General features: G+C 36.4%; 10 protein-coding genes across 13 annotated transcripts; 5 read left to right on the top strand and 5 right to left on the bottom strand.

Moving 5' to 3' along the window:
* The first annotated feature begins 876 nt into the window (after positions 1-876).
* Positions 877-2,158, top strand: LOC113762657. Its single transcript, XM_027306206.1, has 3 exons — positions 877-1,372; positions 1,506-1,634; positions 1,803-2,158. The coding sequence occupies exons 1-3, from the start codon at positions 1,046-1,048 to the stop codon at positions 1,956-1,958; spliced, it is 612 nt and encodes a 203-aa protein (XP_027162007.1). The 5' UTR covers positions 877-1,045; the 3' UTR covers positions 1,959-2,158.
* Positions 2,159-2,310: 152 nt separating this feature from the next.
* LOC113762656 lies at positions 2,311-6,297 on the bottom strand. The gene is made up of 9 exons (XM_027306205.1): positions 6,101-6,297; positions 5,918-5,998; positions 4,434-4,523; positions 4,158-4,324; positions 3,330-3,399; positions 3,101-3,180; positions 2,916-2,978; positions 2,745-2,821; positions 2,311-2,645 (listed from the first exon to the last, which is right to left on the bottom strand). The coding sequence occupies exons 1-9, from the start codon at positions 6,176-6,178 to the stop codon at positions 2,545-2,547; spliced, it is 807 nt and encodes a 268-aa protein (XP_027162006.1). The 5' UTR covers positions 6,179-6,297; the 3' UTR covers positions 2,311-2,544.
* Positions 6,298-8,245: 1,948 nt separating this feature from the next.
* On the top strand, positions 8,246-11,472 carry LOC113762426 (ATG8-interacting protein 2). Of its 3 annotated transcripts, none has more exons than XM_027305879.1 (3): positions 8,246-8,406; positions 9,234-10,106; positions 10,952-11,472. In XM_027305879.1, exons 2-3 carry the CDS (start codon positions 9,273-9,275, stop codon positions 11,054-11,056), a joined length of 939 nt encoding a protein of 312 aa, XP_027161680.1. In that variant the 5' UTR covers positions 8,246-8,406; positions 9,234-9,272; the 3' UTR covers positions 11,057-11,472. The 3 variants fall into 3 exon arrangements, with proteins under 3 accessions (XP_027161680.1, XP_027161679.1, XP_027161678.1); XM_027305878.1 differs by having other exon boundaries at positions 9,197-10,106; XM_027305877.1 differs by having other exon boundaries at positions 8,247-8,406; positions 9,247-10,106.
* A 1,963-nt stretch (positions 11,473-13,435) lies between these two features.
* On the top strand, positions 13,436-16,670 carry LOC113763749 (origin of replication complex subunit 5). Its single transcript, XM_027307661.1, has 5 exons — positions 13,436-13,515; positions 13,760-14,637; positions 14,745-15,164; positions 15,934-16,261; positions 16,377-16,670. The coding sequence occupies exons 2-5, from the start codon at positions 13,811-13,813 to the stop codon at positions 16,425-16,427; spliced, it is 1,626 nt and encodes a 541-aa protein (XP_027163462.1). The 5' UTR covers positions 13,436-13,515; positions 13,760-13,810; the 3' UTR covers positions 16,428-16,670.
* Positions 16,671-18,403: 1,733 nt separating this feature from the next.
* On the bottom strand, positions 18,404-19,759 carry LOC113760347 (putative nuclease HARBI1). The gene is made up of 3 exons (XM_027302897.1): positions 19,226-19,759; positions 18,917-19,142; positions 18,404-18,852 (listed from the first exon to the last, which is right to left on the bottom strand). The coding sequence occupies exons 1-3, from the start codon at positions 19,757-19,759 to the stop codon at positions 18,404-18,406; spliced, it is 1,209 nt and encodes a 402-aa protein (XP_027158698.1).
* Positions 19,760-25,997: 6,238 nt separating this feature from the next.
* Positions 25,998-28,194, top strand: LOC113763745 (cytochrome P450 86A8-like). The gene is made up of 2 exons (XM_027307658.1): positions 25,998-27,799; positions 27,909-28,194. Exon 1 carries the CDS (start codon positions 26,037-26,039, stop codon positions 27,720-27,722), a length of 1,686 nt encoding a protein of 561 aa, XP_027163459.1. The 5' UTR covers positions 25,998-26,036; the 3' UTR covers positions 27,723-27,799; positions 27,909-28,194.
* Positions 28,195-28,299: 105 nt separating this feature from the next.
* LOC113760743 (ascorbate transporter, chloroplastic) lies at positions 28,300-34,702 on the bottom strand. The gene is made up of 11 exons (XM_027303441.1): positions 34,447-34,702; positions 32,903-33,501; positions 32,580-32,687; positions 31,971-32,126; positions 31,188-31,403; positions 30,674-30,883; positions 29,981-30,118; positions 29,693-29,794; positions 29,538-29,603; positions 28,984-29,068; positions 28,300-28,866 (listed from the first exon to the last, which is right to left on the bottom strand). Exons 1-11 carry the CDS (start codon positions 34,499-34,501, stop codon positions 28,769-28,771), a joined length of 1,833 nt encoding a protein of 610 aa, XP_027159242.1. The 5' UTR covers positions 34,502-34,702; the 3' UTR covers positions 28,300-28,768.
* A 1,621-nt stretch (positions 34,703-36,323) lies between these two features.
* Positions 36,324-40,138, bottom strand: LOC113761977 (glycerol-3-phosphate 2-O-acyltransferase 4). Its single transcript, XM_027305194.1, has 2 exons — positions 39,409-40,138; positions 36,324-37,484 (listed from the first exon to the last, which is right to left on the bottom strand). The coding sequence occupies exons 1-2, from the start codon at positions 40,033-40,035 to the stop codon at positions 36,594-36,596; spliced, it is 1,518 nt and encodes a 505-aa protein (XP_027160995.1). The 5' UTR covers positions 40,036-40,138; the 3' UTR covers positions 36,324-36,593.
* An 8,524-nt stretch (positions 40,139-48,662) lies between these two features.
* On the bottom strand, positions 48,663-50,795 carry LOC113760707 (probable aquaporin PIP1-2). The gene is made up of 4 exons (XM_027303390.1): positions 50,388-50,795; positions 49,454-49,749; positions 48,983-49,123; positions 48,663-48,899 (listed from the first exon to the last, which is right to left on the bottom strand). Exons 1-4 carry the CDS (start codon positions 50,710-50,712, stop codon positions 48,804-48,806), a joined length of 858 nt encoding a protein of 285 aa, XP_027159191.1. The 5' UTR covers positions 50,713-50,795; the 3' UTR covers positions 48,663-48,803.
* A 5,830-nt stretch (positions 50,796-56,625) lies between these two features.
* LOC113762471 (SKP1-like protein 21) lies at positions 56,626-66,765 on the top strand. 2 transcript variants are annotated; one of them, XM_027305934.1, is made up of 11 exons: positions 56,626-56,804; positions 59,873-59,965; positions 60,972-61,193; positions 61,741-61,932; positions 62,048-62,158; positions 62,349-62,427; positions 63,759-63,895; positions 64,065-64,225; positions 65,386-65,507; positions 65,814-65,877; positions 66,157-66,765. In XM_027305934.1, exons 2-10 carry the CDS (start codon positions 59,930-59,932, stop codon positions 65,834-65,836), a joined length of 1,083 nt encoding a protein of 360 aa, XP_027161735.1. In that variant the 5' UTR covers positions 56,626-56,804; positions 59,873-59,929; the 3' UTR covers positions 65,837-65,877; positions 66,157-66,765. The 2 variants fall into 2 exon arrangements, with proteins under 2 accessions (XP_027161735.1, XP_027161734.1); XM_027305933.1 differs by lacking the exon at positions 65,814-65,877 and having other exon boundaries at positions 56,627-56,804.
* The last annotated feature ends 1,365 nt before the right edge of the window (positions 66,766-68,130 follow it).

Here is a 68,130-nt window from a genome sequence, read left to right as displayed (position 1 = left end):
AGCCCTTTGAATTGCTAATTTTTTTTTAAAAGTTTTTATAGAAAAATATCATGTAATAATTTAATGTATGTAAGGTGAAAAGATAATTGTAGTATATATTCACAAAAAAACGTTTAACTTTTTTTGAGTAAAATGACAATTCAAATCCAGGCTTAGGATCTGCTTCATAATTCAATTCAGCACTTAAATTTAATATATTCAAATCTTAACATGTTTAGACGCGTTTGATAATAAAAAATTGAACATCTAAATTAATTAAGTGGTACTGAATTTTTTTGGCAAAACCTGCTCCCAAAAAATAAGTGATGAACTATTCACTTATCACTTAACATGATATATACTCACTTGTATTATATTCAGTATTTAGCAATTTAATAGATTTCAAATTTTAGATTCAATATTTAGACTTAAATTTTATCAAACACATCTTATTAATTCCAGGAGTCCCCTTGGCCACACACTGTAAATGAGCTTTTGGGCCTGGATGTCTGCATAATGTCGATTCCTCGCTTTGTTACACCCTCTAAAAGAGCTAATGGGCCTCTGGCCCTGCATTGACGTCTCCCAAAAGTTGTACTATTTCTTTTTTTTTTTTTTAAATGCACCTCCTATATTACAAATAATTATAAAAAAAAATTTCAACATTAAACAACGGTGATTAAAAGCTGAATTGTTATCGGGTGAAACCTTTTGACAAAGTTGGCCCAAATCCCGGCGACGTCTGGACGTTTTCCAGTAATTTGGTATATTCCTAAAAACTACTTACATGGGCCTAATTGTTTTTAGCATAAACCAGGGATTTCAGCTTTTCGTCTGAATGAATCAGTAAAAGTTCGGAAGGTAGAATTGGAGTTCAGTTAACAGTTGGGAGTACTATTTAGAATCCAAATGCAGTTCAGCTAATTTTCCTCTACTCTAATAATCTACCCTGCATTTTTAGCCGGAAAGCATCAAGATTGTTTGGATTGTGATTTTTCGTTTAAGTTTTTTGTGAATATATTTCTCAATCGGATTTAGCAATCCAAACAAAGTGATTGTTATTAACATGGCGCAGATTGGATTCAGCGGCACTTTAGCTCTCATTTTCGTCCTCCTGATTGCCACCGGAACCGGGGGATTTTACCGATTAGCCGAGGGAGCAAAGCGGAGAATCCACGTCACGGACAACCTCGACGACGTCGTTGATGACGAGGAGGACGAGGCCTGGAAAGAATGGGGCAAAAAGAAATCCACCACAAGACCCCAATTCGATCCGCCCCCTGACGATTTCTCCAATATGGACGTCGCGGAAATGCAGTCTGAAATGCTGAAGCGCCAAACCGGACCCGTTTTCGGCTTCGCCAAGCTCCGAATCGGCCCTCGTCGGACCCCTGTACGCAACTTGTTTGAACAATTTCATCATCGTGCCAAATCTTTTTTTATTCTTTTTGGAATCATTCATGATTGAGGTTTTCAAGGGGGTTTTAATTAATTTTGCTCATTTAATTTTTTTTTTAATCTTGAAGGATGTGGTATCTGAAATTGCAATGAAATGGAGTAAGGTGGCAAGGACCGGAGGAATTGAGGCAAATTTCATGGGAGTTGATGTCAGTACCATTATGTTCACAATGGAAAAAGGTCAAGACGCCATTGAGGTTAGTTTCTTGCCGCTCTCCTTTTCTAATATGATAATATCTCACCTGTTAAAAGGTTGGTGATTATTACTAGTACTGTCTGGTTTTGTTTGCATTTTATTCTTGTCTACATAGAAAGTAGAAGATCAGGTTCAAGAAATTGATTTCTTGTTTTGTCTATGATTGCAGTTGAAAGAATTTATATTAAGTCAACCAGACGCATATGAAGTTAAGATAGGAGATCAGTTTTTCCGGCGACCTGGTGATCCTTCTTTCGACGAGGTTTTCAGCAAGCACCAGAGCGAGAAAAGTGGTGAAGACCATGACAAGCACAGCGAGCTATGATCACAAAGGGATCTGCTATGCACTTTTTTTTTACTCTTAGCAGCTGATTGTAGCCTTTCAGGAAGTTCTCATGACGAGCTTATGACTCTTCTACCTGAAAGGTTGTACTGGTAGTTTGTAAACTTCCTACCATTACCTTCAAAAGGATAGTCATACAGCAATTACATATGCTTGCCTGATTTCTTCATTTCAGAAGTTTACATCTCAATGACCTCAGAGGTAGCTTTGTTTACTCTACAAACAAGTAATCCTGTGTCCATGAATTCATAATCTTCTGCATCAATCGGATAGCAACCATGACTGAAGTACGTGAAGCTCTTTCTAACAAGTATATGAACACAGAGATATCATATATTGTGTGGACAAATATATCAGAGATGATTTGATTAAGAAGTTTCTGTATCTATCAAAGCTCCGATGGCCTAGTCAATTAATAATCTAAAAAAATGGTTACAATTGATATAACTCAGCCACCACAAGAGAAGTAGTGATGGAAATTGCTTCTCAAAAATTTAATTATTATCTATCACCAAAATTTTGGAAGCGCTCTCTCCTCATAACCAATGCATTATGGAGGAATATATAATCATTTTAACTTCTTGCTGAAGTCAGAGAGCTGAAGTATGTGAATTCTGGGTATGCTTGCAGCTTCTTCCCTTTCTTTTTGGGTGTTGTATCCCCAGTCTCCTGCTTCACATGAATTTGATTCACAACCAGGCCAACATAACCAGCCAATGAAGAGGTAAACGCAAGGAACATAAAGAAAAAACTGACAAAGATTTTCACCTAGATACAGGTTCCAGTTGTCCAATTCTGGCTCTTTGATGACATTCTTCAGTGTAGCTAGCCGGTCTTCTACAAAGCTGATCAAGTTAAGAACAATGAGTCACCCAAAAAAAAGGGTTGTACAGCTCAAAAAGATTGCTAATAACATTTACAATCAGCCAAATATCTTACTGCAATGTCAGACCCTGGTGCTCTGGCATATTTTGAAGCTGCTTCAGCACTTCTACTTTTGGGCTGAGGGCAAAAGAAAACTCAGGCAAATTTTATATCAAGGCAACTTTATACTACTCATATCTTGGATTAAGAGAATTGGCATATTGCTTTCACCAATATTATTAGCTTTGTAGAACGCTTACCCAGTCCCTAGACCAAAGATTCTTTCCTGTGGAATAGTTACCCCTGCAAGCTCTCGAAGTAATGCACCTGCAAAACGGCTCTGAAGACAGAGTGATGAGAAGAGAATTGTAGAAGTGAAAGTAAGAATAAGAAAGACTCATAAACAAACAAAATCAGCAATAAACTTTTTGAATTTCCCACATCTGAGCTTTGTAGTGGTTATTTCCAATTCAAGGTTGGGGAAGAAACCTGTTTGGTAGTGACAATGTAGACCGTTGAACTTGCAAACTTTAATGCATCGGGAACACCAGGATAAAACCTGCAGCAGAAGTATTTACCACTGATAAACCATCTCACAAAAATATAAGATAGTAGTTGAAAACAGTTCTAGCTAGTCATGCATTGGTTTCAAGCGATTGGGATTAAATTCACTCACAGGGAAATTGACCATGGAACTTAAGTAACAGCTTAAGCTCACAGTTGTTTAACAAATGAACATGCTGAGGCCAGTTTGCTTCTTCTTCAAGAACTTGCTTGTTAAGGTGCTTTAGAACTCTAACAGTATCATGTGAACACTATTTCTGACAATTTTATGAATATGAAGAATCGGATCTTTCTCAATGTTTGGCAAGTGACAAGTAACAGTAGCTCTTAAGATAGGTTTCACACCTGTCCTGTACCTATTATTTTAAAATTTTCCTTGAAGTGAAACTGAAGTTTTCTGAAATTTGGGAGTAAAAATGAATTCAGCAATAGAATAAGCTTTGCTTAGACACATATGAGAGCAACTTTTCTTTCACCTTTTTTTTTGGACTCCCGATTATGTTTAAGGAGAAGGCTAGTTGGACATACGTTCATTGTTGCAGAGATTTCTGTTGTGCTTACCAATTACAAACACACACACATATATGTTCTTTTTTAGTCACATGTTGTAATGTATGGGAGCAGATAGCAGCCCTGGTGTATGCAAACACACCATATATGGAAAGTTACAATATCAAGTCCTAGGAATTCTAAGCGCTAATAAGAGCATATATCAGTCGAGATTTGTCCTAAAAACATGAAATGCAAATTTACCTATTAGCACCAATCCAAGTGGCCAAATCATTGTCCATCCATTCATCCCTGATCTTACCAAAAAGATCTATCAGAGGATCCCTCTTTTCATCCCATTCTTCCATGATAATAGGCTTTATCTTTGACCAGTTTTCCAGAATTCCCTCTACTGTAAGTCCCTCTGCAACCTTGTACAGTTAGCCATAAATATTAGGTCCAGATAGATGCAATAATGAAATTGACAAACTAAGTTTCTCCTTTTAAAATACCACGAATGCTTTCATTCTAAGCACTCACTGAGGACTTGCGAATGGAAGGATTTGCCATCTCCAACAGCAGCCTCACAAGTAAAACATTCTCATATCCAGTTTCTACCACTGGTCTAACCTGCAATGCATTGACAGGTATACTGTTACAGATGGCCCCCCATTAAATATGTCTCAGAGTTTCACCCAATATTTTTTTCATATATTAGTTTATGCTTTAATATCAGACAACTTTGAAGTAAATATAGCTTCTACTTATGCAGCTTTGACATACGAACTAGTTGTTATCCTGCTGGGTCAAAGTACAAGACAGAACAGGAAAAAGTACAAAACAAAGAAAATAACTTTAAGAAATGTATAAATATATGCTTACACAAGCATCCAATGCAAATAAAATCATGAAGCAACTATAAAAAAGGATGCAAATCAATTACAATTGTCATCATAATTGGTGGTGTATCTGACTTTTGGCGATCCTGTTGATAAACATATGCTTACACAAGCATCCAATGCAAATAAAATCATGAAGCAACTATAAAAAAGGATGCCAATCAATTATAATTGTCATCATAATTGGTGGTGCATCTGACTTTTGGCGATCCTGTTGATACAATAATTTCACACTTCAAACAAGGAAAAAAGAGAGGGCTTGGAGTTGTAAGAGATTTGTAGGCCAAAAAAGAAAAAAAAATGGTCCAACCATTTCAGCAGCGCTAAATTGCCATTGGTGGAACAGGGTGCTGATTTCTGCATGCTGTTGCGCCACAGGATAACAGTTTATCAAAGTGCAGTGGCACATTGCAGAAATTCAAGTTTAAGAGCACAAGTAACCAAAAAGGTTTTAGAAGTTATTAGCAAACTAAGATTGAATGCTGGTGTTGAACAAAAGTCATAGAACTAAACTAGGGTTGAAAAGGGTACGTGGTGAGAAGAACTCTCTAAAAACCAGCATGTCAAAAATCCAACACTACACTATATGTTGTTAAGGATACCCAGAACTATGGATAACCTGCTGAAGGCCAATGGCAGGTACTTAATCTATGACTCTACTACACCCAGAATCTTCAACCCCAACAAAATTTCATCAGCGCGAATCGGTCCAACAAACGTCAGGACTTGCTAGGATACAGCCTCAACCACTGGTAAATTTGCATTCAGAATCACAGGATCCTTTACAATAGAAAGCGTTTATAGGATAGACCGATAGATGGTGCTTGAAACTGCTTAGTTTAATCAAGAACCTTCAATCAGACAGAAGTTGAAGCTATAATTAGCAGTACAAATATTCTAGACTTTCACATATTATCCGAGCAATATAAACATTTAGCAGATACAAAAACAATGAAAAGCAATTGTTAGTGAACTAAGGTACATACGAATAAGCCAAAAGGAAGTATCACATTGGTTTGTCACCAGCTAATTTTGAATTTTCGTCCTCCTCCTTACAATAGTAAAGGTAAATCAACCGAGCAGAAATGGAAAGCTAATTTGAAAGGGTTGAAGAAAAAGAATTACTATTTGCATCTGATCAACAATCCACTCCTCAGTTGACGAATCAACGCCGTTGAAGAGACTAGGCCATCTCACCTTAGCAGCCTGGAAGAACCAGTGATGAAATGGAGATAATCAAAAGTCCTAATCTAAAAAAGGATGTTTTTTTTCAAAAGATAGAAAAAAAAGGTAAGAGGGTTGGGTAACCTTAACAGCAGAAAGAGAGCTCTCTCCACAGCTATCACAGAGGACGCCATCAAAGTCCAAAGCGTACAAATCCCCCATTTCTCTCTCTCTCTCTCTCTCTGCTTCCTTCCAAGCTTGTTTTGCTTAGACTTCAGACGGATAATGATTGGAGCATTTCTCTCCTGTTGTATTGCCCGCCACACGACTCAGGGCAAGTGGCAACGGCCTACTTTTCTCAACAACAAACGACATCGTTCGCCTGGAACACCCGAATCCAGAGTACTTGTATCCCAAGTATTGCGCTTGGAGTGAACATTTTGCTTGGTTCCAAGTTGCATCAAAAGAATCAACTTACTTTGGAGGAGTTGGCTACTGCATAAATTATGAATTATGGGATGGAAGGTAAAAAATTTAAATCTTATCTTTCATCAATATGCTATTATACATGTGATTTTTTTAAAATTCATACGAATGCGTTGTACACCCGTCTATCCTACGATGGTTCAATTTTTGTTAAATCTCGTCTCAGTTGGACCAACCTCCAATAGGAAGCGAACGAACACAAAATTGATAATTTATCCCCCACCTTGCGGTGAGACTAATTTGTATTCGGCCCAATGATGATGATCTTTGGGAAGGAGTGAAGAGGTAAAAAGATGATTTTTTTTAATATGGGAGATTGGAAAACTTATGGCTGGCAAAAAGGTGTTTGGATTGCTATTTAGAAATCTGCATAGCACCAATACTCAACTATGCACACTTTAATTAATAGTTAAGCTGACAATACCAATAGGTAATTGCGTAACACGAGATACTTCTCTCTATGAACGAGCAACCGTAACAGCAGGGCACCACTTGTTCCCAACTTCCCATTCCCCATTGCACATATGATCCCGGCTAACGCGGGAAATTGCTCCTTGTTTTTTGAGTTTTTCTTCAATCAACTTTTAACAAAATCGCCGAGACGGTTTTCGTTGACCATTTTCGATGGAGTTTCTATTTATATCGAATCTCCTCTTTCTCCCCCTTAGATTAGGCTAGTTTAGATTATAGAAATCCTATCGTTGCGACAAAAAAAAAAGTTTTAACAAAATCGCCAATGCGGTGCTTTCATATTGATAGCAAAATTTGAACATATGGATTTTTGTGAAAAATTAATAGCAAAATTTGAGTACATAATCTTTAGTACAAAAGTGATCAATTCTTGTGAATTAAACTAACTTGCAAAGTACAATCAAAACCGTTTATACAATGTATTAAAACATTAAAAGAAGAAAGATGGTCGTATTTAATCTTATTTTGAGTATTTAATGATGTATAATCAGGCAACTATGACTTGGTATAAGTCGTGATAATTTTAAATGCTGCGGAGAGGCAGAAAGTTTGAATGTACCAAGTCCTAATCATTGCTTCGGATTCGTAGCATAGCACGTCTTCAAGAAAACCATCATGGTCACCCATGAAGAAACTTCCATCTTTGGCACTTCGACGAGGCCTGAAAATTTGCACTAGCAACATTGAACGAGAATTGTGAGATAAATTTCTCAAATTTTCATATCAAAGGACAAAAGAAGAAGAAGAAGAAGAAGATTCACTAACATCAATCAAGCTATTTATAATCAATCAAGCTATATGTACATAATATCGTGTATAATATTTTGTCTGGAGATTCACTTTGCTATAGGTCAGCTCACAAAAAAAAAAAAATCATGCAAAAAATTGGATAAGGAATCAATGCGATTGTATTTTGTGCAATTTTATCTGATTATATTGTATGTGCTGTGTTCAAATTTTTTGTGTACGAATATATTATAATATCGTACTAAATATATATCAAATATTTTATTTTTATATATCACTTTTATTTCTAAATGTAATTGTAAACTAAGTAATATGAAAAATATAAAAATCGAATATAATTATACATAAAATAATATAAAAAGTATAACAATCGAATTGAATTGCATGAAATTCCCGTACTGAGCCCTTTTGCCAAAAAATTGTAGGCGGACTTCTAAAACATGTGGATTTGCCTCTATATATCGATCAGTTCATAAGAAATTAATTGCTTATTAAATAACCATAAGAATTGTATATCTTATAAGGAGTAGAAAAGGAAAAAAAAAAAAAATCCACTGTTTTTGGTCGCTACTATGCCATTACCAAAAGACTCCCCCACTCACTACCAATCACTATATAAAACAGTTCTCTCTTTCTCCAAAGTTCATTCACTGAGGCAGTTTTCAATTATTCTATCACAGGACAACGATTCCTCCGTTATCGTCACCGATCGTCGTCATCTATCCTTCTTTCCCTTCACTTCTCCTGTAAGTTTTTTTTTTTCCCAATTATTATTATCATTTGTCGCGTAATTGTATAATATTCACTCTAGTATTCCAATTTTTGCTCTTTTTTTTTCTTATTTCTTATTAGTTTGGCGTTTTTTTTGGTTGATTCGGATTATGATTTGGATCTCGGCGTTCTTTTTCACTTTTTTTTAGTGAAACTTGTTTCGTACGTAATTATGTGTGTGGCCTAGGGTTAAAGGATTTGTTGAGGTATGGTTGGAGTAATTTTTACTAAATCTCTATTTATTTTAACTCTGTGGGAAGTGAATCTTTGATGTATTAGTGTTATTTGACAGTTTTAGCGTGCTATGTGCAGAGTGCTAAGTTCGATATGTATGCTTGATTTTGTGGAAGTGAATATTTGGGGGTTGTTGTGGGGGGGGGGGGGGGGTGTTTGTTTTGTGATAAATTGTTGTTTCAAAAGGGTGAAACCTGGTGGTTAAGTTAGAATCTATACTGGTTTTTTTTTTCTTTTTTGGGTTATGTTCGGTAAAACAATTGTAATATCAAATTGAGGGGAAATATTTGTTACTCTGGGTTTCTGAATCAGGGCAAAGTTTATGATTTTGAATCAATATCTTCAGATGCCTGATTCTGCTTTTCCTGGTAAAGATCTTTAACTGAATCACCATGGAAATTCATTTCTCTTTGGGCTTCGTATTTAACACTAATACTAATGTGTAAGAGTGCAAATCACTGCATCTTATTTCAGCATTACAGAGTTAAAGGATTTATGGTTTGAACTGCTAAAACTTTTAAGATTCCAGAGGCACAGATTTATCTTTCATGTCTTTACTCATTTAAAGGGTGAAAATGCAGTTTGTGGAGCTCAAAAGTTGAATTAGATGGCAGATAACGAGGAGAAGGAGGAACCTGCTGCTCGTGGAAATGAGTGGGAAGTTGTGTCACTTACAGCATCAACGTATGCTGCTGCTCCTAATTCAGACCAAGTCAATGTAACTGATGATGAGAATGGTAATCCTGCTGCAGAAGATGAAGCTGCAGAAACTTCTCGAGCATTGTTTATGTCTGGTCACTTTGTCTTTCCGCCAAGTCAGCATGAGAATCTGCCATTGGAAACTGAACGTAATGAAATCTGCAGTGTACAGGGGAATGAGGATGCTGGTTATCAATCAGTTGGAGATGAAGAGATTCAGCCCAAAACAAAGGAACAAGCAATGATGAATACCAAAGGATTGACCGTGCCAGATGAATTTCCAGGAATTCAATTTTTTGATGAAAAGGGTAACATACTTCCTGTTGGTGGTACAGAATATGAAGAAGGTACTGCATTCCAAGGGTTGAATTTGGTAGACAAGGAGCAGAGTCTTTATAATAGTGAGACATTTAGTTCCTTCCATAGTGAAAGGGTGATAGGCAGAGCTGCTAATGTGGACGAGGACACGGAAATTACTGAAATAGAGGAACCTTATGACCATGGATTAGATTCAGACTTATCCAAACCAACTGATGAAGAATATGATGAATCAGACCTTCCCTGTGGAGCTTGGTGGAAGAGGCGGGCTGCTTCTTTTTACGCCCATGCTAAAGAGGCTAACACATTTTGGTCAGTATTCATTGCTGCAGCTGTTATGGGTCTTGTAATACTGGGTCAGCAGTGGCAGCAAGAGCGATGGCAAGTTTTGCAACTTAAGTGGCAATTCAGCATCAGCAATGAGGTATGGTGCTAGTTTACCATCTCATTATTGGAATTTATGGATAGAGAATGTACTTTTTCCCGTATGAGTATGCAGTTATGTTATAAACTTGCTTGTACAGATCTATAATGGTAGTTATTAAGAAACATAGTATGCAATGCACTCTGACTAAGCAGACTTTGAGGAATAGGTCTGTAGCACCATACGGAGCTAAATAACGGGTGTGTTTAAATCTGGCAATGGTAACGTCTTTTTTTATTTAGTTGTATATTGGCTGTGAACGGTATTGGCTTTGGATTTGTTCACTCTAGCAATGTTGCGCTTATCCTGCAACTGTACATTTCATTGGTGCATAAGAAGTCTTTCTTGTGTTTTATTTGCATGTCTTACAGTCATTATAGAATCTTATAGTATGCAATATCATATGAAACAAGATTGTTGGATTTTTATTTGGGCTTCTTGGTGGAAAAAGCACAGCTGTTTCTGCCTTTTCTGATGTTGCTTGTGCAGTCATCATTTAGGAGGAAAGCCAAGAGGGATATTGGGTTGATTTTTCTGGTTTGCTTTTGTTGGATCAAGGACCTGAAGGAAAAAATGGGGTGTTTGTAAATGCAGTTCTTTCTGAAGCAGGACGATCCAAAACTTCCTCGAAGTTACCAATTTTAGGGCTGTAGTCATAGTACCTAACATAGGTTGGTTATGAGTGTTAAGAAACTGTGTTAGATATTGCCATATAGGTGATGCATCCATCGTTTATATGTGTAAATTTTTTTTTTAATAAAAAACCTTTTAAGTACTTCCACCTAACTTGCTTTCTTGCATAGTTTTGATAATTTACTTTTTTTTTTTCATTTTCCATGTGACAGAGGATGGGCAGGGTGATGGGGTCCTTAGCTCGGTTTAAAGATGTGATTGTGGGTGGTCAAAGACGGGGTTCTCTTATTAGGGCCAGCACCTCCACGGAGCATTAAGATGGGGATGGCATAGTACTGAAATGCAGTGTTGGTGATGACGATGATGAGAAGTTGTGGTAGAGAGAGAGAGAGAGAGACAGAAGTTGGAGTCTCCCGTACAAGGTGCTCTTTGGCTTCAAGTGTTACTGATCCTGTTTCCTTGAAAACTGTAGAGTTTGTCAATATTTACTTATTGTGATGCTGCTATGGAATGGATGTTTCTATTTTTTTCTTTCTTAAAAAAAATATAAGCTTTGAATGAATAGTTGGTGGCTTGACATTTTACTGAAGAGAATTCCTGGCTGTGTGATCTGATTAGCATTTGCTGGTATGAAGCTTGCTTGTTTCTGGCTTTTACAGATGTTGGCTCCTGTACATATATAGCTTATCACCTATCAATTAATCAATGGGGATGAAATCAAGCCAATTATCAATTAATCCTGTCTTTTACTTCGTCTGCTTTTGTAGATGTAAGATGTCAAACAATATGCGCATCCCTGCTGCATTAAGGTATATCGAGCTCTGTGAAAAGACATTGCTTCGTACTTTACATATTACTGTAGGTGAAGTCCAGCTTTGCACCTCCTCGCCGTGCATTTCTGAAACTTGAAGCGTCAGATTAAAAACAGAAAAATGCATCATTATCTTATCACCACAGCTTTGGAAATTGGGGCTGTTCTAGATGAGCCAAACTGTTCTGTTAGATACTCGAATCGAGTTCGATTCAGTAAGAACTCGTTTGAATATGGTTCTTCAGTTAATCAAACCAAACTTGAATGGTAATTTGTGTTTGGTGGACTTTCAAGTTCAGCTCGAATTCGGCTCGATTAGCATATAAAGTGAAATTTATGTGTAAAAAGAACAAGCTATTTGAGTTTGGCTGCTCGATAAAAACTCGTTCAAGTTCTGCTCGAGTAGTAAATAAATCATACTTGAACAAAATTTCAAACTTATTAGAATAATTAAATAAGGTTGAATAATGAGGTGTTAGACTTGTTTAACCTCGTTTAGAGTTCCTTGTCTTGTTTGTTTTTCTGCGAAGTAGTGTCCCGTCAACTTATGGGTATCTGCACGTGTGTGACTTGTTTTAAATGAGGAGACAACTAGGCTATTAAGCCCATGATCTCGGCCAATCTTCACTCGAGACTCAGTTAACTTCTTTCATCTGAGGAGATTTCTTCTATTTTTGCAAATTTATTAATTTCTATTAATTCATTATCATTAATTAGTTCTTCAATATCATCGTCTAATTTGATTGAGATGTTCATATGTTCCGTCTTTTCCAAGAAAAGTACTTATTTTACGCTAGCATGTGAATGTGGACGTTTTTATGGATGTGCAAACATTAACAACGAGAAAATTCCCTGGAAAGAAAGTTAGTCTTAATAACAAGGCAAGTGTAGAATTTAACCTCATTTGAGTAAAGCACTTTCCAACTGAACCCTCCAGCCATGGATTACCAGAAAAGAACTAGCTAAAGATAGGACCAACCTTATTCTGATCACCTACCTTTACCAGAAAAGAACACTATTCAAACAAGTTTGGTTTGACTAATTAGCAAACCAAATTTGAATGAAGTCTTATTAAGTCGAGTTCGATTTGAACATCGAGTAAATTGATTTATCTTGTAGTTTTTAATGAGATTCGTAAGAAAGAAAAAAAAAAAGAATGTCACCAATATTCAACCAAAAAAATACAAACGAACAAAAGCTTGCAAGAATTGTCGGGGATACCCAATTCATTTAGGGAAAAAAAAAAAAATAGTCCAACAACATTTAGGCTTTAGCTCAACTGGCAGGAGCAGATTAGCCAAATAATCATACAATTCCGAATTCAACTCTCATACTTTCCCTTTTCCTTTTGACTGCAGGCTCCCTTGAACCCAAAAAAAAAAAAATTAATGCAGGAAAGTACAAAAAACATTGTGTCTAACTCATACCTTAAATGCGGTGCAACATACACCTGACTTCAATGATTTTAGTTGATCCGTATTTAAAGTTTAGAATTGCGGGGTATAAAAAAAGATTTTTTAAAACCCAACAAGAAATTAGGATTCATTATCTAATAAGTGGATTAGAATCATGAGTACGGTATTTATAAATCGTAGTATGATGGTTAATTATTTTGAAGAATGGTTGGGTTGGGTGATTAGGGGGAATGGATGATAAATAAGAAAATCTAATTCAAAACCTTTTTTTTTCGAATCAAGGAACCAGTACTCCCTTGCAATGGGCCGGTAGTCTCCCAAAGAGCCCAAGAACCCCCAAAAAAAAAAAAAGATCTGAAGGAGTTGGACAATATGCTACACCCGACCACACTCGATCGACGTACAAGAATTTGGCGGGAAAGCATCAAACCCTTCTGAATGTCTTCTTCTCCTCCAATTGGTAGGGTTTTTAAATTCTGCCAGCTGTTCAACATGACCCCTCGCGCCCTTTAATTTTCCGGCAACTTTCGCAGCCAAATTCTCCGATCAGGTAACCTCAGATATAAACTAACAAGACGGATTTGCATATTTATACACAAATTTCATGTCCACGAATTGAGTGGAATTTCAAGAAAAACGTTTAACTAGTACATTTTATAACTGTGTCAAGTTTTTCTCATTGCTTCGTAATTCTTATTAGTCTTTTTTCCCATTTTAATTCTAATAATGTTATCTTATGCTTAAGTTTTTATTCAGCTTCATTCATTTTTCTCCTTTTACTTTTGTGATTTTAGGGTTTCTCAAATTAAAAAAGAAATTTCAGAATTCGTGCAATTCGTAAGGAAATGAGTAGCGAAGAAAGTCCACAAATTACAAGAAGAACCACAAGATTATCCGCTGCTAATTCTGAAAATGCAGTCGATTCCTCCAAGAGTTGTGCTTTGAAGCCTCTCTCAGTTAATGACCTTTTGTACGGTAATTCACCAATAAGCTTGGAAGAGTTGATCAGTAGCTTTCCCGGAAGGCGAGGTCAAATTATTGAGCTGATGAGCCTTCTTGGTCCTGTGAATTCTCCCATGTTTCCAACATTTGTACATGGAGGTTCTTCGACCGGGAAAACGAGTATAGTTCTGAACATATTTAGGCATCTTCGCCGCCCCTTTGTTTATGCGAGTTGTATTACGTGTTATAGTCCGAGGATACTGTTTGAATCTATTTTGAACCAGCTAATGCTTCATAGGAAGAGTGACAGCAATGGCTATTCAAGTATCAAGCGATGTGACAAGCCCTCTGATTTTGTAAATTTGCTGAGGGAAGCTTTGAGTGGTGTTATTGGTACGCTCCAAGGGAATGCGGAGAAGGCAGGCTCAAAGAAGGCAGCTAGATGGCCTAACGGGAAGATGGTTTACTTGATATTTGACAGCTTAAATCTTGTTAAAGAATGGGAGAAGAGTTCTACTATATTGCCTTTTCTGTTCAACCTGTATGATATCTTGAGGATGCCGGAGGTTGGCTTGATATTTATCAGTAACAATTCATTAGATACGTATTACGCAGACACAGGTTTTGTAGAGCCATTTCCTTTTCATTTTCCTGATTATTCAGAAGATGATCTTCGTCAAATATTATTGAAGCATCAAGTAAACAAAAATCTCTACTCTTCATTCCTTGAGTAAGTATGGTAGCTTCACCCTTCTCTGCTTGTACTGTGGCCTGTTGTACTTAAACTCCTACTTAACATAATAGATATATAATGTTATTGTGTTTCTTGGGAAACAGTGTGGTACTGAGACCATTTTGCCGAATTACAAGACGAGTTAATGAATTATCTACAGCATTGTTGCCATTATTTAAGAAATACTGTGAGCCTCTTGGTGACTTGGGAGCTGTGCCTAATGAAGATATGAAGAGAAAATTATATGGGCATTTACAAAGGCACATTGCACCCTCCCTGAATGAGACATTTCGAGTTTCAGCAGGACTTACTTCTGGTGCCTCAAGGAGCAAAGACAACAAGCGGAAGGGCATCGTAAAGAAGTTGGAAGCCTGTACATCATCCTATGAGTTAGACTTCCATATGTCTACTTCTGCAAAGTTTCTTCTTATTTCTGCATTTCTTGCTTCAAGAAACCCAGCTACACTTGATGCCTCACTCTTTGATTCCACTGGCGGTTCTGATAACCGAAAGCGAAAGAGAAAGTAAGTTACATGTCAAATCGGTACATGCTTGTGCTCCATGGCTTAACTTTTACTCTCTCATGGTTTTTTTGCTGTGTTATGCTGTCATTATGGTGACATAGGACTTCTGTCCAAGAAAATAGCTAAATTTCACGTCTAATTCCATTGGGCCTTTTGCTTGTGACTCTTTCAACAAACTAGAGGAGCATTTATTTTAAAAACTGTTGGCTGGAATAAAATCAGGAATGCTGTCCATGGCCGAAGAAGCATATGATTTTAATTTATGTGTCATTTCTTGCCACCCAAATTCAGCAATGGACATGGTTACCATAATTTGCTCGAAGGCAGTATGGTGCAATCTAGATTTTCTTCCATTTTATTTGTTTCTAAATTCAGCTTTAATAAATAACATTGAAATCATCATTTGTTTGATGTGTCTAATTGATTTACTAAAGACCCATAGGTTTCATAGTAGGAAAAAAAATAGAAGTACTTTGTTTTCTTTTTGCCTTGTTATGTGGAGTCTTTTTACATTCTGGTTTTAACTCTGCCTAACAATAGTCGTTTGTAGTTTCAGAAAAAAAAAAAAAGAACTTTGAAAGATATTTCGCTGTTCTGTAGGGTTCATGACTGTCAGATGCAACTTGAATTGTCAAAACTTGCTAAACCTTTACGAATATGTTCCCAAAGGCTGCAGTCTTGCTTCTCGTTGCATCATTTTCTCAGCATTGTATGAGTCATCTCAGGAAGCCTTTTTTTTGCTGATTCTTTTTCCTTGTTATCTTATCAGGAGCTCTGCAAAATCATTGGAACAGAAGGAAACTACTGAACAGGAATTACTCATGAAGGGTCCCGGAACTTTCCCACTGGAAAGACTGCTAGCCATTTTTCAGTGTCTAACATCTGTTGCAGAGTACTCTCCAGATGCAGAGTACTCCTCAGATGTGGAAGGTCAAGGAAATAGGGCGACCATGGGTGATAGTGGCTATATTGGGTCTCACGTACTCTTGCAACTTTCGAGTCTTTGCAATGCTAATTTTATCACCAAAGGAGGGAGTTGCCCATTGGAAGGTTCAACAAGATACCGATCTAATGTGTCTGAAGATTTGGTTTTAAAGGTAACTGCAAATGAGTCCCTAATCTAAATTGCATTAGATTTTGGAATATATGCTTTCCACCTTTCCCCTTCCATTCCAGGGATATTCTGATTTGATTACTGAAAATCACTAACAGGTTGCAAGGAGCGTAAAATTTCCTCTCTCGAAGTACTTGTACAGAAGATAATATCCATTAATGTTTTCATTAACTCCAGCTTGTTCTCCAAGGGGAAAACAAGAGAAGAGTGATCGGCTGGCAATCTTTTTGACGTTTCAATTTGGTTTATTCATGCTTGTCAAGCATGATCATCTGATCCTTGGTAGACATAAAGTAAAAAAAATCAGCTGCACCAAATGGATTTTCAAAACTCAAAAGCAGTTGAGAAAGCTGCTGACTTAGCTATTTCAGGCATCTCATCATCCGATTGATCTGAGAGTTTTTTCCTTTGTCCTTTTTTCCTATTCTTTTTATTCACTGGTTGTTTGGGGGGGGGGGTTGCACAGTCCTATTTTATTTAATTTCCAAGATCTCTCAATAAAAAGAGATAGAATACAAACATTTTGATGGAGTCCATTTGAGCTTTTTAAGATTACAGTATCAATTCCAGCTGCTATTCAGTTTCTCGCTTGCCAAAGTCTGAGATATGCTGAACTTGAATGGTTGGCTGGCACAGACTTTTGATAGCTGTTTGGTATAGATATTCTACAAAACGTTGTATGCAATCTTAGTAGAATTATTCATGTGGTAATGGCAGAAACATGGTGAGTGGAATTAAGGTTTGTTGGGAGAAACTCTCTTGAAAGGATGGCTGAATATGCAAAAAAGTGTAAAGAGTGTAATTCTTCATGGACTATGGGGAGCTTTTGCTAGATTGAATAAGAATGATGTGGAAAAGTTGTGCCAATTAGACAATGACTCGAGAAGGATTGCTGATTTGTCAAAGCCTTTTTCATGTAGTATGCAGATAAATAGCAAAATACATCTTCCGTGTATTTGATACTTCATCATGCATTTATTAAGGATTAATAAATCTCTTTCTCTGAATATACCCGTGGCCTAGATTTTTCAAGAATAGTATTACCCTCTCTTAGTGCATCAACAACATTGTGAAGTGCACCCTTCAAACTTTTAAATTCTTCATCACATCACATGTGATTTTTCTTTTCTTACCTTGTGTTGCTGTTGTACCTTGAGATTGTTTGTTGTTACATGCCTTTGATCGTTGTGCATCCAACTCCTTACTTGAATTATTGAAGGTCTCTAGACTGATCTCATTTTGAGATAGCATGTTGTCAATCTCAATGATACTTTCAAACTGCACTCCATTTGGTTCATTCATCCAACGCATGCGTTTCTCTTTCGCTGTTTCAGCACCTTGTCCCGTTGCTCTATCTTTAGCAAAAAGTTCTTCTAAACTGTCATAATGGTTGATAACTTTAGTCTTCCACCTTATAGTTTCAGGTTTTTCCTAAGAACATGAAAAGAAAAATGAAAAACAAGCATCATTTCAATGATAAAATAAATAAAAGCAATAAAGACAGTAAAATAGTCTAGCTAACATATACCTGTAGAAGTTGTTCCCAAACTTCAGGTTCAGCACACCAAGTTTTTGTGAATGGGTTCCAAGAAAAACCACTTAATTTTTCATTTCTAAAGAAATCATAGGACTCTTTGAAGTGTTCCTTGAGTGTCTTCAGTCGATTCTTCAAATGACTTTTGGTAAATTCTATTCCAAGTTTCTCTTTCAACTCATTGATAATATTATTGTATGCAGTTGGTGTAAAAGTTCCATCCACGCGAAATCCTTTATAATGCTGATCCAAAAGGGCCTGAATGAAGACTTCATCCATTGCTAGAGTCCATTTCATGTTTTCCTTCATGATGCTTGGATCTTTCTTCATGCTTTTCCAATTACACAAACTATATTTGTAGAAGAACACATAACAAGAACAGAATTTACATCAAAATAAAAGTTTTATATTAATTCTAATATGAATACATGGTTTTATAGATCCAAAAACATACATAATCATATTAGACAAAAGAAGATTCATGTGGCAACTTGTATTTATAAACTCACACTACTAATATAAGAGTACAAGTTAACAAAATAAGGATCACATTACAACTTAAACAAAAGAAATCAGCATCAAGTCAAGTTGTCAAAGTATATAATCATTCCACATTTGCATTGCTATTTCATTCCTTAAACCCTCTCCTTGAGCATGATCTTTTTCAGCACTTATATCTCTGCTTTCCTCCTTCGATGGAGATTGACTTGCCAATTCTTCATCTACTTCATTAATGTACTCCAAGCCAGGGTCAAACTCCATGAGAAAATTATGTAATATACAACAAGCAAGCACAATTTGTGATTGTATTTCAACACTATAAGTTGGTTGAGTATCTCCAATGATTGGAAACCGTTTTTTCAAGACACCGAATGCTCTCTCAATTGCATTACGCAATGATGAATGTCCCAAATTGAATAGTTCTCGAAAGTTTTGCGGTTGTTGACTTGAGTATTCCTTCAAGTGGTACCTTACATTTCTATAAGGTGTAAGAAGTCCCCTTCTCAACATGAATCCAGCATCAACAAGATAATATTTACCTATACAAATATCAAATAGTTACTACTTAATTAAATGCACTAAGAATAATTAACTAAGTATTACCATTAGAAATGATTAATTTATCTTCTCTAGTGAGCGCATTTTTTATGATCCTTGAATCTGATGCAGTTCCCTCCCAACCAGGTAGAACATATGTGAATCTCATATTCAAAGAACATGTAGCAAGCACATTTTGTGTTGGATGCTCTTTTCTACCACGATATTTTGCCGCATCAATATTAGGCACCTTAACGCGAACATGGGTTCCATCAATTGCACCCACACAATCCTGACAGTTATACACTATGTTAAAATATAATTTCTATATGAATTTACAATTTTTAAAATAAGGTGTCGAAAAGTTTATATCACCTTAAAATATGGATAAAATCTTGCACTATTAAGTATTTCCGGAGGAACTTGTTCTCCCGTAGGCTGCTGAAGAAATTGATCCTCCAATGCTATAACTGCTCGTAAAACTCTATGAAAATGACGACTAACAGTTTCTCCAGAACGCCGATAAAAGTATGACATTGTGATATTTTTTGAGGGAATTGTTAATATATGGAGAAATTTAACAACTTGCTCTTGCACCGTGGCTCTTTGAGTAGGTTGTAGACCACCATGTGTTTGCAATAAGTCACATAAGCGCCTAAAAGTTTCTGGCCCCATACGGATAACCTTACTCAAATATCCATTTGTACTAAGTTGCATCAATAATTCCTCTCGTACTAAATGACATTGTGCAGACCAATATCCAATGGGTCGATCCACATAATTTGCATGACTTAGTTTTCGAGCAATTATCATGTTTATTACATGACAAACAATTTCAGTAGCAACCAATTGTCGCTTCCTTTGTTGAATGTCATATTCTCCATCGACTTCATTTTGTTCCTTATCCATCTAAAAATGTTTGTATTAGAACACTAAATTTACAAATGAATAGATAATTAAAAAACAGATTTTATTTATTTACAAAGGTTATGGAGTCATTATCAAATACAATGTTAAAATTCTAAATATCAATATAAAAAGAAGTATTTTTCTAATAGTAATGTTTTTAAACTGTTGACATAATTTACAATAAATAATAAAAATAATGCAACATCCTAATAAATAAAGATGTTTTTAAATGAAGATACTGAGATATAAATATCATTTTGTCTACTCAAACTTTATTGAAAAATTCTTCATGCTTTAAATTAAGTTGATCAAGCATTTGATTTTTCATGTCTTCATTTTGGTCTCAGCCAGGGACACCTCTATGAATATAAATAGAACTGCTATAGCCTAGGAGATTTACTGATATCAACTAACGTAACCAAATATGATTTATTCTATTGTCATATGACCACCATCTTGTTAGACCTCATTTTGTTTTTGACGATCAGCCACCATTCAAAATAATACTTCTAGTATCATCATATTGTTAATCATTTCAAAGAAAGATGCATTATTATAATAAAAAGAGGCTAACATATTGTTTATGAACTCTAGATGGATCATTTTACAATTTGAATCTTACATAGGCAAATAAACAAACAGATTGTATGCATTCAAATTTCATATCCATTTATCACCACTAAAGCTGTCATGTACCATAACCATGCAAGATATAATCACAAATCAATAATATAAAATCAAGAGTTCATTGACAAGAATTTTATGACAGAAAATGAACAAAAAATTTAGAATATAAACAATAAGAATCTACACAAAAAAAATACTTTTTTCACAATGCTCTAGAGAAGACTGAGCAAAGAAAGAAAGAGAGATTGAGTTAAAGAAATACCTTTTGTTTGGTGAATTATGGGTGAAGAACGGAAGAAACCCAAGTTTTCTGATTTCTCAACTTGCTGGAAGTTGAGAAAGTACATGACGCAGGACCACCGAGAAAGCTTTGCAGTGCTTTTAGAAATCAATTTTAGGATATATTGGGAATAAAGAATTTTTGTATCAGCTTTTAAAGGACAAACTTGTCATATTAAAAATGTCTTTTGGTGCCCCATCATCTTTCCGTCCTTTTCTTCCCACTTTTGGGCGGAAAAATTTTCAGCAATTGGAGGGAGATTTTATCCGTTCATTTCACTTCTCTTCTGTACTTGTTAAACTCCCAAAGGAAAGAAATGGCTGTCCTTTCTCTCTGAATACTTTCTTTTCTGTCCTTTTCTCCCTATCCAAATGAAGCCTAAATCAAGCTCAGCTCTAATACAATCCCTCCTGAAACTCAAAGAGACGAAGCGCAGTGAACTAAAGTTCAATGATGGCTAATACTCTGATTCTTATTTTTTTATGAATGTTTTATTTAGAAACGCAGAGCTCTTAACCGAATGGTTGCAACTGGCAAGGGACATGACTAATTTATACGTCTGGCACCATGAAATGGAACAAATGGAGGAGGATCAATCCTAAAAATAAAATAGAGCAAAAATTTCGCAGTCCTTTATCCGGGATGTCTAAAGTCTTCTACTAAGCACTAGGGGATGAAAGCCTACTCAACGCGCCGGTGTTGGGTGCCTTTATTTAACATTTTTTACATAAGTTTTAAGAAAACACAATAAGATTGAGAAAGCAAAAAGTATTGCAAATATAAGTTATTTAAAAAATGTATATAAAGTAAGTATCATATAGTTGAAGTACAATTATCCATAAACAACTCCTTTCACACCCTACACAAAAATAAAGTTAATTTTCAAGTGCACATAGTATTTCTTCTACATATGTTAATCAAGAACATAGAAGGACATGTCAAAAAAGACTAACTGAATAACATAATAAGAAAACATCCAAAGTTGAAGTTATAATATATTACTTTTTATTATTCAACATCAACATAACAAATGAGAGCAAAATTTTTTTTTTTTTTAATGTCAAATAGATAATTCCCATCCTTATACTACAGCTCATTACAAGATTAAAAAAGTTTTACACTTAACTTTGTTCTTAGCTAGTTTTATCTCATCCATATCAATTTTGACAAATCTGACACTTGAAAAGAAAGGGTCAACCTTGTAAATATATTATGAAAAGTTCAAAAGCATCACACAAATAATTTGGAAGTATCGCACAATCCATCTTAACTATGATCGAGAGAGTCCCCAAGTTTTTGTGCATCCAAATCCAAGCAAGTTGATGCCTAATATATTTTTGGTCTCATCAAGCAATCCGTTAAGCATAATGTGGATTGGAGCATAGAATTTATAATTGTTCTGATCAATAGGAAAACAAAACATAACACGATCCAAAAGCAGGATTTTTAGAAGGAAATGAATTTATAGGTTCATATTGATGGAAATCCATTGAGAACTAATAAATTGAACTTAAGAGGTGGCTCGTCGAACTTATTGAAGATAATTTTTGCACTTTTGCCTCTCCTGAAGCAATCAGTAATGTGGGCACCAAATTTGTTGCATTGGACAAACAAAGATGAGTATTGGGAGTTCAATGTGTCTATTTCATAAAGCATTCTTGAAAGGAATAAGTGACCCGTTGTCACAATTTAACCCTAAAGAGAATACACTTCACACTCTCTTGAAAGATCCACACTATAGGACAATGTGAAAATTTGTTTTTTCTTTGATAGCACATCTCAATTGTAATGGTGAAATACAATAGAAAAACACTCTCATGTGAACAGAGCTTGTTTGGTAGAACAAACCCATCATGAAGCCAAAATGACAAGAAATTGCACACATGAATTGGAGTTGGAAGCCATAAGTAGAAAGTGGTTAATGATATTTCCCAATATTTGCTTGTAGATGTGGTATTTTCACTATTAACCCTGCAATGATGATCAAACATTCACTATATGTTTCAAAAATTCCATATGAATGATGAAATTAAGCTGGTGGAAAACAATCATACATAGAGTTCTGTGAAAGCAAGCAAATGAAAATTTGGTGGAACAGAAAATACCTCTTTGGAAGGTTATACTAAACAAAAGGGAGTAGTTAAATCAACAAAATTCTAATTTATAAGCTTCACAACTTTGATACAATTAAATAGGAAATAAAGAAGAATAATTGGAACAAGTTAGTCGTGATTGTGATAATGATCATCCAACATAAGTTTTATAATAATTTGCATTAATTTTACCTTTACATCTTTCTTCCCAATTGGCTTTTTCACCCTTAAACACAAAGAAATATATGACTTTAGAATAAAATTGGAAAATAAAGGAAATTGATCTTAGTTTTGTAGAGTGGTAGGAATAAAAAAAAGTTTTATAGAGTGGTATATATAACTGGGAATAAAAGAATTTTGATTAGTTGAAGTTTATTGATTAGGTTCGAGGCAGTGGAGGTTATATTATAAGGAATTAATTGTACAATAAAAATCACATTTCAATTAAATGTGTCTATAATACCATATCAGTAATTACACAAACATATAAACTTATATAAGTTGTACCCGATACCAAAAAATTGTAAAATAATTTCATATTCCAGAAATACCCAAATATCTCCATAAATAAAAGTTTTAAATGTACAAACATGAGGACATTTTCGTAAACATACCCAAAAATATGCTGCCATTAGTTGTACCAAAAACTTTAAAAAAATTACACATCATTCCACATTCTCAAAATGTCCCTATTCATACGGTTGAAATTCAAAACCATAACTCATTCTTATACAGTATAAGGATTTACCAATAATTTCGAGTCTAAAATGGGGAGAATGAACATTGAATAATTTATTGATGGCCGAATATTTGCCGATTGCAATCTTTTCACAGAGAGAAATGGAATTCCACTTTTGGACAATGTTTTAGAACTTCCTACATCCTTTAGAAGAAAAAAGTATAATTATATAAAAAGCAAGGTAGCAATTTCCGCTATTTTGATTGTGTGCAGAATGTTATTTGGCAGCACATGAGAGGTCAAATATGAGCGTCTTACATGCAGTTGAGAATATGGCGGCGGCAAAAGTATATACTGTACCAGTCAGTCTTCTTGGGAGTTTTTTACGTTCCTTTGTTTCTGGCTTTTCTTCTTCTAGTCCATTGCTTATTCGTCTTTCGTTACCTTTGAGCTACTCTGGTAGTCTGTCGTAGTCTTTGCTCAGCCTTCAGTTCAAATAGTGCCCCTTCTCCAATTGTGTAAACTTTTTTTTGATAATGCAATCGTGTAAACTTTGTTACAGAAATTTGTTAAGTAAATCTAAGAGAACTTAAGCCCAAATCCCACATACATAATATACTAACATGTTTCCAATGTCGTTTCTCTTTTGGCCGCCCAAATCTCACTCAAGCCTGAATCACTTTCTTGGTTTGGTTTGGTTTTCCTTTCTTTTCTGACGATTCTAACACGGAATTGCTTGTTTTTCATGGGGACTGACTTGGTTTTGCTTCCAGTAACTTCACAAACGTTGCAATACTCTTGAGCAAGGGGAACACTTTCGTTTGTCCTGGGGACAGCCGATTTCTTAGCAGTTTTGCACCAAGGCCATTGCCTGGAGTCCGATTTCTTTATTTTATCCTCAGGGGAAGAGCCCGCAAGACGCAGAAATAGGAGGAGACCAGGAACTTGGGTCTTGGCCTCTTGTCTTGGGTAGTTAGACGGACCATAATAAATAGCGAATTAAGCTGGTCAAACTTTTTTACTAATTGATATTGATCAGATTGGTGTGCAATTATCTGAATCTCATAAATAGCCAATTTAACTGGTCAAATTAATGTTTAATTGTTTTTATCGGTTCTTGTTGAGAATCATCATGCTCACGTATGAGCATGACCCTCTGGCATGATAAAATGCTTGAATTCCCAATCAGGCTAAGGTGGTGCTGCTCTGCCCAAAAATCGTTGACACAGAAGTTGACTTTGGTTGCACGGAGAACCGTGACGACAGTGTAGTTGACCTTTGAATCCCCCCAACAACATCTGCCATGTGCATTCAAGAGAGTCAAAGATAAGAGGAGTTGCTGTTATTCTGGGTAATTTTGGTATTCTGCAGCAGGGCAAGAGGATAAAGATAAAGATGGAAAAGAAAGAGATTTTAATTTTCAGCCATGTTACGTGAGAGAACAATTGCTACTTGCTTGCTGCTAGTATAAATAAATTGCTATGTTGGTGGGTCGCTCACCGAACTCTAACCAGCCACACGATCAGACCCATGTTTCATTTATGGTTCTTGAAGGAAAGGAAATTTGCTGGCAAATCCATCTTCTCAAAAAAAAAAAAAAACTGATCTGTTCATTTCTCTTTTCCTGATCACCTCCATCCATTGGGAAGTTTGGAATTTTCTGCCCCTGGAATTTCCTTTCATGGCTTCTCAACTAATCTCATTTATTCCCCCTCATTGAATGCAGCAACTTAAAGACTCGGCTCCTTTCCCCCTGCCAAGAATTAGTTGAAGAGAGAGAAAAAGGAGGGTCGGTCCGTCCTGGCGTTTTTCCTTGGGCAGTTTCGCCTGAGCCACCCACCGTAAAGTCTTCTTGATAATTACTAGTACTTAGTACTACTACTGCTTTGTATTTTCTCTCTTTCTTTCTAGTTTCTAGTTTCTAGTACTAGTGCTGGTACCGGTAAATTTAGGGAATAGTTGCTTCCCTCTTTATTTTCTTTCTAGTGAGTTTTTACCAGTAGCGGTTTTTAACTCTTCAACGGCTGCATTAATGGAAGAGGCATCTGATGGTGAGAGATGGGAGGGTCGGACAGACACAAAGAAATGGTGAAATTCAAGAAACAGACTGGCCTTAGTAATTGCCTTTGAATCTCCCTTCTAATTTTCTCAACTATAAATCGCCCCTTTTTGTTTTGCTCCAGTTGCTTCTTCTCATCAGTCATCACCACCCACCCAACTCAGCAGTACCCATTTCCTCTTCATGTGCATTTGCTTCTCCCATCTAGTACCACCCATCACTCACTCATTCTCTCTTTTGTTACATGTCAATCATAACTTGCCTTCACACAGCACTCCCTAGCCAAAATTACCACCCTCCCTTTCCCTCCATCCCCTTACCTGTCCTTGCAGCAGCTTCAACCATTCCTTTATGCCTTTTTCAGCTGAAACATTGTAACTTTCCTCAGATCAGCTTACTCCACCATTCTTGATGCAAGCGGAAAACATACATTCTAAATAGCTCCTCTTCAGGGCTGCCTGTGCTTGGTAGCTTTCAGTTAGGTGAACAAACAACCTTTTTTTTTCCTTTTTCTTTCACAAAACCCAAAAAATTTAGGGATGGATTTTGCCATAGCTCTGCTGTTATTTACTGGCATCATTTCGTATCTGCTCTGGTTTACTTTCATTTCTAGACCATTTAAGGGTCCTCGAGTGTGGCTCTTGCTGGGCAGCCTTCCGGGCCTGATCGAGAATGCCGACCGCATGCACGAGTGGATCGCCGATAACCTCAGCGCGTGCGGTGGCACGTACCAGACCTCCATTTGCGCCATTCCCTTCTTGGCTCGAAAGCAAGGCCTGGTGACGGTCACCTGCGACCCCAAGAATTTGGAGCATATTTTGAAGACCCGCTTCGACAATTACCCAAAAGGTCCTACTTGGCAAGCTGTTTTTCACGATCTACTTGGCCAGGGGATCTTCAACTCCGATGGTGACACGTGGCTCTTCCAGCGTAAGACGGCCGCACTGGAATTCACCACCCGGACCCTGCGCCAGGCCATGGCTCGCTGGGTGAACCGAGCCATTAAGCTCAGGTTTTGCCCCATCTTGGAAACGGCCCAGCTCGAAGCCAGCCCGGTTGATTTGCAAGACCTCTTGCTCCGGCTCACCTTTGACAACATCTGTGGCTTGGCTTTCGGGAGGGACCCACAAACGTTGGCGCCGGGGCTTCCTGACAACAGCTTCGCATCGGCTTTCGACCGAGCCACCGAGGCGTCTTTGCAGCGCTTCATCTTTCCTGAAGTTATATGGAAGCTGAAGAAATGGCTTCGGCTCGGTATGGAAGTCAGCTTGAGCCGAAGCCTCGTACTCGTGGACGAATACCTGTCCAGCATCATCAATGCGCGGAAGCTCGAGCTGATGAGTCAGCCGAAGGATGGGTCCCACCACGATGATGACCTGTTATCCAGGTTCATGAAGAAGAAAGAATCCTACTCGGACAAGTACCTGCAAGAAGTGGCACTCAGCTTCATCCTAGCTGGACGTGACACGTCATCGGTAGCGATGAGCTGGTTCTTCTGGTCATTGATCCAAAATCCCACAATCGAGGAAAAAATCCTCTGCGAATTATGCCGTGTTTTGATCGAGACACGTGGAGATGACGTGTCGACCTGGATCGACGAACCCTTGGCTGTCGAGGAGCTTGATCGATTGGTGTACATGAAAGCTGCACTGTCGGAAACTCTCCGGTTATACCCATCCGTGCCGGAGGATTCAAAGCACGTCGTGGCGGATGACGTGTTGCCAGATGGCACGTTCGTGCCAGCTGGATCATCCGTAACATATTCCATTTATTCGGCAGGGAGAATGAAGTCTACGTGGGGCGAGGATTGCCTGGAGTTCAAGCCGGAAAGATGGCTGTCCCCTGATGGCAAAAAGTTTGTGACGCATGATTCCTTCAGATTTGTTGCCTTCAATGCTGGTCCAAGAATTTGTCTGGGGAAGGACTTGGCATATTTGCAAATGAAGTCGGTGGCGGCAGCTTTGTTGCTCAGGCACAGGATAACCCTGGCTCCTGGCCACAAGGTGGAGCAAAAGATGTCGTTGACACTGTTCATGAAGTATGGGCTTCAAGTCAATTTGCATCCCCGGGACCTGACAGCAATTGTAGAAAGTGTCAAGAAACAGAAGCCGATCGGTGATCAGTTGTCTCAGGATGCAGGGGTGGGGTCTTCGAGTGTCCAGTGTAATGGAAAATGTGATGCTTGCTGCCTCAACCGGGGAACCAAGGCGATTGCAGGTTGTTGACAGCCGCCACTGGTTTGGAACGGGAGGTGGCGGGCCAGATGAGAGGACAGGAAGTGTGGAGGTTGCGGCTTGTTGGGGTAAGTTGGCCTCCGCTCCGCCTCTCTCTGCAGTCTTCACGGGGATGCTTAATATTTGGACGGTTTGAGTTGCCAAGTCGTGAATGCCCCCTCCTCTTGCTTTTTTCAGGTTTAGGAATGGTTCATGAAGGTCCTCACGGGTTTGGCTTTCTTGCCAAAGGTACATTTCATTGATTGCAGAAGCGAAAAAGAACGGTCAATTTGAAAGAGAGAAATTTTTGGTGGTAAAAAAAAAAAAGGGGTTTTTTTGGGCTTTTCATGGAACAAGGAGCCAGATACTCTTGTAATTTCCCCACTTTTTGGTGTTGTTCTTTGCTGATGATTCTACAATTCTTTGTATTTGTTAGATAATTTTTGTTTGAATTCATCTTGAATAATAATTCTTTATAGATCAATTAATCTTTTACTTCTAAATACTCGTGTATTCGTTGTTGCACATGATTTCCTCGTGATAACCTTTCCTCCTGAAATCATCTCAAAATGAATCAAGTGAAAGCAGAAACACAGAATGTAGACAGTTTTATAGATTGGGAAGGTTAACAAAGACCGCAAGGGCTGGAACCTGGCAGCACTCATTTCGACTTCAGAGACGGCTATTTTATACTAAACTAACTAAATGATTAGAGCGCATAACAATGAGGTACGAATGAGGTTTCTATCTGTCACATTCATTTACTTTAAACGGCTATGGCTGAAAAACATGTTAATGATATTCTCCTGAGGTCTTTCAGATTAAACGCATCAAAAGATGGTATGAAATTTGGAAGCAGCATGTTGCCAGGTTTCTTTGCCCATGATAATCTGGAGCAGTCTTTTCTAGCCTACAACGCATCATGGACAATCCGCGCATTAAAAACCAAGTTCAGCCTCCTGGGTTTCACTCTTCCGGCTACATTATATCCTCTGCATCCCTTTTCTCATTTGACGTCCTAGTTATGTCAAAAGCATCTCTGCCCCTTTCTTGATCATCTATTCTAGAACCTTTTCTCCAGTTGAAAAGAAGTTCCAGACCAATGTGCCTAAGATGTACAATGCGACAGCCACTTTAAACACATCGTCCCAAGAACCTGTGAAAGTACGATAAATATTACTATCAACTTGCTTGACGGAAAAGGGTGTTCTTAACTTAACCACTGCCTATGAGGAAAACTTCCTAAAATAATTGGTCAGGGGGTCCACTATACCTCGTTGGAGTATGTATCCGGTAGCAGCTGTCCCAAACACACCAGCTAATACTCCTGCTGTATTTGACAGTCCTAGCAGTACTCCCTGTGCAGAAATGATCTGTCAGAAAATTCTCATATATTGCCAAATTTTGAATGCTACTAAGTTGTATCCTGTGCTATACAAAATTAGGTTAAAAGTACATATGATGATTGAGAAAGATAGTGAAAGATCCAAAGTACACGGGCTAAAATTGAGATCGCATACCATATTATTAAAAAAAAAAAAAGATAAATTAGGTTTAAAATTAAAAAAGAGCTCCCTGCCCATGAATAATAATATAGATTTACTCGTTCTTCAAGACTTGGATTCGTCTCTCGTGGTGTTGAGGTTATTAGGCTTTATAGTTGGTTCAGAATAATGTTTCGGGCCAAGTGTCACTTCAAACACATGCCAGTGGCTGGCACATGTTATTGCTTAAGATTTAAATGGGGAAAAAAAAACTGAGAACTGATTACTTTATGTATCAGTTAGACACCTCGCAACCGTATTTCAAAGGTAAGAATTAACTCACAGCATAACGTGGCCCAATGTCTTGATGATTGGAGTATAGTCCAGACTGTGAGAATGCATCCGATCCCTGTCCAAATATGAAATGGTTACAGTAAAGTATTTGGTGACAAAAGTTAAAGGTAATCATAATTTAACTATTCCTTCAATCATTCAGACCTGACTGCATGCCATGCACAAGACTGCCATGGCTGGTGTTTTGACATGGCTAAGTAGTGTAAGGAAGAAAGCGGGCCCTAAAAAGCCAATTGACTGCATGATCTGCAGAATTAGTCCAGAAAATCAATAGAGAAAGATATACATGTTGTACATGAATTTCGCAAGCTTGTCTGACCATTTCATATCAGAAATTAACTTCAGAACATATTATTGAGAGCCCTCTCACATTATCCTTGTACGGTGTTCTCGAAGTACATGTAATAGAGAGAGCAAATTTAAGATCCTTACCTTGCGAACAGATGTTATTGAAAGTCCTTTGCTCACTAGAGTATCTGCAATCCAACCTCCTATATTGGCAAAGAAAGCCATGGTCAGCCATGGTAATACACAGAAAAGTCCGGACTCTGTAAGGTTGAACTTCAGAACCTGAACAAAAGAATGGGAAGGTGAGAGAATGTCAGATGATTTCACTAAGCCAGTTTCTGCCGTCTATAATTATCTGATGAATTCAAGTTCAACTTACAGGCTAAACTTAATTCACAGGTTAAGAAGAAAGTTTAAGCATATTAGCAATTAAATGCACATAAACAAACAACAAAACTACACACTTGTGTGTTCAGTTACCTGTGTTTCAGCATAACTAAACATGCACAGAACAAAAATAATAAATGATGCATAATAAGTACTAAATATCCATCGCAAAAGCTGATAACCTACAAAATGTCTCTACAGGATTTGTGTATCTGTAAACAAGTAACGTGAAGAAAGACTCACGGGCAATGCAAAAGAAGAATACGAGATGGTTTGCGGTAACATTCATTGCATGATTACATTTCAGCTTGTTTAATTTCAATACGCTTCCAAGGACAAGGAGTGAATGAAGCATCATAATTTAGCAGCCATTTCTCACCTCATTATTGACCTTTTTAAAATAGCAGACGACCGTTGTATTAAAACATCTCAGTTCATTATTCCATTTACCTGATTATAATAAGTCGGCATCCATGTCAAGAGAATAAATGTTCCCCAGTTATGGCAAAAATGGGAGATTATGAGAGCCCAAACAGGTGGTTTTGATAATATCAATTTCCATGGAATCACAGACACAGGTTCCTTCAGTGCACTGCCTCCCAAAATCAGTTTCCTTTCTTCTGCACTAATATCTGGATCCTCACTGGGGGAGCTATGTGCCTGGAAGAATAAAAGTTGGAAACATATGAGAGAACAATGAAAAGACTGTCGAGTAAAACCATATTGCACAGTCCCCAGGAGATACAACTGTGAGCTCCATCAACTACTCTGAGAATTTGGAGGAGTAATTTTACCAGAGATCTTATTATGTCAAGACAATGTACCAACAACATGAGGCTCAAAGGTTAATTTCATTGAGAAACTTCAATTTAATTAATTTACTGGATTACGAGAATGAAAGTAAAATGTAAAAGGACAGCTAAGTTAGTGAAGCAAGAAATGTAATACAAAGCAGCAAACTTACTTTGCTCAGCCACAGTGCAATCCAGATGATTCCAAGAGAACCAAAGGAGGAGAAAACAGATGGCCACCCAAAACTGTGAATTAAAACAGGGGAAAGGGCCAAACCAGTAACAGAGCCAAGATACATGCCACTGTATACGAGTGCCAAGGATCTGCTTCTCTCAGATACAGGAATCCACTTAGAAAGCAAATTATTCATGGCAGGCATAGCAACACCCTGATAACAAACCACCATTCAATTAGGCAATCCAGAAAGCATGCTGAATACATGTGGAAGTTAAGACTTCTTTTTTTTAATTTAGAGCAAAACAGGAAGTTTTCTATACAATTGACGAATAGGAAGACCTTCTGGCATACTATATGCATAAGCCAGCATATGAAGAGTGAAGGAATGTATCTAGCAATCTACATCACATCATAATCTGATATGAAGTGCCAGAACTTTTAAGTAGCTATCCTTAAGGAAGTCAACCTTATTTCACTCTTATCATCTCAAAAACTATGATACAATGTCCAACTAGCCAAAACAATTAGTACAAGGATTTACAGGTCACAATAATTGCTAATAGTGGAAATTAAGCACATAAACAAAACCAAGCTAGTTCCAGTTGTAAGGTTCACTTAATTATGCTTCGCTTGCAACAAATGGCAAAGTAACAAGATAGTTGAAGGTTTGAATACTTTTTTAACTGAAGATATGGAACCATGGTAGTTGATACAAGTCTGTAGATGTTATCTTGAGCTGGTATTCCAGTGAAGTGATATTTCAGCAAAGGAGCCTAACCTCTCCAATTCCCATAAAAGCACGCATTGCAAGCAAGAAGGGAAGTCCAATGCGGGCTGCAATTGGAGTCAAAACTGTTGCAACTGACCACCATACAACTCCAAAACCCAACACAAGTTTCCCACCAATTTTATCTGCCCATATGCCTCCAACAATCTACATGGAAGGAAAAAATCTCAGAGAAAAGAATAATAAATGACCGAGAAGTAGCCCAATTGAATTTCTATGGAAATAAAAAGTAAACTGGGAATGCACATAGGTAAAGTAATTCTTTAGACTTAGTTGTATTAGGGGCAAAGAGAATGCAAGTTTGCTCAAAAGAAAAAAAAAAAGAAAGAAAGAAAATTGATTAACCAGGATTCAAAGCAAACCATTGGTTAGCAGCAGTTAAATAGAAGAATTTAATCACATTGAGTGATAGACTGCTGCCAACCATGATTTGGACGGGCAAAGACTGGAAACTACCACTAGCAAGGAAACTGTTTCTTTGGCATGTTAAGTTTAACTTCTTGCCAAAACAGACAAAAGAGGTCCAGTCAAGCACCTATTTGGACATTGACCGTGTAACATTATCTAAAGTGCAAGAAATTGGCAGAATTTGAGTAAAACCTGAGTCAGCAAGTAGCCCCAAAAGAAAGAAGACTGGATAAGACCAACTGTAGCACTGTTCCAGTTGAATTCTTTTGACATTGGAAGTATTGCAATGCTCATGTTCACCTGGAATTAAAACACCAAAGTATTAGACAAGCGATAGCTGTTTTACTTTTCACTCAATACATCAGTGCAACATAAACAACCACCTACTTCATGGAGCAGTTCCAAACCTCACAACAAAACTTTGAAGTCAGCTGGGGAAGCCATGTACACTAAACTAGGGAAAGTTCAGCAGTAAAACTAGCAGCAAGAATACAAGAAAACAGGAAAATACTCACACGGTCCATGTTGCATAACAAAAATGAAGCAAAACAAAGCAGCACGATCACCCAACGCTTTGGGAATCGTTCCCACCAAGAATTGGTTTGCACTACTTCTTCCATAAGAACAGCTTCGCCAGCTCCTTCTGACGACACAAGAGACTCTAATTTTGCTTCTGTTATTTCACAGTCTTCAGATTTGTAGTCAGCTCGGATGCTAGTGGCAGTTGCATGCTTTGACTGTTGGTACTGCCTATCGAAAAAACCAAGTTTATCTCGTTTCCTCGGTTGAGTCAAGTTGCTCTGAGAAAAAGTTGAAGATAGCCAGCATTGGCAGATTCCTTTGGTTCTTCTTATGTTATATTTGTCACCAATTTGACAACACACTAAAAGATGATGATCAGCTTCAATATGAAATGTTGATCCTGGGTTTCTAGTACCCAAACAACCAAAAGGATGGAGAGGTGAGATATATAGGCATCCAAAGAACGAACACCTTAGCCTTTGCATATATAGCTTATTGTAAAACACATTTTTAGGCGCCAACTGTGAAGCATCAAATGCTAAGCACTGTCCTCGATGATGGGCAGCAGATTGCTCAGCTTGATATACTTTGCCTGGTATGAGAATTAAGGAGGATTACATTTATCATCCATTATAGAGTCCAACAAATCGCAAGCATGTACGTGGTCTGCTTAAACCATTGAAACAATTATTTCCAGCATTCCAGGAGCAACTAGATAAAGAAAGTGAAATGCTTTTGACACAAAATTTTCCTGTTACTAGCCACTATTATTCTGCCTTACTTGAATCACTAAAATGTTGTAACTTTCAGAGGAAGAACCAGAATTGCTATTCAGTTTTAATGGTCTCAGCATTTGGCATGCAAATTTATGCACACAAAAAGGCAGTAGTAAAAAGCAACAAAACCAGAAGATAAAGCTATTTTCTTTTTGGCAACGTTCCACATTATAAAGAACATATATATGTTTATCCAAGGTTGTGCCAAGCTTATTTTTAGAATGCCGTAACTGCTAACAAGTTCCTCAAATACTCTACAAGGCTAAATAAAAGGGACACTCTTTTAAATACTACACCCGATAGCTCAAATTGTGCTCGTGACTTTAATCTCTCATTTCATTCACCTAATTTCCTGTTTCATTTCTTGAGCCACTACACCCGATAGCTCAAAGAGAGATGCTTTAATATCCATACTTCAAAAATGAAATTAAACCAAAAACAAAAAAGAACCTTTTCTCGAACAACGGAAATTAGTGCTCAATTTCCACTCAAAATTCTCAGCAAAATTATAAATTTGCATAATGATATACTTAACAATTGGAAAAAAAATAATAAAAATGGAGCGTGTCTACACGCGCGTGCATCCGTTTCCATTATCATTCAATGTTCTACTAAATAAGATTCAGTTTCACAAACGCCACACGTTTAAGCTCCATCTAGCTAACCAATTCATCTCCTCTCCACTTTCCACCGGCAGAAAAAGAAACACAATACCAAAAGCTATTTGAATTGCATTGGAAGGCTAGACAAATAACTATCACCTGAACCAATGAAGGAACCGAAATTCCGGCTGGAAACGACGGCACCGATTGCCATTGTCTCCGGCGATGGTGAGTTTAACTCCAGAGAGCTTAGACAACAATATCTCTATTTCAAAAACTAACAAATTGAACTTACACCGGTCGGATTTTCATTATTTTTGTGATTTTTGAGCTTTCTCCCTCTTGGAAAAGCTCAACAGCAAAATGGATAGCAAGAGCACTTGGGGTTTTAGCAGCAGAAGTAGTACTCGTACAAATTAAGCCCACCGTCGATGCTTTTTCTTTTATTAATTTTTGTGGTTTTTAAAAAGCGGGAACAAAATCTTACATGCTGGGATTAATATGAGTAGAGGGCTGAGAAATTGACACGTCGTACTTTCATCCTCGATACATCGTGAATTTACTAAATTGCCCTCACCCTTGATTGTTTTATTGTGCTTCACCGGGAGGGGTATTTGGGGGGAATGGATAATAGAATCGTGGGCCACCCTTTTGCATAAAAGGCCTGTGATGAAAGGACAACACGAAAAGAATAAGAAAGACAAATGGGATTTTGCACTTTTTGGTCTAACGAATTTCCAGCCATTTGTTTCGGATCATACGTGGAATATCCTAAATTATACACGTCTTATTTGATAATATGCCATCCAAGTACTTTTTAGATAATTCCAATTTGCCACCAAAATTCATCAATTTTTTCCTCCAAGTTGGCATTTGGATTCCTCATTATTTTGAAAATGTTTTTATTAAAATACGATGATATTTCTTTGTCATGTGATGTGATGTATGTGAAATAAAAAAATTATGAAATGAACAAAAAAATATAATTAGAAAACGCTTTTACAATGTAAACCGAACAATTTCTTCAGATGATGAGATATCCGAACACAATATTTTTAATAGCACTTTATAAAAATTGTTCATAAATTTTGTTCGTTATTTACAACTTTAGATTCCAAAACAGTTATTAATTCGACTATAAAAGAATTGACAACAAACATAGATGTTTTCTTTTTAATATTAAGCCCTTGTTCCTAGCCCAGCCAATGCCCCAAAGTGCAAGTACACGTAATGGATTTTTTTGACATGTAATCATGTAAGTGTTAAGTTATTTAGATTGTTGGAAAAACTTTCTCAACATAAGTTTATAGGAATAAGATCTTCATTTAATTCAAAGTCATCTAAAGTGAATTGTGAATCAAAATCTTCAAATGATAGATTAAACAGATACATAATTAAACAGATATATATTTAAACAGAAATCTTCAAATAATGAGCTAGATATGTATTAAACAGATACAAGTAAATGATAGATGTCACGAACATTTCTCAATACAGAATTTTTATAGGAGAGGTTCTAAGAACACTTTTTAGAATGGGGCTGGAGTATATCTCTTTATTCTCCAATCTTATTAGAGGGCGTATAGTCAGTTGTCACTTGCCCTTGGAGGTGAAATTTGTCAAGAAGAGCAATCCATTGGAGCATGAAATGAAAAAATTATAGCGTTAATGAGTTTGGATTTGAGATCACTAACATGCAATTCATTATTTGTTGTACCAGTTAAAGAGTAGACTTTTAGTCGATTTGTGTAGTTTGAAGTGGGTCTGCTACCGTCGAGTCGAATCGAATTCGAATAGTATATCATTCAAACTCTACTTGCGTAAAAAACACTCAAGTTTGAGCTCAAGTTTGAACTCGTTCTTCACAGGTATCGAGTTCAAGATCGAACTTATTTTACCTTCCTCAACTCGAGCTCGACCAATTCAAGTTTAATTAAGTTTAATCGAGCTTAATTAAATTTTCAAACTTGATTTTTTAGTAAATTCCACAGCTTTATAATAAATAATTAAAAATTATATTACAAATACACTATTCGTTATCAAATAGTTGGAACTCAACTTGAACACAGTATTGGCCAAGTTTGAGTCAACCAAATAACAAGAAGAATACCCTTCATTACACAAAAATAGAGAAATGTTTCATGTATGTCCACAAATCATACTTTTCAAGAACTGACAGCATGCGCTCTTTATAAATCAGTACTAGACATAACCAACCAATACGAAGCAGCTTTTTTTTTTTGTGTACCACACCTTAAATGCTAGTATTAATTACCAGAGCAGAAACCTTGAACTAACCGGCAATTCTAGGTACTGCCGTTTGGCTTCTTACCATACATGGACTCCACCTTTCCGTCATTCCCACCTAGTAACAGATACTTATCCTTCCTGGTCAATTGAGTGCGCTCAAATCCCAACACCCCAGCCAAAACCGTCTGCACATGATTCGCCACTTCAATTGCCGATTTCCCGCCGGCCTTACGCGTCATCTCCTCCGGCAACCTATCCAGAAATGTAACCTCATACGTCGGCGCTGGATTCATGAAATAAAAGTACGGGTCCCAGAATTTGACTCCTCTCACGGTCGTGCCATGGAACATGTTGGTCTTCTGGTTGACTGCGACGGGCACAATCCTGTCGCTCAGTTCCGCAAACAAGGCACTAAACCTCAGCAAATAAGGCTCCCGACACGTGGTGCCTTCTGGGCAGACCACGAGGTCCCCCTTCTGGAGCAGGGATTTGATGCGGGCGGCATCAGCTTCACGATCACGCGTCAAAGCGACGGCTGGGATTGGCGAGAGAAATCTGGAGAGCTTGCTTACGCTGTAGGTGACACACGAGACCTTGCGTCCGAGGGCGATGGCTATCACGATGGGATCAAGGGCTGTGCGGTGATTGCAGACGTAGAGGTTGCCAGGAGAGCCGTCGGATGGAGCCGGTGGTGGGGTCCCCTTGATCACAAGTTTGATCCCCAGCATGGGGTAAGTGTAGCGTACGATGCGTTCTGGGAGGGGAAGATTGAAGTAGACCCGGAAGATTGAGAGGACGAATCCGAATGGCAGCCAGAGGTAGGTGATCAAGGCGTTGAGTGGGGTCGGACACTGCACTAGCCGTCCATCGTGAAAGATCAGTCGACTTTTTAATCTATCCAACGGCAGAGGACGTGATGATTTGCTGGGGTACACCATATAGCCCTCCTGTTTTATGTAGGTTACAATAGCCCGTAAAGAAACCCCCCAAAAAAAAAAAAGTACATTAGATAAAACAGTAATGGAATTCGACATGATAATGCAAAATAATTTGAACCGCCCTGTGTATCATTAAGATATATTTCACATGTTATATTTAAAAATATAAAATTAATTAAAAAAATTGTATAAATATAAAAAAAAATTAATAATTTATGTATATACATAATATGTTAGATACAATATATATAGGTATTTGAACGAGTGCCCATAAAGTATTGGTTAGAAAAATCCTAATTAGAAAATTCTACTTTTTCCTTCGCAGCCCCACTTCTCATTTAATTATACCATGTGCTAGTAATGTCCTTGTGACGACTTCAATCACCCAATCAACTAAATTTTAGTACAGCACTAAATTATTGTTGTACTAACTTTTAGTACCACACAAGTTTTTTTTTTTTCTTTATTTCTTTCTTAATGCGAATATTGCTTGTCAAGAAAAAGATGCAGTGTGGAACAAAATTTAGTAGAAATATAATAAATAAAAGTAACCAAAAAAAAAAAAAAGGTATAGACAAGTGAAGTAGTAGTGTGGAAAAGCAGAGAAGTTGTTGCACAACCCTCATCTCCCACAGTTGGACAGCTAATAACATTAATGGCTTCGTTGACCCAATTAAAAAGGGGTGGTCTTTACTCTTTACCGCTCACGGGGCCTTTAAAAAAATTTATGGTTTAATAATTGGTTCCGTTTGAATTAGCTGTTTTTGGGAGTGTTTTTAAAAAATTTTGCTGTAACAGAGTTTTTATATTATATTTTGAGATATTTTTCAGAAAATATTTTAAAATATTTAAGAGTAGAAGAGTTTCAAAAATATATTTTGAGATATTTTTTAAAATTTTTAAAAAATTTAAACTAATTATTAAATTATTTTTTAGAGTATTTTTTAAAAATTTTTATTATATTTTAAAAATTAATTTTTGAAAAACACTCCCATCTATATATTTAAGACATGCCAAACACTTTTGTTGCTATTTAATTCAATAACCACAACCACTACTACTAGTATTTGCATGCCAGTAAATGGTGTGGGCCATTTAGTTTCATGGCGATGCAACGCCACACCTGGCCTTTCAACCACTACATTCATTATATGCCAAAAGAGGTGAAAACAAAAGGACAAAAGAGGTAGGATCGGATTATGTGCTTAATGGTAATTAGAGAAACTGCGATTTGGTAAAGATTTTCAATGCAGTGACGATTGGCTTTTAGTTGAAAACATTGAAAGTTTGGGTTTGTCCACTCTCTCAAGTTATTGAACGAGATTCGAGTAAAAGTTTCACGCAACATCAAATCTTATTATGTCTTAATTACAGATTGGTGGGAGGTGAACCATAATGTATTAGGAGTAGATTACCCAACATTTCAACCGACAGAATAGAACAAGAACAGGAAGAATTTTACACGAAAAGAAGATTAATGATGTCCTTCATCACAAATTCAAGTCCTTAATCATTCAATATTTTACAGGAACAGTAGAATTTTAAGTTTGACTTGTAATTAATTGCACAACAACACAGAGAAATAATAATAGTACGTAGTGTCGTACTTAATTGAGCCATCTTTGAATTGGAGATCAGAGCTATGTATGGTTACTAGCGTGCATGTTCTTGAATTATGCGATTAAATTAAAGATAACTCGGCCTTGATTAAGGAAATTAAATTAAAGATAATTCACCATTGATCCCGGTAAAAATTCCGATTCCAAAGGCCGAGTAATCAAAAGCCAAAAAAATTATGGACATGAAATCAAACTCAAAAACAAAAGGCCAGCAGCATGCACAAGTGAAAAGAATAAGCTAATTCAAGAAAGCTGATGATCAAGAAGAAAGACGAAGGAAATGGAAAGAAAGTGAATCTAATTACTGTATATACCTTGCAAATGGCCATGAAATCGTGGTCGGATTCGCGATCTCCAATCCCAACATGAGGCTTTTCATCTCCAAACTCCTCCAACAAGGCCAGCCTTTTCCATTTCCCCACCAGAACCCCAGGTTTCTTCACAAACCCTGTCGCTCTTTTGGTCTTAGGATTCACTTCAATCTCAGTTCCAACAACTTTGTCGGCCCCCAAGAAGTCCTTCACAAAGGGATCCACCATGATCGTTGGATTCGCGGTCACCACCACTTTTCTCTTGCACTTATCAAACACCTCAAAACTCTCTCTCCTCACAACATTTGCATAGAATCTCGGCAGCACCGCCCGGGAAACGAGCTCGATGTCTCGAACTTTAACCCCGGCAAAGGAGATGAAAATGAGCATTTCGATAGCTAAGGCTTCGGAGAAAAATATGTAAGCAATGGCTATGAGGGGGAAAGACAGGAGGAGGACCAGCCCGCGTAAGAGGCTGCCAGCCTCCATGGCTACAAGCATGAAATAAGGGAAGGAAGAACTTGAGATTAGAAGGGTGCCGTCGAGGTCCGCCGCAATGGACTCGCGGTCCACGGTGGTGTCACATTTTTCTATGGATGGGAAGAGGGTGGTTGCCGGCTTTGAAGACATGGCTAAGCTAGATCATCAACTAAGGCAAACAACAACCATATACGGTAACAATTTATATATATCTAGAGGGAATGAATTTAGTTCTGATGGCTCTAATTAGCCACCTCGTTTGCTCGTATATATAGATGGAATTGCTTGTACAGAAAGTAGTAGTAGTACACCACTGGCGTTAGTCTTTCTTTGTGACGTGGGTTGGGGGAGAGGGAAGGTCTAGTTTTAAATGCGGGTGAGCGTGATGAAATGACAGACGTGGCCTTTGAGGGTTTTTCTTCATTTCTTGTGGTGGGTTGTTAAATGACAATTTGACAAAAAGCAATCCCCTTTGGGATGTCGATTTTGATGGTTTGACGTTATTACAGTGCAAGGATGTTTAGGAGGACAGACAGGATGTTAGCAGTTATTAGTCTCAATTCTACAAAATGAGAGGATTTTCTACCATTATTAATTACCTCAAAGAACTTTATGGACTTTAGATTTGATGTACACCATAGCTCCAAAAGAATTGAAAAATTTACTATCAGATTCAAACCACAAATTGCATCCAATGTTGGTGGTTGTTGAGGCCATCATGCACAAAATTTTCAAGGATTTTCAAAATGGCCTTGCTTGGATTGCTGTTTTTCTTCAAACAAATTTTTTTTTTTTACATTTTTCATGAACAGATATTTCAATCACCTTTTTACTTCATATACATCACATCATTACAGTACATTTTTTTCTAAAAAACTCTAAATTAAAAATAGTAATTTCTACGGTTCAATTTCTAAATGGTAAGGTCTGGACAAAGATTGATGCTATTGATGATTGTTCATAAGTCAAAAAGAAATATTGATTGTTGGTGGGAGATTTCGCCCTAACAATACATACGGTAGTGTTGCCTTTGCAATTTGCATTAAAGGCGCTGTGGCAGGTTTATTGGTTTTTATTGTGGGGGTTTATGGTTGTTGATTATTGCGGAGGTTTATGGTTGTTGATTCCCAGGTTGTCTTCGCTCACTGTTGACCATCGAGGAGATAATTACGAATCAATGATGATGGTTTATGACATTTTGAGAGGGAGCTGACTTGTTAAACTTGAACAATTTGACCACCTACTCGCTTTATTTTCAAACCTAAAACATTGATCGCAATGACCTTCTTTCTGCATATAAATATATAATACGTAATTGATAAAAAAAAAAAAAATTGCTGTAAATTTCTGGACTTTATTGAGATTAATTGTGTTTTAGCACGATTTACTCCTTAGAATAAAGAGAAAACGGTTTAGTACGTTCTTTTTTGGAATATTCATAGGTTTTGAGTCTAAAGTTTACACAAATTCTCTGTAATATTCCAATAAAATTGCTCGAAAGGTCATGAATTCTCAACTCTTTTGTTCCACTTCCATATGTAAGATCACGTTTATGGTTAGAAAAATACAAGATTAGGTTCTCAAGGAAATTATGGCTTCTTTCTTCTTCTGTTTTATTTGTCTCAAACCAATTGTTATTCTGATATGGGTTCTGAACATTCTACATATACTCGACAGTGGCAGCGATAAATCAAATTCCTGTTCTAGTTAGGCATTTTCCGTGAATGCAAAGGACTTGCTTTGTTAGTAGGAATGTCCTGACACCTTCTTTAAATTTTTTTAATTGTAAGTGGATTCGAACCTCAACTTACAATCCAAAAAGGAATTTAATGGTTCAATTCGGGGTTTGTTTGTTGATGTATGTTCAGTTGTAGTGTTAGGCAGTACTGGACTGCTCTGGGTGTGTTTGGATTACTAAATTATTCCAAATAATATTTCGCTTACGTTATAAACATATTTTTCAATACACCTTTTTATATTTTCAACTATTTTTTATCTCAATATTTTAGTAATTATTTTAAATAATATTTCAAATAATACTCTATTCAAACACCCTCGTGTGTTAGCTGTCCCTCTACAAATGTTACTCCGTTCCTTTTTTGCCCTTTCTTGATGGATGGCTCTCAGCTTTTTGGTTGGGGATTTGACTGTCTTTTTCTGCTACTGAAAAGATGATGCTGCTGTTATTTTGTTTTCATACTTGTTCTTCTTGCAAGAAAAGAAGACAAGGAGTGTGTGCGTTTTTTGTGTTTTTTCCCGCCGCTTCTGTTCTGTGCAGTCAGGAGCAGGGCGTTTCATTGTCTTGTTTGGCAGTACAAAACATGCAGAAAAGAAGAGAGGCCGCCAGTTTCATATTCTCTTGTCATTGCTCGATCTCAGCTGACGAAGATGGTCACATATTCCTTTTTTGTCCTTTCTTGATGGATGGCTCTCAGTTTGATGGTTGGGGATTTGATTGTTTTTTCTGCTGCAGAGAACTTGCATGCGACTGTTATTTTATTTTGATAATTGTCTTTTTTGCAAGAAAAGAAAAAGAGGCCGCCGGTTTCATGTTCTCTGCAAGTGCTGCTGGACGGCTGAGGTGGTTTATGAGTTGTTAGATTGGATGGCTGAGGTGGTTTTTTAGAATCTAACGATTCATTTTTGTTGAGTTCATTCCACTTCCATATGTAAGATCAAGTTTATGGTTAGTAAATTCTCAAGGAAATTGAGGCTTCTTTCCTTCTTCTTCTTCTTCTGTTTTATTTGTCTCAAACCAATTGTTATTCTGATATGGGTTCTGAGCTTTCTGCATATACTTGACAGCCTATGTCATCTAAATTTTTTTACAAGAACAAAACGCAAAGGAAAAAGGGCAAACAAAAAAAAAAAACCCATTCAAAATTGATAATGGTTGAATGCATGCGTAATTGGACATATCTGTGCTCTTCACCGAAACCAAGCACGGCAATGTCAAATTCCATCAGACTCACTCTGTTAAACTTTTGGACTCCCATTTTTCACCCAAAAAGTTCTATAGTTTCCGTAAACTCATTTTTCAATCACTTTCTTACATTATATACATCAAATCGTTACAGTACATTTTTCTAAAAAAAACAACAATTCAAATGGACTCGCTTATACTACTAAATTTATTATATAAACACACACACTCGCATTTTTAATTCTTTTGAATGTAGACATTTTTTCAAATTAATAATAATCTTACTAATTATAATAACACTTTAATGACAGTCTATTGGACACTCGTTAGCGAAACCCTTCTTTTGTAGCAGTAGTAGTATATTTTTACTTTTGCTTCCTTGTCTACTTTTATGTCGGTATTCATTAATGGCGTTGATAAGTTTGGTGGACCATATTCTTCATTGTTGGTAATGAATACACGAAGCTGTTAATCTGCCGGTCCCTTAAGTCTCCGTAACTGCAGGGGTCACGTTTTGACATTACTTGCCTGGGCTTGGCTTGTTCCACATTTCACAAAGCACGACACTTATGTTAATTGAGCATATTGTAGAATTTTCTATTCGTCCAGAGAAGAAAAGAAATTAAACAAAAAGCTCTAATAAAAAGCATGTGGTTTATTGTCTTCCTGGGATCTTAATCAGATGGATTTGAATGGCAACTTCTCTTTCAGAACGTATCTGCTTGTAATTAATTTCCCTGAATAATCAGTCAACTTCAGTGAGATTCATGCCATTAACCTCTTTCAAACCGTTATATATATATATAGACACACACAGAGGTACATATACATATATAGAAATAAATGAATAAACTCTCATAATTGGAGGAGGAGTTTATTAGTGGCTTCTAGGTATGTAATCGAGCCGAGTCGAGCTCGAGTATTGCTATACTCGAGCTCGACTCAACCTATAAATAATTTGGCTCGAGTTCGACTCGAGCTCGATCAAGTCGAAAAATCTCAAACTCGAGCTTGACTCGATGAAATCTTTAAAAGCTTGAGACTCGACTCAATAAGGCTCGACCTTTAGTCAAGCCTTATCGAGTCGAGTAATCAAGCTTTTTGACTCGATATCTTTCTTGTAAATTCAGTATAAATTATACCCATAACGGTCATTTTATAATTATAATATATATATATATTATTTAAATTATATGGCTCGACGAGCTACTCGTCGAGTCACGAGTTGCAAAATTCTGACTCGAACTCGACTCGAATGTGTGCTCGAGTAGCTCGAGACTCGGCTGGAATTCGGTCAAACCTTGACCGAGTTCAAGCCAAGCCATTGACCAAGCTACTTGCGAGCTACTCGCGAGTAGCTCGACTCGCTTACATCCCTAGTGGCTTCATCCCATAGAGACGGCCACTTTTGGTCAGACTAGTTTTAGAGCTTCAGTTTTTAATTAATCAGTTTATCACTTTTCCAAACCATTTCTAGGTAAACTTTTTGATGTTGTTCAAGAATATTTTTGAAATTCTAAATAGTTAGTGCAAAATAAGTTCTGAAACCAATAATGATACTTTATAGTTTATATAAAAAGAAACGACAGAATGTTTTACATCATTATAAAATATTGTGTAAAAAAAAAAGGCCATTAGAAAACATACACTATGAATTAAATTCGTCACTATATAGAAATTCTTAAGATGACGTAGTATGGTGAAATACTACAGGAGGAATTAGCAAAAGGCAATTTCGATCAAGAAAAACGCTAGCAATATTTTTTTCAGGAAAAATAAACAAAGAGGATAGAGAATATATATATATATATAGGATTAATCTGCTATACACTGACAGTGTATACATTGTCACCATTGAATGCATGACACATAATTCGAATTTGAATTTGAAACCCAAATTTTGCATATGTGTCATGCATCCAATTGTGATATTGTATACACTGTCAGTCATTGTGTGACAGTGTATATAAGATTTAATCGTATATATATACATACATACATGTGTGTGTGTGGGGACAAGGGTGTCAAAATTCATCAGGGCAGACAACATAATTGGTGTCGATTATTTCTCGAATTGGAATGGAATGCTGGTCATTGTTGTTATTTGGTTCTGGTGTCTGTCAGTAGTTGGAGTAGTTGAAGGCTTGATCAAGAATACTTGGAGTTGCAATTAGCTATGCAAAATGTGTGTTTTTTATTCATTGTCAATTGGAAGAAGAAATCTTAGTCAGGCCAGAGATTATTAAAAACAAAAACCACCCTTAAAAGTATGTTAAGAAAGTTTGAAAGTGTTCCGTTTTCGTACCAAACTGAACTGAGTGTCTTAATAATCGAATTTGCAGTCTGTTTAGGTCTATCAACATGACCTGTTATGGTAATAGTTTGGTCGGAAATTGTACTCCTCATGAAAAATGCAAACCTCTTGTTCCATTTGAATTGTTCTTCTGCGCCAAGAGGATGTTGGTGCAATAGGTGAGAATTACACAGCTTCTACTACCTTCTTTCCTCTTTAGGATTTCAACCTAATGTCGAATCAGATAAAACATTCGTCAATTTCCAACTGTACATGTATATTGCATACTTGAATTGGGTTAATTCCCTACAATCCTTCCTTTGTTGCAATTTTGTTCATGGAAACAGGTGACTTGGGACTTTGGTGCAAGAGATAAAAATTTCAACGGGTCTAGACTAATTACAAGATTCCTGGACAAAAGCAGCCTAATATCAAATATGGAAATCTCTAATATCAAGGAGGTTAGGTTGGTCATTTTTTAAATTTATTTCTATCACTTAATTCAATCAAATTTCTAGACAAAAAGCAACCTAATATCAAACATGGAAATCCCTAAAATTAAGGAGGTTGATCATTTTTTATTTTATTTCTATCACTTAAGTCAGTCATATATCTTTTTTTATGTATAATTCACAGGTATCCGCATCCATTTTACGGTCTGCGACTAATCCTGTTCGAGTGGCGTCAGTCCCTTGCGGGGAAGCTCTCCCAACGTTGGTTAGTCATGTATTGCTTAACATAGAATTTTCCTATTTGTCGTTGGCCTAGAACTTCATTTTACAAGTGGATATTAATCACTTAAATATAAGGCAGGAGAAAGTATTTTTAAATTATTTTTTGTGATTCTATGGATCACAGTGTCCGCTCGGTCGAACCGTAGTGGTCCAGCGAGAGTTTGTGGATGGGATAAACATTAAAGCACATTTACACGTACAATTTTGTGATTCTCATAAAATCATTTAGGGATAATTTTATAATTTTCTTGAACAAATGTCTGAAATGATTATCAGTGTGAAAGGAAATTGATGCATGACCACTATTTCCACCGCCATGCATTGTCGGCGAGTTTAAATCATCTTGCCTCCATCTTTGGGAACATTAATTATTAGCCAACGAGTTTGGAGGTTGGACCGCCATAAGAGGCAACATATCGCAATACATCTTAACTTGTCTAAGACAAATTCAGCACGGCATAATTTGACATCAAGGAAACCAACCACATTTCACCTCTGAATTTAGTATTAGCTAGCAACGGCAGTTCAAATGGGGTCATTTGTCAGTAGACAGTACTCGTGAGAGTCAGCAATTTAGCATCTGAGTTTGGTGTTTCTTTAAGTACTGGTAAGTGCCAATTCTTCAGCTATGGCTAACTTATCCATGTATTGCCAGAGCATGTTGGATGAGTTGATAAGTTCAGGTCACTCAGCTCAACAAAGGTGATATGTTAAAGAGTCTCACTGCTTGTATAATGATCAATGATTGTGTTGATGGACGATTTATTCAAGCTCTGTTACATGTATTATGACTGTATTAATAAGTAATTAGTAAGCCCTCAACAGGCAGCTCGTATGATAACCGCTTTCGGGTAGTTATTCGAGGTCTTCAGATCGACCTCTGCTGGTAACATGTTGTGCGTTTTGGGCAAACTCTGCACAGCTGCAGGAGATTAGTTTGGACAAGATATCCTATGCCCACCAAAAAAAAAAAAGAAGGTAATTAGTAAGAATTTGATTTGTGACCTCGATACGTGTCTGACTGCAATAATAATTAAAGTTGGATCCACCCAAAACTTTATTATTACACGCCTTAACCAAAAAAAAAAAAAGAAAGAAGAAGAAGAAGAAGAAGAAGAAACTTATCAGCTAAGTGCATGGATAACTGGATACAAAAAAATTGTGTTAAAATTTTCCAATTTATATGCTTGAGGGTGAACGCGTACTGCAAAACATACCTCCTCGCTTTGGCAGAATATTGGGATTTTTTTTTTTTTGGTGGGGGGTTGTAAGTGAGAGGAGTTTGCTAAATCTATAAATTTTGTGCAGAAAAAACACATAAATCTTTAATGTCGCACTCACTAAATGAGAGGAAATTGTAGCTGCCTCCATCACATCTGCATCCACATTGCTGGAATTTATGGACACCGCCCCGCACTCGCCTCCTCACAAAGATTGCAAGGCCGCCTCACCTAGGTAAAATTATTAAAAAACTTATAGGCCACAAACTTGGCAAAAAAATTAGTGTGCCAAACAGGACCATAGTATTGAGTGCAGAAGTGTATCCCACATCGAGAGTTTGGGGGGGGTTTGGGGTGGTTTATTAGGGTCCTCAGGAACCACAAGAGTTGCCGGCTTTTGTGGTTTCCTGTGGAGTAACTTTAGTAATCTATCAAAAAAGTCTTCTGGCTTTTGGAAAAAAGACACACTGCCTAACCGGGGGGTTTGGGGTCTCTTTAGGTCTTAGTAGCAGGGCTCCCTGCTGGGTTTGCTTGAGTGCAGAAGTGTATCCCACATTGAGAGTTTGGGGGGGGTTTGGGGTGGTTTATTAGGGTCCTCAGGAACCACAAGAGTTGCCGGCTTTTGTGGTTTCCTGTGGAGTAACTTTAGTAATCTATCAAAAAAGTCTTCTGGCTTTGGAAAAAAAAAACAGGACCATAGTAGTAGATCTACAGTGGCTTCTTAAATTTTATTGGACTCCTTCACATCCACACAAGATGCTGGGCCTTGTTGGCCCGTGATATTCCCTACCATCTCGTTGTGGTTTTGGATGTGTTACGATTATTGCTCCTTTTAACTTTTCGGACTTGGATCGAGAAATTTGTCCTGCTATCATATGCTCCTAGCCAGGGTCTGAATCAGAATCAAAATCGGTAATTCAGAACTTTAAAATTATAATTTTTCAAAATTTAGGTATTAGAATTTTCGGTCGAATTCGATTTCAAATTCACTAACTCTAAATTCGAATTCGGTCAATTTCGATTTCACCGAATTTATAAATATAAAAATTTTTATTATATAAATATTATATTATATATGAAAAACGGATTTAAAATCGAAATAGAAATTCCGAATTCCGATTTCGATTTCAAATTGTGAATTCGAAATTAGAATTTTTGATTTGAAAAATCTCATTACCGGACCGATTTCGTCTAATTGGAAATCGGAAATTCTGAATTCAATTCAAATTAGGTTAGAAAATTGAAATTTTTCGATTTTGCACGCTCCTACTCCTAGCACACGCTGTGCTAACTAATGGGCCTATGGCGATAGGAAATCTCACAGAATTAGAATCCAAGTAATTTCTCGGAAAAAAAATATATTCCAATAAAATCAAATCAATTAGAATCGAAGAAATATCTCTCAAAAAAAAAATATTCCAGTAAAATAAAATCAAGGTTTTCTATTTTTTTTTCTCTTCTTCAAAGGAAGAGGCCAAAAAATAGGAAATGACCGAAGTAAAAATACTAGGGGAATCAAACTTTTAAAAAAAAAAAAAAAATTAAGAAGTTGATACAATAGCATTACATTCTCCGACAACCCTTTTTTTTTTTTGCCCTTTCTTCTCTTTTCTTTTTAATTTAATGTTAATTACTCAATCCAACCTCATTCACACCAATACAAGTAATAAAGACCCTCCATAGATTACAGTAAAAATAAACTTAGACGGTCAAGAAACTGTTAAATACAATAACAAAGGTGACATGTTTCAGTTTCCGCTCTTGAAAGGGATGGCTCTGATTACAACTTGATGATAGAGTGCTGCAAGTGCTGCCCCTACAAAGGGTCCTACCCAGAAGATCCACTGCAAAGACAATAATGTTTCAGTATATATGGAAGAACCAGGATGATTAAGTAGCAGTATTAATTTGTTGTATGGAAACTCACATGGCCATCCCATGCATGGTCTCTGTTGTAAATTATGGCAGCTCCAAGGCTCCTGGCAGGGTTGATGCCAGTTCCTGTTATGGGGATGGTTGCCAAGTGAACTAAAAACACAGCGAACCCAATGGGGAGAGGAGCCAAAATCTGCAGTATTCCAACAAAACAAGAACAAAAGAAAATATTAGCAAAGTTACATACTACTCACATGATGTGCTTTTAAAGTGTATAAAAATTCAACTTGATTTAGCACTATTGTCCATTTATCTGCTCTAATCGCCCGCATATATTGATGAGCAATTAAATTTAGAATATCCTATAAGACTAGAAATAATTGTCCATCATTTCAATGATAGATCCTGTACGAAGTCATGAGAAAGATGTAAAAATGCAACAGATTTAACAGTTACACATCGCACTTGATTGTGAATCACAGTGCAGATTATGTAGGTATAATAGTAGCAGCACAATACTTACGGGAACATGGGAGTCTCTTGCGTTTCTTTTGGCATCAGTGGCGGAGAAGACAGTGTAGACGAGAATAAATGTACCAACAATTTCAGCACCAAGCCCATCTCCCTTGGTGTAACCATGGCTCACAAAGTTTGCACCTCCATTTTTACTCTCATATAGCGATGGCTGAAACCCTTTAACCACACCGGCACCGCAGATTGCGCCAAGGCATTGCATCACAATGTAGAAAATTGCCCTGGTTAGGGACAATTTCCTGGCTAGGAACAGTCCAAACGTCACTGCTGGATTTATGTGTCCACCTGATCGTGATCAAGCAAAAGAAACATATCATTGCAAGCAAAAGTCCAGTGAAGCTTGAAGAACTCAAAGCAGTACTCAAAGTATGTAAAGCCAATTTAATGACCAGCCCATGGATCTTGCAAAAACAGAAGAATGTTAACATACTAGCTCTTTTGAATTACTCCCTAAAATTTATTAGAAGTTTGAAAAGAAATGAGGAAAATGCGAAAGCCACATCCGTTCATCCTAAATTCATATTTTGTACAAGTTTCAAAACTAATGCTACAAGTTGCAAATTAATTTAGCTCTCCCTAAAAACAATTCTTGAAAAAATAAACGAGCAAGTCCAGGACCAACAGTGTATAGAAGATCATTCTGATTTCTACTGCAACAAGGCAACTGAAATTATTGATGAAAGACACAAAAAAAAACCTCAAAATGGATAACACGTAAGTAGATCTAGACTACAAGTTTTTAAGCTATAAGAAGACAGCACAGCAGATGAAAAATGCCATCTTGTGTATGTTTGAAGCGAAAGTTCAGATGACCATATGATCTGGATAAACTATTGTACTTTCAACTGCTTGTACCATGTATACTAAGATTGTTGCTTCCAGAAGGGTAAGACAATGCAATGAAATTAGGACTATTTATGTACCTGAGACACCAGCAGTGCAGTAGACAAGGGCAAAGATCATGCCACCAAAGGACCAAGCAATGCCTTGGAGACCAACAGAAGCACATTTGTTATTAGACCTTGCCACCCCCATTACAGTCAAGATAGTGATGTAAAGGAATAGGAAAGTCGCCATGAACTCTGCAATGCCTGCTCTCCAGAAAGACCATGACTGCAGCTCACCAGGCTCAAACAAGGGAGCAGGTGGTGCTTCCTTGTAGTCCTTGGTCTGTGCTGAGGTCCCCAGTGGCTGCCTCTCTGAGAACTTGTTGGCTCCTAGCCTTACATCCTCCTCTTTCCCCTCCATTACTCTCTCTGGTTAAGCCTTCGATTAATGGGGAATGTGATTTATATACAAATGCTATGAGTTTGGTTGGTGAAGGAGTCCGATAGAAGGAGGAGTGACTTTATATAGAAGAATGTGGTTGGTGATGATGTTCCATTCTCCAGCTAGCTTTCCACTTGTCAGTTTTCTCATTAGTGGAAGATAGGGATTTCGTAGACGTGACTATGATTTTGAAAGTTACATGTTACTCTTACCTTTCTTGAGTTTATTATCATTTTATTTCTTTATTAGTAAATTTTCACCTTTAATTTGTAGATACTTTCACGAATTTTAAAAATTCTAAACAATACAAAATAACGATTGAAAGAGTTTTATATATAATACTATATATTAGACGGAGTAGTTGAAATATCTATTAAAACCTTTTCTTGAAGCTAAAATTTCATGAAAGCCTTTCGATGACAGCATGGGCTGTAGATTCATTTAAAAGCCAGCGGTGTAGATATAGCCCTTCTTTTTTTCATTTTTAAGAAATTTAGGATTGGAAAGTAGTTTTTGGTTATGCTTGGGGAAGTTTTTTGTTCTGTCTTTTAATCAATGCTGACGTGAAATCTGGTCTTGCTAGGGAAACTATTCAAGTTAAAAAGTCAAAAAATCATCAAAGGGAAGAAGGTGCCTGATTTAAAAGCAATGTTATTAAATTCGGATCGGATATCAACTCAACTAAACTATTGGGTCAGAAGTTAACTGATCGGATTGGTTGAACCATTGTTAAGAATTCGCTGACATCTGTATGATGTCATAATTATTTTATATTTTAATAAATTTTTAGAAATATTGAAATTAAGTTCTTGGTTATATTTCAGCAAACTATACAAAATGTTCCAAAAATATTAGGCTTGCAATTAAATACATACTTAAAAATTATATGTAAAAATGTGAATTCATGTTTGAAATATGTCCATTCTCTAAAACTACTTGCAAAACTAAATTGAAACAAATCATACCCAATTTGAGATCTTTTTGTTGGGAATATGGCTTTCTAATACAAGTCACAATCGCTGATGATAAATTGATGAGATGACAGGGGACAAAACTTCTTGGTTTAGAGATCATTTACGGATACGAGTAATTTTGGTGTTTATACTAATTGATGGTGCTTCTATTCCAATTAATAAATTAGGTGACTGGCTTGGTTGATTTTTGACGGTTTTGAGTCAGAACCGTTGGTCCAATCCGGATCTAACTAACAACACTACTATTGTTTGAAAGCGGTCGTGTATTTGGGGGTGATCTTCCTTCCTGGAAAGGCAAAAGGATAGGCAACAGCCAGTCTCATGAGAAAGGCCGGCACAGAAGGCTGTGCTACATTATCCTCTTTCTTTGGAAGTGGTACTAATTATTTTAAGACGAGCAACTTTATCCAGCTTTCTTTTCTCCTATTTTAAAAGCTTTGAATCCATAATTTGATCCACATTCTTGCCGGGGTCGGCCTACAGCCTACGCCACTTTGAGAACAGGAATAATCATGCATCATCATCAACAACTCCTCTTTTCTGCCTAATGGCTTGACAAATTTCAGAACCAAGTAACCCACCAAGGATATATTTAAAAACTCACCAAATGATTGCTTTTTTGTCCACAAATGCAGATTTCACCTAATTGAGTATGCTTAAGATAGCATTATCAAGTGAATTGGAATTAATTAAAGTGTTGAGAGGCTTTTAGGCTTTGGCCCTTCCAAAAGCATCCATCATTCCTAAAAAGAAGGAAGGGTTTCTTTGGACCGTTACAAAAAGCGGCAAAGGCCGGCTTCCCTAAAAAGAATCAAATGTATAGGCGTTACGGAATAAGGCTCACGAGACTCATCAGAGACTCACGCTTCCCAGGCTTTTCGCATCGTGAAAGCGTTTAGTTTCTAGATTTTCTCGCTGTCTTGACGAAAGGCCACTTAGGTCTCGAGTTGCGATTGCTTATAAAGAAGGGTTAAATGCAAAAAACCCCACAAACTATATAACCAGTTGCAGTTTACCCCCTAAATTATAATAATAGGCATTTTGTCCCCTTGAATGATATGTTTGGACAACATTACCCCTACTATCTTAAATCCTTTCTCTTTTTTTTCTCTATTAGCTTTTTTCATTTTTTTCCTTTTACTTTCTTTTTGTTCTCCTTCTCTCATGGAACTAGCCAACGTCTTTCTCTGATGTGAAAAGACTTACATCAAAAATTTTAATATTTTTAAACTGCTTTTTTAATTTGTTTATTTGTTAAATTCATTCTTAATAATTTGTCATAAACTCTTTGTTATTACAAAATATATGTAACTTATATTATAAAGTGTATTAATCTAGTAATTCAACAATTTAAGTACCTATAAACTAATTAAGAGTTCACAGTTACTCAACTACTTATAATAAAAGTAACATATTATATATCACATAAAAAAGAAAAGTTAGCAATTGTTATTTGTAGTGAAATAAAAAATAAGAATAAAAAACAATAGTAGTTCATTTTTTTTGTTATTGATACTACTAATAATTGATTAATCAATTTCTCTATTTTGTTATTATATATTTGAAAAGTTCAATTTCTTAAATGACATTGACTTCAACATTTGGAAAAAAAAATTTGTATTCCATAGATTTTTTTTTTAAAAATATTGACATACGAAATTAAGAAATAAACAAATTTTGACTAATCTAGTCTACTTATTTAAACAATGTTTAAAGGAAAAAAAGGGAAGAATTTAAAAAGAAAATGATAGGGAAAAAGAAAAATAACAATGCTTAAAATAAAAGGGGTAGATTTGTCCAAACATATCATTCAAAGGGGCAAAATACCTATTATTATAGTTTAGGGGGTAAACTGCAACTGGGTATATAGTTTGTGGGGATTTTTTTGCATTTAACCCTATAAAGAATCATTCTGACACAAGTACTTTGGAAAAATAATCAATTTCATCCTTAAACTTTTCATTAGTGTTGACTTATATTTCCTAACTTTTATCCCTAACCAATTTGATATGTGAACTTATTTTGCAGTTCTAATTAAGGACTTCCGTGGCAGCTTCACCATCTAAAATTAATCTGGTTCTTAATTAACCAGCTAAACAAGGGTATTTAGAAACATCACTTACGGGGCTATAATAAATCAAGTAAATTGTGTAAAAAATCACAATATTAAAAGTTTTACCTGGTGATTTTTTACACTATTTAAAAAATTTTATTTGGTAATTTTTTATACGATTTACTTGTTTTATTGCAGTCTCGTGATAATACCCCTATTTAATTAGTCAATTAGGAGCTATATCAGTTTTAGGTAGTGGTGCCACCGCGAAGGTCCTTAATTGGAATTGCGAAATAAGTTTAAGTATCAAATTAGTCAGAAATAAAAGTTAGGGACTACATCAGTACTAAAAAAAAATTAGGGACGAAATTGGCCATTTTTCCTAAGTACTTTTAACAAAAATACTTTTTAGTTAGTTATAAAAAATTAGAATCTTTTTAAGTTATAGAAAAATAGCTATCAAACAATTTAGAAGTACTTTTAGTACTTAGAATGTGTTTATTTTTTTCCTTTAAACACGCAACGGAGATTTAGTCCAAACGTGACTTTATTATGGGTTTTGGGTTGGGGGAAATAGTTTCTAGAATTGAGAGTAGTTGAAGTTGGTTTGGTTGGCACTTCCTTTTCTGTTTTCTGTTTATGTCAAGCTGAATTTGGCATTTATATTCTATGTTTTCTCATTCGGGTTTAGTGTAATTAATTGGAAGGTGATTATATTTGTGTTAAAATTAGTTTCCAAAAACAAATTTTTTTTTTTTTTTCAGTTAAGTAGGGTTTAGGGCCGGCAAACCGGTGCCATTCTCCTCCTGGACTCTGGGGGTAAATTGCTTGCATGATTGACACCTCGATGGGCTGTCAAAGATCTTTTTAATTTAAGTTATTCGCTGGGGTGGTCAAAGATGTGAGCTCGTCCATACAAGGTCTTGGAGGCCCAAATGGTTTTAATTGGGTTTTTGTCTCATGAATTGGAAGCGATTATGTATGGAGTATTGACGGATTGACTTTTTTTTTTTCCCCTAGAAGTGGAAAAGAAAAGAAAAGAATTTTCATTTTCTTTTACTACAAACATTGAATTTGAAGGTGTTGAAGCTCGTCTGCTTGATGATTAACGCTTCGTATCTTTAAATTCTTGAGCTTATCCCTGTTTTTCTTAGAATTTTACATCTCCTAAATGTCAAAGATTATAAAAAAAGGCGGCTGAAATAAAGTTAAAAGCTTTCATTTAACTATCAAGAAAGTTTTGATTTAATTGTTAAAACTAATGCCTGAAAACATATACTATCTGTATGGATGGTAGTGTTTTTCAAATACAATAAAATTTTTTAAAAAATACTCTAAAAGGTAATCTAAAAATTAGTTTAAATTTTTTTTAAAATTCTAAAAAATATCTCAAAATATATTCTAGAAATTCTTATACTCTTAAATATTTCAAAATATTTTCTGAAAATATCCCAAAATATAATCTAAAAACTCTATTACAGCAAAATTTTTCAAAAACACTCCAAAAAACAGCTAATTCAAACGGAGATAGATTTTAAATTCTAATTCCTTAATAATTACCCTCTTTCCGCTTCTTAAATCCCACATTTCCACTAGTAGAAAAAACTAATACTCATCAAAATACTATCAACAATAAAAAGATTCAAACTGAAATCCGACACTAATATGTCCCGAATTCTTTTTCTCTTTTTTTTTTCCAATTTTCTTTTCATTGTCATACTATCACTAGTCTTTAGTGTTTCCAAATGGACAACGCACATCATAGTCTTTCAATGCTCGCCAACAAAAAAATGCGAAGTGAAATCGTATAGTTCGCCTAGATACGAAAAGAAAATAAATTGCATAGCTGACATAGTCCGAAGTTGTTCGATGCTATTAAATGCAATTGAGAGTTAAAAAACTACACGACTCAAAACTTGGGCAAAAAAGGTAACAATAACTTGCAAAAGATAGAATTCAGTTCTATTTAAAATGATAATAATTACTCGGATTAAGCATTAATTTAGGATGAAAGTGTAGGAAAATATAGTATCAGTACTTTAAAAAAGCTAAAATAAGTGATTTTAGCCCTCATAAAAAGAAAACTGATTCTTGAACCCCTTCGCGCTTGTGCCATGTCGAGGTGCTGCTGCATAAGAAAAACTGCCAAATCCGATCTAATTTATCGCAATTGATTAATTAACATGTTCGTTAAAAATATGGAAAAAAATCAATGACTTATCAAATTATCTATAATTAATAATCAAGAAAGCCTTGATTGTTGAAGTCTCGTGAGTTAACTGTCATGAGTTTTAATTTTCTTTTCATTCCTGCTTCTTAAATCTCATCTATCACTCGTAAAAATATACTCCCTCCGTCCTACTTTGATAGTCTTGTTTATTTTTTCACACAGTTTAACAAAAAGTAGTTAACTTTGTTGGAAAAATAAATTTAGATTGCTATTTTCCTAAAATACTCTCACATTAAATATGGTACAACTTTATGGGAACTTGAATTGATGGTAAAACAAGAATCAACTCTCATTAAATGGGGTAAGTTTATAGTAACAATAACTTACATTGAATAAGGGTATTTTAGAAAAATTAAAATACAACTACATTCTTCAATTGGAAAGTGGATTACAATTTGAGACAGACGAAAAAGGAAAACATGACTATCAAAGTGGGACGGAGGGAGTAAATAATAAAAAGAAGAATTGCAGTAGTTGTAAGTTGTAACCCGAGCAGGAAAAAAAAAAAAAAACTGAGCCAAGTTCCCGGGTTGGGTTAAAGATTATGTTCCAAATGCTGACGCGGCGCACCCTGAAAATGACATACTTGTTTCCATGTATACACAGATGGTAACGCTTTTCCTGACATGCTAAATCTTCCTCCTCCTTGGCTCCTCCTTCACCACCACCACCGCCACCAAAACCACCATTTCCCCAGTTTTTACCAAATTTTCCTCCTCATTTTTATCTATTTTTTCTAATTCGCCCAACAACCACCAATTCACTAATTCAAAGTCCCATTGTCTTTGATTTTATTTGATTAAATTTTTTAGAGGTATTAAACCATTCTTTCAATGGGCATTCAAGTGTTTGTGGCGTACGTGTTTTTCCTTTCTTTTTTTTTTGTGTGTTTTTGATTTTTGTGGTTTCAATCTGGTTCTGGAAATGTTATGATGGTTTAATGATTTCTAGTTGAGTTTCGTTTGCTCATTTGCTTGTTTTTTTTTATTCAGCTTGATGCTCTTGGATTGTTTATTGGGATATATGGGCTGTTTTTCATTAGGGTTTTAGCATTCGTGTTTGGAATCTATTCAAGATTGAATTTTGATTTGTGCTCTTGTGGGATGTTGGTGCCATGTAGATTTGATTTTGGATGGGTTGGGTAGGGGGGTGGGCGCGGTTTGGGGGTTTGGATAATAAGCTTGGAAATGAGGGAGATAAGATTGAATGAAGTGTAAAATTTATGCACTTTACATTTTTGGTGAAGCGGCCATATGTTTTTCTTGGGACTCAGATATAAATTGAGGAAGGAGTTTGTAATTTTTAGTTTTTGTTTTCATCAGCGTATGTATTTTCCTTTCTTGTTTATTCTTCTTTTAATTGCATGGGGACATGAATGAAGAGAAAGGGAAATAATCTGGAATTAGGGGAATAGCAAATCTGAAGCTTTAGTTTTCCTTGTATAGACACGTTAGCTGTTAACTAAGCCCTTAGCTATCTAGGATACGTTTCAGTTAGTTTTCAATCATTTTGGCCTTGATGAAGTTGATCTTTTTTGTAGCTTAAGATCATACTTCTGCAGTCGCATCCAATTTTCTTATTCAATAATCTGTATTACTGGCCGTAATATTTCTTGTCAGACTTGTTGAGCTGAGTAGAAGAACAATTTGTATGGGCATTTTGTGGAAAGATATACTTGTTTTATGTTTGCAAAACCCTAGATGCAGATTTGTGGAGAGAAAAACATAAGTTTGAAGTTTTAATACATTTAGGAAAATGGAGAATTAGTGAAAATTTTTGGAAATGGATTATACATCCAAAGAGTCATTAGGATGCTGTTTTCCTTGGGACTAAAGATCCCTTTCCAAGGGATAATTGCGTGGCTGTTTGAAAAAATATTTGTTTCTTCTAAGGGATAATCATGAGTTCAATAAATATTTGTTTCTTCTAAAGTTGTATGAAAATTCTGGGGAACCCTTAGTTTCCTTGGCTTCTATTGGAAAGCTGGTGTATCCAAAGTGGCATATTGATGAAGTGAAAATAGAGAGTTATGGCTGACATCTGCAAGTATAAAACTTGAAAAATGCAATAAAGTTTTAGGTTAGGGTAGCTATTCAAGAAAAAGGTAAAGAAACTGGCAAAACAAAATTAACTGGAAGAAGGGGATTGGAGAAGATACAAAATGTAAAGGTGTAAAAGAAGACTGCGAAAAAAGCTTGGACAGAAAAATATGATTCTCATATCCTACTCAAATGGTATGGATCAAGATTAAGAAATGGGATTTATGGATGTGTATAAGAGGAAACTAAGTTAACCACTGATCAAGCAAGCTTTGACCTGATCAAGATCTATAACTTTATCTTCTACTGGAGGCAAGTTGCAAAGGAAAGTTGACAGTTGTGCATTCGAGTTGAAACAGCTTGACTAGTCTAGTCGAGGGCACTCTGAAGGGCTCCAAAACCTGCCAAATTGAGATTGGTTTTTGTTCATGTTCACTGGCTTAGAAACATCACTGGTTGACATGATGTTCATGCAGGGCAGCTGGTTCAAGGAGTCCCTCCCCTTCATAGGATACTTGGACTTTGATGCTTACTGTTTGAGTGTGGTGGTTTCTAAATTGCAAGCCTTTAAATTGGGCATGTGCTGAACTACTCCATCGAGAGAGATCCTTTGGAAAGGATCCTCCATTGCCACATGAGCTTCTTACTTCTTTGTGGGCAAAAATCAGAGTTCACCTTAGTTGTTACTGTCTCCTAAGTGCTGCCACAGCCCTAAGCTCAGAAGATTCTTGACTGTCCAAATGGATATTCCATTTCTTGCCTTTTCTCTGTTTAGGGTTTGCTTTGTCTCCTTTTCATAGGATACTACACTAAATCTATGTAGTGCCTTCTAGACCAAGCGGACGTGCATTTCAAACTTCAAGTCACATTGAAGCCTTGAGTTTTGTTTGGAAGTATTGCTTTAGTTTATATGTTTAATTAATATGACATTGCTCACATCCTGGTATCTATCATTAATTTCTCTTGACGTAGGCACTTTGATGATTCGGGAACTTCAAGTTGGGGCCACTTTACTTAATAAGACAATCAAAATCATCTTAGTTACATGGCATGAGGGTGAACGTATACGGATGGGTCCATGTGTTTTGCCAGTCATTTTGGATTAAGCTATCGACATGCTTCAAATTTTATGCTTGTAGATGTTCTGTTCTTTTTTTTTTAATGCACATGTTTATTTTTTGAAAATCTTTCAAATTAGTCATGATTCATGTCTTCAAATTTCCATTAGCTTCACTTGACCAACTTGAACTTCAGAAGAAAAATGGCACCTGGCCCTATTCTTCTGGGCAAAATCTTTGGTCCATTCGTGCATAAAGTAATAACGACTTTACTTGTTAGGTTTTCAATGTTTACCAGCAGGCATCCAATTTGCCAAATTGTGGATGTCGCCCTTCTCCGTGATGTACCCAAAAAAAACTTGCACTACACAAGACATAATCTTGTTATCTGCGTTTGACGAGTTTACATCTGTAGATAGAGCTGTTGATACCATAGGGCTCTTGTCTCATTGAGTTTATTTGGTATACAGTTTCTCTAAATCATTTGTCAAATTTTTGCTTTACTCTTTTTGGAATTGTTCTTGATCTTGTTGTATTCCATAATGATGTGTGCGTCTTTGATTGTTGTTCTTTTGATGGCTCGCAATTTTGGCATTTATGCTTTTATTTATTGGAACAAGGATTGGGAGAACAAGTTCGAAGATATATCTCTTTGTCTGTGTTAAAGGAACTTCAAAGTGCATGTGTCATGCTCCTTTGGACCTCACCTTGTTTGAGGACCATTGGTTTTGATGTTCAGAAAAACTTACCATATTGCCTTAACACCCTTCAACTTTTACTGGCAGGATTGACTTGATAGTGGTTCAACTGAAATCCCTCTTTTGTAACTTTAGAAGATAATAATGGCAGAAGCTGATAGGGAAATTATTAAACCTGAGGTATGTAATGAGTATGTTATGCATCGGCAAATTACTTTGCTTTGCATTTTAAGCATTATTACATCTTTATCCTATGATTTTTTCCTCTGCATTCTTATTAATTTAGTAAATTGTTTCCTTTTTTTCTTTGTATAAAGAACCTTTTTACCTTATTAATTACCCCTAATTTTAAAGCAGTCATGTCCACTGCCATCTTCTTCAGAAGTTGATTGCAATGTTCCTATGGAAACAAAACAATGACTGGTAATGGGAAAAAAGGATTTGGCGATCAGATAGCAGGAGCAAGAAATCAGTATCATGGACTTAGGCAACGTTGTTTGACTTATTGTTTTAGGTGCTTCAATAGTGCTTTGTAGTTGATGTACTACTGGGTGTGTTTTTTATTTCAAGTAATCCCTAAGACTTCCCATTATCCTTCTTGTATCTTTTTTGAGATATCATAAGAAGTTGGTGATATAATTTGTATCGGATTTTTAAATATCTTTCCACAAAATCAAGAGTGTAATAGATGAAAAGGTAAGATTATAAGATGACAACTTTGGTCATTGATCTTGCTCAAAAAAAAAAAAAAACTGTGGTCATTGATCTTATTATATGCTTTGCGGTCATTGGTGCCCGTTTTTCCCCTCCCTTATCGGACACCGCTTTTCCTAAAACCATCATGTCTGGCTCAATAAAGCTTATTCTTATCTCAACCACATTTGTCTATTTGAATTAGTTCAGTTGCTTCTTCAACTTTAATTTCTTATTTTCTTTATTATGTGGATTAATTTTTTATAGTGTCAGTGTAAATAGTTTTTTTTTTAGCACTGTGCTTGGATGGATGACATATGTGCAAAAAGAAATTTTGAAGTTTTCTGAATGCGGTTACGTGTCATGTAACCAAATAGCTAGTGTGAAAAAAAAGGACACTCATGGTGCAAGAAAAATTAACCCTTATTTTATACCCTTGTTTCATTTAGACAATCTACATTGTGGATTATAATACTTCTGCCTGTATTGTCAGATGATGAAGTCATATATATGGCTTCAGACCTCAGACGGTTCATTGCAACAAGTTGAGCAAGAGGTTGCTGTTTTTTGTCCTTGGATATGTCATGAGATACATTCAGGCATGGGATCATCAAAGACTTACCCCATCTCTCTTCCTTCACGGGTCAGTCCAGCCATGTTGAGTCTGATTCTTGATTACTGCCGATTTCATCAAGTACCAGGGCGCAGTAACAAGGTTTGTAAATTTGATGGACAAGAGCAGAAAAGTAATGTGTGCAGAGTGTTGATTGCCATTCATCCTGATATCATTTGGGTTTTCTTGCCCGTTGAAAACTATGAGCAAGACTTAATTTGGAGTGGTGTAAAGTTATTCCAAGAATTTCAGCATTTTCTTTAGAATGAATGATATATAAGCGAAAACCCAGCTAGATTAAGATTTGGCAACTTTTTATGAGTATACCTTGATATCACTATCAAGCCATCTTACTCATATGAAGTCATTGGACCATTACCTTATTATTATCTCATGTTATACGCTGACTAGGTTTATTCTGCAACTTACATACCCAGCTGCTGAGAATTGTTGGTGACGATAAGTTTTTCGTGTCGAACATTTTTTGGTGGAGATATTTCTTTCATTATTCTTCTGCTAAATAGAGTCTGAACTTTGTCATATTTGAATGATTGAGAAAAAAAATTATTTTTAAACCTTAATGTGATTTTTGAGTTGCATGCACGAAAACAAGAAAAGTAGGTTAATTTCTAGCTGTTCATTTATGCAGGAGCGGAAGTCTTTTGATGAGAAATTTATTAGGATGGATACAAAAAGGCTCTGTGAGTTGACTTCTGCTGCTGACAGTTTGCAACTGAAGCCTCTGGTTGATCTTACTAGTCGTGCACTTGCACGAATGATTGAGGGGAAGACTCCTGAAGAGATACGTGATATCTTTCATCTTCCTGATGACCTTACTGAGGTGTCTTCTGCTTGCAAGCAGTGTACATGCTTGATGTCCTTTCTTTATGTCATGGAGATGAACTGCTTTACCATGTTAGTCCTTTTTTTGTTTTTGATATATTTAATTGATCCAGGAAGAGAAGCTGGAACCTATAAAGAATACAATTGATGACCCGCGAATTCGGCTGTTAAATAGGTTATATGCTAGAAAAAGGAAAGAATTGAAGGAAAGGGAGAGATTAAAGGTGATTGTGACTTCTCTTACTAAATCGGAACTCTGTGCTAGCCTTGCTGTTGTTATTATTGCTTTTAATTTTATCACTAACAGTACACTGTTCAAACCCTCTGGTTACCTTGCTTTAATACTTATCACAATTGATGTAAGTTAACTTGTTTGGTGTGAAACTGAGTCAATTTGAATGCCATTTCCTCTAGAATGTTGAAATTGAAGAAGAGCGTGTGGATGAGCGATCAGTTGAGGACCTCTTATCTTTTATTAATGGTGGAGATGCAGGTAATTTGTGTTCTTATTCTGAGAGTTGTGTGATTGTGTTTTCTTTGCTTACAAGATACTGGTATATTATCTGACATTTTTCTTTGGAATGATTTTTCATGATCTCTTGATTGATCAACGTTCCCAGTCATTTTCATTTGCTCCATAGTTGGTTTTGGCATGGGTAAAGTTTATGATGCCATTACTTTTTTAGCAGCAGAAATCTGTAGTTTTAAGTATGTAGAGGCATGTAGTCCCTTTTGTGTGCATGTTCTTCTTTCTTTGGAAAGTGTGTTTGCGTCTTAGGTTTTCGAAGCTAGAGCCCCCCAAAAGGGAATCATCTTTGCCTTAGACTTGCCATTAGTTTAACAAGGGAAAGACCTTGATGATCTAAGGGTAGAAAGGAACCCCTTTAACTTTCCTGATCAAAGACTTCTTTTTTTTTTTTTTTTAAATAAATGGAAACTCAATTACCAACTTGCGGACAACGGACACTTTGCAGAATGTTTATCTCAGGACATGTCCGATAAACCTGTTAGTAATGTTCTAGGGCCCTAGAGTCAATTTTAAAATCCTGGAAACCACAAAATTGATGAACCTGTGATAGAAAATAGCATCACCACACATATTATAGTGATTAGTTTCCTGTGTTGCCTGAGCATTGTTCATCTGGGGCATGAGATGAAGAATTCAGGCATGAATCCTGTTTTCAGAATCTATCAAATTGGGAAACTGGGCCATTGATTAAGTATTATTGCTTGAATAAGAAAGAAAAAAATCTTTAGGAAAACAACCTCGTCACTTTGTGTGCTCGTTTTTACAAGAGAGGCACAATTTTGTGGATGTCTTCATGTTTGAGAGTGTGTGCGTGCCTCTTTGAGAGTATGAAAGAGAGATTGTAATTTCTATTTCTACTGGCTTCTTCCTTTCTTCCTATAGGTTTCCAGTGTCACGTTAGTGTCTAGTTAGTTTATTGCCTGAATTGAAAGCCAGATAAGAAGTCTGAAATATCAGTTTCTGTGGGGTTACAAAATTACTAGAAAATTTTAACGAATGTAAGTATTGAAAGATAATGGTCAAGGTACAGCTGGTGATGTTATACATTCCTTTAGTGAATGTGTTTTTTTGCACTTAGATGATTTCCTATTTTTTCATACTGTGTCATGTAATAAGATCCCCAAGGAGTATTCAACTAGTTTTCATGTGATGCTTTTGCTTTCGGAATTATCAGGTTGTCTTACCAGCTACTTTTAATATGCCATCTGTACATCCCGCCATTCGTTCTCTTGCTGTAATCTTTCAAGTTATTTTAATGTTCTCTGGAATACTGGGATTGCTTCTTTTGCTTACAGAGTCCAAAGTGGTCAAAACTTCTAAGACCAAAAAGAAGAATCGACGAAGGAAGGAACCACAGAAGAACACCCCAGGAAACGACGCTAGTACTTCAAATAGCACATCTTTATCCAGCAATGCTGTACACATTGATAAGGTTGGTATAATACCTAATTGTTCCCTATATTTCCCATTTGCTTGTCGTAGTTGTACCAATCCAACATCTATTTAAGGGATCCCTACAAAAAGAGAGAATACGTAGGTCCTTCCACGGTTACATGTGCAGACATGAGAGAGAAAAGAACTGACACTTTGACATGTAGCAGGAATCAAATGGGCTTGACTCTACATGTCATGATGCTGCAGCCTGTGATCACCTTCTAAGCGATCCTGGTAATCCATCGAAGCTGCCGTATATAGAAGAAGGCTTTTCACCTGATGATGAGTTTGATGATATTGACCCAGCTATGCAAGAGAAGATTGATAAGTAAGGGTGATTGCTTTAGGTTTCTAATTATGCTTTATTGGCAATCATCTGCAGTTGTCTAACATATACAAGAACTGCCTATGCAGACAAACTTTCATTCTCTTATGCTGCTGCTTTATTTTCTTCGGGGTTCTCTCCCTTTTCATTTTTTTCCTTTTTTTCCGCTGTTTGGGGTGGGTGGCAAGATCCTGATTGGCAATGTTGGTTGGCTTGGTTTACGTCATTTCTGAATTTCCTTAAGGCAGAACTAGAAAACAAAAGATCTTTTTCTATACAGTTCTTCCTTTGAGAAAATGTATTTAATTTTGTGATAAAACGTGGATCTCCTTAATTTTTATGATTCTGTAGGAGTCTGATATTTCTAATTATAGCTGCAGCAGTTCTAATGTGTGCTCTCTGGAAGTAGTTGGATTTTCCATAGTTTGTTTATGGGTCTACCTTTTCATGGGGCTCAAGCAGTCTTGGGACCAATTCTTTCAAAATTTTGGGTGACGTGAAAATGTGAGACTGCTTTTGATGTTATGGCTCGATCGGTCTGAGGATTGAAACTTTTTAACTGATCAATGGCTCTGTGTGTTTTCTTTAGACTTGTAACTTTCGCTGTTCTCAGTGCTCAGACCCTGCAGCTGGTTTCTTTTTGTAGCAATATCTCCTCAGAGTATTGCAGTCTCATTGAGCCTATGTTAAATTCAAGACCTATTTCGAGTTTGAGAAATTTGCTTTCACTTGTTAGTTGTAACTCTACAAGCTTCTACTTTTACTTCAAAGTCAATTTGACAATCTTGATTCCCAGACATACGCAATGCTTCAACATCTAGGTGCACCATGAGTAGATTCACTGTTAAACTGTGTTGATTTCTCCAGTTAAATTTTGAAGGACCACAGAAATTAAACATTGGCTCAGATTAGTGATGTCTACTTTAGAAATTTTGTTGCTTCTCTGTTACACAATCTCATTTCAAATGTTTCCTTTTCTTTCTGAAAAGTGACGAAGAGTTAAATCTTTACTTTTGCCTATTGCCACCCCCAAACTGTCAATTACTCTGTTATTGTGTGGTTTGTGGACCATATGCTTAGCTTTTGCTCTTTCTACTTCACAATACAGAGATCTTCCATGCCTGTAAATATACATGTTCAATAGATTTTCCTTTCTTTATCAGGGAAGTTGCGGATTTTGCTCGAAGATTAAATTCAGACTGGCCAGAGATACTCTCTCTCGGTCAAGAGAGGAGGAGGATACCAACAGCCATTAACTGCAATGGTTCCTTGAAGAGATATGCAAGTATATTATCTTCTTCATTCTTTTTCTTTGTCTTGCCTTGATTTGATTTTAGATCACACTTCTTGTCTTTTGCATGTATATCTTTAGACTGTTTGTGAGTTGACTAGTGCTTGCTTCTTATCTTTTGTGGAACTGAGTTTGGCCACGTTTCTTTTCCGTCTATTAAGTAGTTTGGACGAGTATAATTCTGTTCTTGGCTAGTCTAAAGCAAGTAAATAATTTGTGTGTGCATGATGATATGAGAGATCAATTTTGGCGCCTCCTTAGCCTCTGATGCTTTGAAAAATTTTGCATACTGTATTTTAGGTTCAGCAAGCCTGGCTCCATAGATCAAGGAGATGGACAAGATGTTACAGATTTTCAGTCCCATGTATCCCATCTTCAACCTTTTTGATAATCTTTATTTGGAGTACCTCGGGCCCAAATGTTGCTGTGTTTACCATCCTGCTGTATCTGATCTTATTTTTGATGTTTGTACTGTTATGTGGTTCCAATATCTGGTTGATATGATATACAATTCATGGGATCGCCTGAAAAAGTTGGCAAAAGAGAACTTCCATGCATGTTGCTGCAGTATCTAGATATTTGCACTATTGCTGCCAAAATGGGGTCCTTCAGAAGTTGATAGTACATTTTTCTTTGTTGTTAGGACTGGACCAGCAGCAGAAATGATCGATAACCACGTAGCTCTTTAAGATTTGACCAGCAGTAACAATTTTATTTATTGGCTTGCGCAGCTGGATTGGTGATGTCACCGAGAAGTGGGTAGCATGCATCAGCGTGAACTCACAAGTGAGCTAGCCGATTAGCAATTTTTTGAGAGTCTCATATGAATCAATTTTGATCTTTGTGACTTCAGTGTACTCAACAGGAGCACAATATGAAGAAAAGATGTGTTTTTATATACCAATGTTGATCAATTTTGTAGAAGATTTTCGTTCTTTCTTTCTTTCTTTCTTATATTCCCCGAGAAGTTTGCGGGTAGTCATAAATTTTTGTAGATAGGATAGGCAACTCTCTCTTTTTTCCCTTAAAAAGATCATATTGATACTTCATCTTAGTTTAGTAAAGAAACTTTTGGCTGTAAAGTTTCCATTAACAATCTCTTGTAGGTTTTGAATTTTCAGTTTCTGGGATTTTTATATTTGTTCCTGTGAAAAGGTTAGTCATGACTTGAGCAAGATAGATGCTCGCAGGACAAGCTTCTTATCATTTGTTATTTTTTTAATTGCTTTCACAGAATAGATGTAACCTTTCATTGCCGTTTACTTCTGCATTCCATTCTTATCAATTGTTGATGTTTCAATTTGAGTGTCACTTGTATTATATATCTGCTGGAGCCCTTCTTTGAAACTCTGCTGCCATATTCCTTCCCTTTATGTCTCTCTTGATATATGCTGCCCTTTAAGTATGTTGTGAATGACAGAATTGCAGAACATTTCGAGTCGAAAAAGAACATATATTTGCACACACTTTTTTTTTTTCCCCAGAAAAGTAGAAGATAAAATTAGTAGTAGAAGAATACGAGTGAAAGACGAAGAATATCTATGCTTCTCGCCTGCACTGAGAGGTTGATGTGCTAAGTAATTAAAAGTTTAAGCTTGGGATTAATGAAATCAACAAATTCAGATTTTTAATACTTAAATTTCAGCTGCCAAGTCTCTATTTTATCAAACGCCACTCATTGTAGTTTTAATTATTAGATAATAATTCTGACAAACTTTAAATTGGAGGAAAAGATATTGGAAAATTTGTCCATTTGATCCCTAAACTTTTTTACTTAGTGTGAGGACCCGTAATTTTCTTAATTTCTAGGTTTTAATTTCTTTTAATTGCACGTTTTTCCACATTTTCTTTATTCGAAAATTTTAAAAATAAATTTTATGAGTAAATATAGTTTTAAAATGATTGTTCTAGTATCGGTTAGTTTTTGAGAAATTAAGAGTGTATACCGGACGTGGGACCCGCTAGTGCGGAAAGTTCGGTAAAATTCGGCCAATTAGGTTAAGTGTTGGATACCGGATTTTATTTTAGCAGGTGTTAAGAGATAATTAGAAGTTACCTAGATGGATTATTATTGGAGAGACAAAAGGATAGAGATGTATTAAATGGAGTGACAAGTGTCACTTGGAGGTTAATTCTTAACTTAGTCAATTTTGACCAACTTTCTTGCTTTACCAATTTAAGTAAAAATTTCCAAAAATCATCCTCATTTTAAAGCTTCCTTGGCCGAACCTCTTGCTCCAAAAAAGAAAGGAAAAGCTCTCCAATCTCTTGCTCCAAACTTGCTCAATCCAACAAACCAACCGTTTAATCTTGCATTTACTCCATAAAAACCCTTAAGTGAGTGGTTGTGAGGTGATTAGTGAAGTTGTTTGGAGGATTAAGGTGCTAAGTTGCTCTTGTTCTTGGGTTGTTAAGGTGAATAACTAAGAAACCTCTCTTTTCTACCTAATGATGTTTAATTGATGGCTTGTGGTAGTTTAAGAGGTGAAATTGTGGGCTAGTTCATGATTTTGGTTGCAATTGTTGAATTTTTCTATTTAATCATGATTTTTCTGTTTTCATATGATTATTATGGTGTGGCTTGGTATGATGGTTGGAAATGATCTTAAATGAAGCT

This window comes from Coffea eugenioides, chromosome 2 (genome assembly GCF_003713205.1).
Source record: "Coffea eugenioides isolate CCC68of chromosome 2, Ceug_1.0, whole genome shotgun sequence".
In the NCBI taxonomy this organism is placed as follows: domain Eukaryota; kingdom Viridiplantae; phylum Streptophyta; class Magnoliopsida; order Gentianales; family Rubiaceae; genus Coffea; species Coffea eugenioides.
Note: the sequence above shows the minus strand (reverse complement) of the source record. Positions and strands in the feature narration are given on the sequence as shown.

Excerpts from the sequence above, each read along its gene's own strand:
- LOC113760707 (XM_027303390.1), bottom strand. The coding sequence starts at position 50,712 with ATGGAGGGGAAAGAGGAGGATGTAAGGCTAGGAGCCAACAAGTTCTCA. Across the intron at positions 49,750-50,387 it reads CTGCACTGCTGGTGTCTCAG|GTGGACACATAAATCCAGCA; the intron begins GTACATAAATAG and ends GATCACGATCAG. Across the intron at positions 49,124-49,453 it reads CAAGAGACTCCCATGTTCCC|ATTTTGGCTCCTCTCCCCAT; the intron begins GTAAGTATTGTG and ends GGAATACTGCAG.
- LOC113762656 (XM_027306205.1), bottom strand. The coding sequence starts at position 6,178 with ATGGGGGATTTGTACGCTTTGGACTTTGATGGCGTCCTCTGTGATAGC. Across the intron at positions 4,325-4,433 it reads CTTCCATTCGCAAGTCCTCA|GTTGCAGAGGGACTTACAGT; the intron begins GTGAGTGCTTAG and ends TAACTGTACAAG. Across the intron at positions 3,181-3,329 it reads ACATTGTCACTACCAAACAG|AGCCGTTTTGCAGGTGCATT; the intron begins GTTTCTTCCCCA and ends CTCTGTCTTCAG.
- LOC113760347 (XM_027302897.1), bottom strand. The coding sequence starts at position 19,759 with ATGGATAAGGAACAAAATGAAGTCGATGGAGAATATGACATTCAACAA. Across the intron at positions 19,143-19,225 it reads GATTTTATCCATATTTTAAG|GATTGTGTGGGTGCAATTGA; the intron begins GTGATATAAACT and ends TATAACTGTCAG. Across the intron at positions 18,853-18,916 it reads TAAATTAATCATTTCTAATG|GTAAATATTATCTTGTTGAT; the intron begins GTAATACTTAGT and ends ATATTTGTATAG.
- LOC113761977 (XM_027305194.1), bottom strand. The coding sequence starts at position 40,035 with ATGTCTTCAAAGCCGGCAACCACCCTCTTCCCATCCATAGAAAAATGT. Across the intron at positions 37,485-39,408 it reads ATTTCATGGCCATTTGCAAG|GAGGGCTATATGGTGTACCC; the intron begins GTATATACAGTA and ends TACATAAAACAG.
- LOC113763749 (XM_027307661.1), top strand. The coding sequence starts at position 13,811 with ATGAGTAGCGAAGAAAGTCCACAAATTACAAGAAGAACCACAAGATTA. Across the intron at positions 14,638-14,744 it reads CTCTACTCTTCATTCCTTGA|TGTGGTACTGAGACCATTTT; the intron begins GTAAGTATGGTA and ends CTTGGGAAACAG. Across the intron at positions 16,262-16,376 it reads CTGAAGATTTGGTTTTAAAG|GTTGCAAGGAGCGTAAAATT; the intron begins GTAACTGCAAAT and ends AATCACTAACAG.
- LOC113760743 (XM_027303441.1), bottom strand. The coding sequence starts at position 34,501 with ATGGCAATCGGTGCCGTCGTTTCCAGCCGGAATTTCGGTTCCTTCATT. Across the intron at positions 30,884-31,187 it reads TTGCACTGTGGCTGAGCAAA|GCACATAGCTCCCCCAGTGA; the intron begins GTAAGTTTGCTG and ends TTATTCTTCCAG. Across the intron at positions 29,604-29,692 it reads TGTGCATGGCATGCAGTCAG|GGATCGGATGCATTCTCACA; the intron begins GTCTGAATGATT and ends ATATTTGGACAG.
- LOC113762426 (XM_027305879.1), top strand. The coding sequence starts at position 9,273 with ATGGCAGATAACGAGGAGAAGGAGGAACCTGCTGCTCGTGGAAATGAG. Across the intron at positions 10,107-10,951 it reads AATTCAGCATCAGCAATGAG|AGGATGGGCAGGGTGATGGG; the intron begins GTATGGTGCTAG and ends TCCATGTGACAG.
- LOC113762471 (XM_027305934.1), top strand. The coding sequence starts at position 59,930 with ATGGCAGAAGCTGATAGGGAAATTATTAAACCTGAG. Across the intron at positions 61,194-61,740 it reads TACCAGGGCGCAGTAACAAG|GAGCGGAAGTCTTTTGATGA; the intron begins GTTTGTAAATTT and ends TCATTTATGCAG. Across the intron at positions 62,428-63,758 it reads TATTAATGGTGGAGATGCAG|AGTCCAAAGTGGTCAAAACT; the intron begins GTAATTTGTGTT and ends TTTTGCTTACAG.
- LOC113763745 (XM_027307658.1), top strand. The coding sequence starts at position 26,037 with ATGGATTTTGCCATAGCTCTGCTGTTATTTACTGGCATCATTTCGTAT.
- LOC113762657 (XM_027306206.1), top strand. The coding sequence starts at position 1,046 with ATGGCGCAGATTGGATTCAGCGGCACTTTAGCTCTCATTTTCGTCCTC. Across the intron at positions 1,373-1,505 it reads TCGGCCCTCGTCGGACCCCT|GATGTGGTATCTGAAATTGC; the intron begins GTACGCAACTTG and ends TTAATCTTGAAG. Across the intron at positions 1,635-1,802 it reads AAGGTCAAGACGCCATTGAG|TTGAAAGAATTTATATTAAG; the intron begins GTTAGTTTCTTG and ends CTATGATTGCAG.